Below are 72,089 nucleotides of genomic sequence, written 5' to 3'. Positions count from 1 at the left end.
AAAAGAAGTAAAACCGGCTGATGGGATTGATTGGTGTGAATCCACCTTTGCGCAAACGAGAGTCTTCTGAATCTAAATCTAAAAACAAATCTGACTGGATGACAAAAGACTTTATGAAATATAGAGAAAGTCATATTTTGAGGTCGTCCAGTAAATCATGAAAGAAGACGCCGACAGAAAAATGACTCCGACTTAACTGTTTTATCCTCCCGATTGGTCCACGTCCAATCTTCTCTCGAAGTAACGTATTTCCAATAAAACAAGCTTCCTCTGGTGCTTCTTGGAGCGTAGCCGTGTGCTTTCGTAGTTTTGATTTTAGACCATTTGAACTCGGGCGCTGCTAATGCTTCGATAGTAGAAGGGTCGTTTCGTAGGTGTAAACCCAGATCGTAGCTGCCTGCACACACGACCGGTTCAAAGAGAAACGAAAACAGTGTCGATTTAGCAACTGGAATTAAACAGAAATGCCATCATTACATTTCAATTTGTATAACTGAGCCTTGTATTACAGTTTCCAAGGCAGTGAATAACAACTGTCTGATGAGTACACACATTTAAAAAAAACTTCTCATATTGATTTTCCAACAGGATGTGGAGTTTATTGGTCACAAACAACAATACTCAGCATCTGCCAGGAACATTTCACTGATCTTTATAAAGTGTCTTGCAAAGAAAGTCTCCTCGGCACAGCTCAATGTAAAAACTAATTTGAGAGTAAAAGTCTAACGGGGACAACTGTACACCCTCCCAGACTAGGATTTTGGACAAATTAGACTTTATAGTTGACTAAATCTATTTCGAATTTAGTTGATTGACGAGACACTTCAGGTGAATGGGGGGAAAAAATGTAATTATGACATATCGATCTGAAATTACCTAAGGGGGAAAACAAGTATGGAAAGTTTTCACATAGAATCAAGGCTTTTTTCTGTTGCACAAATGGCCAAAATTGAATATATATTTTTCTTATATTATTCGGCAACAAAATGTGAATAATGGACAGAGCCGGGTTTAAATGTATGGTTTTCTTTGTTGCGAGATTTATGATATCTTGGGTATTAGCATTGGAATGGAATGATAAATATTAAAATCGGCCCTAGATCTGTGTTAGTGAGCACTTCCTCTTTGTCAGAGAATCCATCCCATCTGATTAGACCGTGTGGATATTACACAGGTGCCTTAGGCTGTCCACAATAAAAGTCTACTATGAAATGTTTGGTTTTGCTTTGCTGGTCCATCCATCCATCCATCTTCTTCCACTTGTCCGTTGCCCGGTCGTGGGGGCAGCTGTTGGAGCCCAAATCACATTGCACCAGCCCCTTATGGCTCGTCCTGCAGGTGGTGGGTCCACAGAAGGACGGCCTCATGGTTGTAACCCGGGCCTGTTGGTCTCTTTACTGGTCCAAAAAAACATAAAACTGTCCCAGTTTGGAGCTATAGGAATATACTGGGAGAGGCTAAATGCTAACAACGTCTTTGGTCTGAACACACGCACAAAGACCAGACAGGTACACATCAACTCGTCTAAGCTCAGGTGAGAACATATCTCAGTATGGCCTGTTCCTTTAACATCTTAGTGCTCCACTCGTGCAACAAAATATCCACTTTAGTAGCTCCTGCAGACGCCAAACTTTCTAATCTTGGGCTTAACGATATTTTCAAGCTTTTTTTTTTTTTTTTTTAAATAACTAATTCCCAGCCTGATTTATTCAGCTTTGTACCCAAAAAACATGGCAATATTTTTGTTTTTATGATCAGCTGATTTTTTACTAAAATGCCACAGAATAAAACCATACAATTAAATCTGGGTCGATCCATTATTTAGCAAAAGTTTCAATTTGATATCTCTAAATTTATTTTTATTTTTTTTCCCCTATTCACCTGCAGCGCTTTGCCTTAAAGGAACACGGAGATTAAAAATGTAATGGTCCAAAAAAACATAAAACTGGAGAAACCAGATAATATCTCCCCGCCGCCTCCACATTTGGCATTTGGTAAAATATATATCATCCCACATCTACAATCTGAGAACTCCAGAACTCACATCATGATGCCAGCACCGAGAGTTGATCAACTTGTTACATTTTTATTGATGGCATCTTGATTGACATGCCCCCCGTTGAGCGTGTTTGGGACGCGCACAACGGGATGTTCTGCATCGTGTGAGGTGAGGGGGGGTGGAGAAGCGCTCACTAACACACATTTAGACACATTTGTGAACAATATTTGAGAGGAAATGAGTCTATTGTGTTCACGCCATGGAAAGTGAGAGCAAAAAACAATAGTGTTGCATTTTAAGTTAGAGCCAATCAAGCAAGTCATTAGATATTGAAAAATCCTCCTGAATTGGAAGGTTTGATGTCTGTATGTGCGATTAAGGCGAGGCACGGCAGGTGGAGGAATTTTTCACGCATTGGTCCAACTGCGAAGGGTCCCCGAGATGAAGCTGTAACCTAAATAAGTTTACAAAACTTTAGGGCAGTTTTTTTTCTCAAAACTAGGCTTTTGCTCCACTCGTGCACTTCAGTAGCTCCTGCAGACTCCAAACGTTCTAATCTTAATGATATTTTGAAGTTTGTTTTTTTCATAACTAATTCCCAGCCTGATTTATTCAGCTTTGTACCCAAAAAGCAAGGCATCATTTTTGTTTTTATGATCAGCTTTTTCAAAAAATAAACAAGCACCATCTTGAATTTTTTTACTAGTATGTCACAGAACAAAACCATGCATTTAAATCTGGGTTGATCCATTATTTAGCAAAAGCTTCAATTTCATATCTCTAAATTATTTTTTTCCCCCTATTTACCTGCAGCGCTTTGCCTTAAAGGGACTACACAGAGATTAAAAATGTAAAAATTAAGTATTTTCCTCCCCTTACATGTTCCAGCAATGTCCTAATGTGTAGAATGAGCTCAGACCTCTAAAATCCTGCACTGTCACTCAAAAAGGGTCCAAAGTTCCGTCATGCATGAGCTTTATATAGAAGCTGCAGTTACGCATAAGACCTGAGGTGGCAGTAGTGAGCATAAAATGACTAACTTGCATCGAGCCCTTTTAAGTGGAGATGTTGTTGCATAAGTGTAATAAAAAATAAGTAATTTTGAGTCTCCACAGTTCTGTCATGTCATTTTTGTAATGTATAATCTTTGTAATGTATAATCTTTGTAATGTATAGTTCTGTAATGTGAATGAAGACTGATTTAAGGACAAGATCCAAAAGCGGCAGTTGATGAAACGGCTAAAAATAAACATCTTAAAGGGCGATTTTGGTCTGTGTTTTTTACGTTGACGATAAAATGAAAACGATTAAGGCGGTGTAGACTCTTTTTTTATTTTGCTAGGCAGTCATAACAGATTTCCAAAGTCAACAAACCCCGTGCCGCAATGATGGATTCACTATCACCGATCACTCCGAGACCGTGAAATGATTCTGCCCTCCAAAAACCCTGCCCTAAATTAAAGCAGGACTCGAGAATAAAAAAAAAAAGTCAATTCCCCATTTTCAATCAAACTGAATCATCTCCCCAAACTTTCACCTTGGCCTGATGTCCAAGTTTAGTCCGAGCCCCCGCAGGAGTTTGGCTGACAACGAGGAATATAATCACGTCCTTGACTAAGCAGAGGTATTTTAGGGTAATGTCAAACGCTCCTATAGGTAGACGCTAAAACAATGTGTTCCCAGTCCCCGAAGTTTGTGCTGAGTTCAGGCAACGGAATATCAAAGCGATGACCTTGACCTCCACGATCTTGCAGTCTGTTTGAGATAAAGAGAAGCGGTGTGATGTTCACTATTAGATGCACTCATCCAGCTTTTATGCTTCCGATACCTGGGGTTTGAGTGTGTGAGGATATCCGTTATGAACCGATACCATGAGACAAGAGAAAGTGAATGGTCCTCTTTTCTCCATTTTGAGATCAAGAACAATACAACACATGAAACAAGATGCTTCAGATCAATTTAAAATGTCCATTAACCTGTTACTTGACGCCCACCCTGATCAGGGGGTTAAGGCCTGGGATTAGTGTTATGAACAGGAGATGTGATGTAAATTGTGTTTCACTCACTCAGATCTCACACATATTTGTATAAAGTAGAAGGTCTTGGCTTTCAAATGAGATATCACACTGACATATAGGCTGTAGACTCTCCAGTCAATATGCTTTGAGAATTAGATATGCATAATTGCTAACCCTAACCCGAAACCTAACCCTCAGAAGGCAGGTAACAGGTTAATAAACTGTAGTGAAAAAAATAAATAAACAAGAATTACTGGACTTTTCTACACTAAAACCTACATGAACTTTATATTAAAATAAGTGATCAAGTGGTCTGATCATTACAAAAAAGATAGTCTTTAACAGCATTTTATAAACTAAATTACAAACTCCAGGAGAGGAATATTTGATTTCATTGGGCTACTTTAGGTGATCCAATCATAGTTTCTAACCAAGACTTGTATATCGAGTTGGTCACAGGTCTATAAAACGGTTCTTGGGCCTCTTGAATCATTATATAAATATGCACTCAAGATCCATGATAAGAAACCCAGGCGTTATCGCCATTGTCAAATACTAAATAAGTATGGAATTCTGAATTTTACAAACCTAATATTGTACTCTAATGTTTGCTTGCTTTTTAAAATTATCCTGCACCCCCTCTGAGAAAATGTATAACTTTATGCACTGATAAAATGACTCGAGCTACTCGATCCACTTCTAGAGGAGAATGCAGCGTCCCAAAATGTAAAACTGCCTTTCGCTAAATCTGCCTTCTCTGTGATCGCAATGGGTCAGTGGAACACACTGCCAACAGAGATTATTGCAAGTACGACATTCAAAAGTTTTGAGCATTTGACAAAAAAAATGGCTTCTAGAAAAACAAACTTGCACTCATAATCTGTAACGTCATGTGGGAGCAACCGTTTCACCTAGAAAAAGGACCGGTAGAATATGTTCTAATGTTCCAATCTTGTTTAAATTAAATGTATGTTTTTAATGATGTCAAATTGTATAAATCCATGGTCAAGTATTCATCTACATTTAAAATCATTTTTTGTACTGCAACATCAACCTGCCCAGGGACTACAGGTGGAAATTAGCATCTTTGCTATAACCTGGTACAATGCATCTTTCCCTTTGGTCAATGTTAAATTGTGCACTGTCCCTGTCTAAATAAAAACCATACCATACCATACCATACCATACCATACCAAGACTGAATGAGTTGACGTTAGCATTAGCATGCTGCCGGTAGCTTTAGCATGCTGTAGCTGGCCACGGCATTTTGTGCAGCGATCAAAAATACATTTCCAGAGGTTAAAACTAACCCAGCAATCTCAGCCATTTTCATTTTCAAACAGGGAATTAACACAAGTGAAGGGTGTTTCTTTACAGACAGATATACTCAGAGTTGGGTAGAGACTGAGAGCCTACACAGACGTCACCTGGTACCATGTCGTTGGTCCGACAGCCCATTAGTCCGACGCCTCATTATTCTGAAATTTTACCATTGAGCAGAGGTGCCATGTTTAACCCAGTTGTGTTGTGGATTAGACAGCCATATACAACCACTGGCCTTAACCTTAAAGGGATATTTCAGGACATTTATACGGTTAGTCTGGCGTCATAAGTGATTTGCCTCAGGTGCACTGTGGAGCGGACTGTTTTTAATGCAGGCTAGCTGATACCGTAGAAATGTGCTAGCCTTGCACTAGCCTAGCGCCACGAAACTCTTCAAATATAAGAACTGCATGAATTACAAAAAAAATATCTCCAGAAATCAGCAACATTCTGGATAACTAGGAAATGAGGCCCTATGTCAAAAATCCTGAAATATCCCCAGTGGACTTTTGCCTGAACCTAATTTTGGGAGGGACAATTTCAGTTTTACATATTCATTTTCGGAATAATGAGACGTTGCCATCCCATTCCAGCGTATTTTAGTGTTCTAGCAAGAGTTTTATTAAAGATCCACAAGGGATGAACCTGGCGACAGGCTATGACGAGGCCACTCACATGAAGCTTATGCGCAAATTCAACCTGGAAGACCTACCAGCTGCATTCATTCATCACCTCATCACCGGCAGCGCACTCCAATCATCCAATCACGGACTCCGATCAAGCTGCACCTTCACAACAGCCAATCACCGCAGCTGCTCATCCCCTCAGCAGCCTGTCATCGCTCAGGATCCCCTTTTTAAGCTTCCTGGTCAATCACTCAGCCGCTTGCCAGCCGTGCTACGACCCTCCTCCACCCCTTTCTCCGCCTGGCTCCTCCTCGGCTCCGCTCATCAAGTGGCCAACCCAGGTCTCTTCCACCACCACCAGGGTCCAGGCTCCGGGGAAGATCATGGCTATCATTCCTCAAAGCCATGCATTCCATATCATTCGTTCAGTCTTCCGCCGGGGTCTGAGCCCCAATAATAATTCATGTTCGTTAATAAAACACTCATACTGTCATTCCGTTTCTGTGAGTCTTTTCAGGTTGAAATACTGTATATACACTGTATCAATACAGATAATGAAAGTGTTTATACCTAATCTCTTACCCCCCACATTTTAAACAAATCTAAAAGCTTCTCAGCTGGAGCTTGCAGCCAATAGGCCAGTGTAGTGCCTCATTTGAAAGCTAATAAAACTGATCGTGACTTTTTGGTTGTATTCCCATCTTCGTTTTTGTCGCTGTTTAGACACTTCGTTCAAGAGCTTTTGTATTTGGGTAAAGCCAAACCAGCAGAAAATGTGCTCGGTTCAGGCGGGGGTTAAGAGATTAAGAAAAATCGCAATAGATATATTTCCATTTCTGCAGGACGAGTGTTCACTGCAGTGGCTGACATGCACAGAGACCGCCTTCTCCAGGATGTGACCATAACACTTTGTTGCTTCAGCGCCGCTATTCAGCCATTTTCCCTCTCATCCACTTTCAACAGCACCGCGGCTCCCCCCCCACAGGCGCCCGCCGCCTCATCTCCTCTGCCGGCTTGACTCTGAGACCGCGCGGGTGATCAACTCTTCTTCCAGTCTTTTGTCGGACAGACTGTTGGACAGACTCTCTCTCCCCCCCTTCTTTCACCTTGCCATTATCTGCAGGAGACATTCTATCAGCCGCGCGGGGAGGTTTTATCTGGCAAAGTACACCAGCGAGCGGCGATATCTCCCGAGACAGCCGGGCCCACCTGATAGGTATCGCTCCAAACAGGCGGAGATCTCGTCGGACTGAATGCAACCGCCATGTTCTTCCCCTGGCTTTCTTGTCAATTCAACTATAGATTGTCAGAAATATGACCCGTATCTCGGATGCTTCCGCTCGATCCCGTGGGTTAAAAAAGAGACAGGTATTATAGCAATAGTAACACCAAAGACGCTTCGCTCAGAGATGCACCTTTTCATTTTAGTTACTGGACAGTGTGGGCCGTGGGAGTCTATAAGGTTGTATTTCATGTCATGTCACAACATTTACAGAGCCTTTAGTGAAATGGAGGTGGAGAATAGGTGGGAATTCCATGATGGTAACTATGGTAACTGTCTTTATGCGCCCTGTGCCCCAGGGTTCAATTTTAGTTTTAATTTTCAATCTGTATATGCTCCCTCTTGGTGATGTCATCAAGAGACACGGGGTCAATTTTCACAGTTATGCTGATGATACACAGTTATACATCTCCATGTCTCCTGATGACACCAGGCCAATAGATGCATTTTTTAACTGCGTTTTAGATATCAAATTCTGGATGGCAGAAGACTTTCTCCATCTTAACCAGGACAAAACTGAAATGTTAATCATCTGCCCTGAGAGAGAGACTTTTACCGAAACTACAGTCACTGTCTATGAATCCTTCCTCACAGGTGAAGAACCTGGGTGTGATCTTTGACTCTGAGCTGGTGTTTATTCCACACATTAAGAATATCACAAAGATAGGTTTTTACCATCTAAAGAACATAGCCAGAGTCCGCCCCATTCTCTCTCGGGCCAACACTGAGACGCTCATCCATGCTTTTATCTCCAGTCGTATTGACTACTGTAATGCCCTGCTTTCTGGTCTTCCCAATAAGAGGATCTGAGGTCTACAACTTTTACAAAATTCGGCAGCTCGTGTCCTGACGAAGACCAGGAGGCGGGACCACATTACACCGGTTTTAGAATCGCTGCATTGGCTCCCTGTGTGTTTCAGGATCAATTTTAAAGTTATTTTAATGGTTTTTAAATGTCTTAATGGTCTTGGTCCTTCTTATCTTTCAGAACTGCTTTTACCTTACGAACCTTCACGGCCCCTTCGCTCCTCCGGCAGGGGTCTCCTAGTTATTCCTAAAGTCAACAAAAATACTGACGGTGAGGCGTCTTTCCAATATTACGGCCCTCGCCTCTGGAATGACCTGAGGAGGAGCTCAGGGCTGCAGAGAACGAAAATGTTTTTAAGAGCAGGCTCAAGACCCACCTTTTTAACTTAGCTTTTAACTGACTAATCTATTTATTTAATCCTAATATATAAAATGTATATATGGGAGGTTGTCCCAGGCGCATTGTTTTAAATGAGATTAAAAGAAACGCAATAAAGAACGCACTGGATTACAATCATGTTCTAAAGGGGGTTTTGCCATAACATGATTGCTAATCTGTAAAGCACTTTGTTTGATTGATTGATTGATTGATTGATTGATTGATTGATTGATTGACTGATTGATTGATTGATTGATTGATTGATTGATTGATTGATTGATTGATTGATTGATTGATTGATTGATTGATTGATTGATTGATTGATGCAGATTTCTAGTCTTAGTTTGTTGGTAATTCCTCTGTGATTCCTGGGTCAATTCACATGAAGCAAAAACTGTCACAACGTCATCTCTTCCAGCACATGTGAACTGTGGTCTAGTGATTTCCTCATAAAGGTGTCCAAAAGGGGAACTTGGTGGTCAGTAGAAAGGACTGTCAACCACAAGAATGATGTGGCAGGTTTGTGAATCCAATCACTATGAAACAATGATCAGGGAAAACATTTGGACATCTTTTTTTGGGAAATTTCCGACAGCAGCTGTAGCTTTAACTGTTAGCTTCACGTTAGCTCTTTGCTATAAACAACTGCAAGCTACTCTCTGATCGTGAGGAAATCAGAGTGAACTCAGGTCGGAACAAACACTAAACTCTTTTCTGCCTCTGCACCGACCTGCCGTCTCCTAGCGAGTCGCTCCGCCTCGTGCACGAGCGCTGCGTGCACGTAGACACGCTGCAAAAGGCGAACAAAACATACTGGCAGAAAATAATAGAAGATTAAAAAATGTCAGGACACGTGTCTTCTTTTTCATTTGAACAGAGCCCTGCCTAAAGTACATTTGTGTAAAGAAAGCACGTGTGCCATATAGTGTTCAGTCCTGCTACACACAAAAAATTATAATCTGCTTCCACTCTAATGACTAAACGAATGCATCAAAGAGAAAACACAGATCCCTATGTGGGATTTTTTTGAATAGTTAATAGTGTTTACATAATCCCTAAAGTCAGTGTTTGGTTTAGCTTGGTGATATTGTAGTTTCCACACAGTATACGACACTGTCCAATGAGCGATTGAACAACAGACCCTCTGAGGCCGGTTTAGGGCATTCTCTGCATCAGTGATTCCCAAAGTGTGGTCCAGCCCCCCTGTGGTGGTGTGGGAGGTATGGGGGAGAGAGTACATTGAAACATTTTTAAAGATATAAAGAGGGCTGCAGGGCTACGTTGGCTTACCCTAACCCTTGGAAATGGCTGCCCTAGAACAGTGCTTCTCAATTGGTGGGTCGGGACCCAAACATTTCTTTTAACATTTGTGTACAGAAACATGATAGAATTCCAGCTTGAGTCGGTTAAAAGGAGCAACATAGCCACCTCTACTACAATGATCAGTCCAGGCATTCAGATGAGAGGAATTATACGCTTCAATAAACTTCTGAGAACACTGGATAACACAAGTTTTAAAGGGATTTATCATGACATGAGGCTGGACAGACAGATACTGCACACTCCAAACTGTCACACTGAAATCATATCCGGGAGAGGCAGGAGGGAGGAAAGTGGCGAGGTTTGCTTTAAGTGTCAGAGAAAGGTTGTAAAACTTTTCTACTGTCCACCTTCAGTCGTATTAGGGTCGTGGCTTGCCATCCCAGGGTAATTGAGGGTCCCGACATTTGCCGACCATTGCTTCACATCGTCAGCAGGGCCTGAACCAGAACTGACGTCAGTTTGAAAAAAGGAGGCGGGACTGTGTGCCACGGTTTAATAAAGTCAGTTTGAGGAACTCCTTCGTCCATCAGTCCATCCTGAAACTAAATGGAGCTTCACTCATTGAGTGGACAATTGACTCTGTGCATAACTTCAAATCAATTCAGCACGCCAAAATAAAAGCACATATCTCGTCTCATTGATTAGTTCAGCAGGTACTTGCATCATTACAAGAATATAATTAAATACACACATTTTAAGTGTTTTGTCTGTTAATAGTGTGATTGGTGCTTTTATTTTGGTGTGCTGGATCAAAACAGGAAGTCACTTGTCTTGCATCTGTGTGTCTTTGTATTTTGTACTTTGCAAAACAAATTTCAGATCCTTGCTTCTGACAATAAAGTATTCATCTATCGATCTATTTATCTTCAAAACAAAACTAGAAGTTCATAGTCATAGTTCCATGACTAGAAATCAGGTATATCAGGGTATAATCAGGTATAGCGCCAACTGAAAGTAGGTTGTCTCGAGGTCAGCAACCTTCACACCACGCCCGCTCTGCCCGGAGGCGACAGGAGCCGCTCGGACAGAAACATGTATCAGCCGGTCCAAGAGCAGCTCTTTAAATCGGTCGAAAGCGCTACATTTGGATTCACACCGACTCCAACGCATCACTCTCGATATGAGAGGCCTTTAGGTCGACCTTCACAGTGTCAGTGTGAAAACGACCTTAGAAAGCCGCTGACCTTCGAATCGAGAACTACAATCACTTGTCGACACTTTCTCTCAAAAATAAAATACATCTTGTTGTCCATTATTTACACATGGGGGGTCATTTTCTTTCTCAGCTCCACCAGGCCGTTTTCTGTCCACTTCTTGACTCGCACATGCACTTGTTTGTTGTGTGAAGCCGGTGGATAGGACTCTAAATTTCCATCATCCCTTTGTTTTTATCTCACCGTTTTCTTAGCCATCTTTCCTCTGACACTGCTCCTCCCATCGCTCTCATCCTTTTCAGCTCCGTCCCGCGGGGGAAAGAGGTGTGTTAGCATGCGCGGCGGGAGATCCCTCTAGATATTAGCCTTCTGTGTCGCTCCTAACCCGGGGTGCTTTGTGTAACACCTCCCCTGAGCGCGAGCCAAAACACGGCCAGCCTTATCGGAGCGTGTTCAAAAAAAAAAGTCTATTAGCCGCGTTGCGTTCGTGTGCGTCCCGGCGTCAGAGCCAGATTTCCAGCTGAGTGTGTGTGTTGCAAATGCGTCACGGTGCATTTTGGGGCCCAAGATCCCAGCGGCGTTGGGCATATGGTAACCCTGGGATGCAGACGGCAGATAAGGCAGGCGTTCGTCGCCAACTCCTCCTTGACGTCATAAGCGCGTCGTGCCTCGATGTCCTTCGCACCTGTCCTCTCCGGGCTCGGCCCGTGTGTGGATTAGAAACATGTACTCAGATACTCCAGCGCTCCAGAGGATCTGGTTTTGGAAAAGGCACATTTTATACTTGACTGAGCTTTGATGAGTGTGATGAAGCTATTCCCTCATCACAATCATACCAAGTTTTGTTGAATTTCATATACTTTTAATAATCATTTTATTATTTCACTTTGAGTCACATTGTTTGGTATTGTGCTGTGTATGACTTGTGTTTGCACTGGTCAGCTCTTCCACCTCCCCTTCCTCTTCCTCCTGCGCAGCTCCCTCCGCTCCACAACAGTCTTTCATCATCTTCTGGGAAGAGCTTAGCAGATAAATATAATCTGTCTTGCTCTCCAGTAAACGAACATTAGCCAGAACAACAGTAGGGATTGAAGAGTTGTGTGGCTTAGCTGTGAGTCTTGCCCCGGATACCTCCTTGTTGCTGTCCCTTTTTTGTTGCCTGTAGTGCCTCTTGTGACGCCTCCTCTGTGCTGCAGGTGTGTGGGGCTCTTGGTGCCTCTTGGTGCGTAGCGGGTTGCGCCTCAGGTTTCAGATCCACGGGCAGTGCTGCACAATATTTACAAGTTTGCAGTCCAGCCTTCTCAGCTTTTCCTGGAGCTGGTACCTGCGTTGTACTGAGCTCCCCTGCATACACACACACTCCTCCCATATAGCATGAAGCCCCTCCCACAACACAATTAAATGAGAAAAGCAACAGTTTCTCTACATACAGAAACAAAATCACAAGTAGTTAATTTAGAAAAATCCCCAAAATAACTTAAGACAATAATCTATATACTAAAGACTCAAAATTTCCCAAACAAGAAAAATATAATAATTCTCTACGGAAAATGTGAAGTCACATGATGTCGCGTGACGTCACTCGTATGGGCCCTGCGTATGACGCAACATAATGCGGAAGGAGGGAGGAGGCCTCAAGGAAGATCCAGGACACGCTGGTGGGACCAAGTCTCCAAGCTGGCCTGGTGTCGCCTCGGGGTCCCCCCAGAACAGCTGGAGGAGGTGTGCGTGGATCGGAGAGTCTGGGCATCTCTGCTGAGACTGCTGCCCCCGCGACCCGGCCCCGGATAAAGTGTAAGAAATGGACAGATGGATAATTATGATGGACACGTAAGTAGTACCAAAGAGGCTCTGAAGCAACACCGGTGGGTGGGCACAGAGCAAGAGGTCAAAGGGAGAGCAGCGAAACGACTGCCTAACACGAGTGTCCAATAAGAACCCTGGCCCATCAACATTCCGAAAAAATGTACATTTGTTTAAACATCTCAAATTGAGCATATTGTAAATTTGAGTTGTTTGGACTATATAAGATTTAGGTGGGCATTTGACCTACATAATTGCACATGTTCTGAGATGTTTCTGTCTCGATTTGAATACATTTTGTCTTTATTTCAGGTTCATTTCTTTGCCAGTGGGGTAAGAAAATTGCAGTTTGACTTTCTTATTTAAAGGGAGAAGAAATGAGAGAAATGAGAAATGTCCTCCTCAAACAAGCAAAGTAAACCTGGTCTGATCAGGAAAAAAAAGCCTAAACAAGAGGAAATTGCTCAAAGATTAGTATTCTCAATTCAAGTAATTCAAACCCATGTTTTAGTTTTTGTATTGTGTTGTACTATAAAGCTTTGAGGCAGGTTCAAATCAGCAATACCCCATTACAGTGAACAGGGCTTCAGCTCCATGGAAAGTGACTGGATGATTGACCTGTTGTCTTGTAGTTGAGTGGATGTTGCCATCTCACAGTTTAACAAAATGATGCCAGGTTGCTTCTCAATATCACACATTTTATTGACTGCTTGCACTGAACTAAAAGTCTGAATTCACTCAATATGTCTCTATGGCAGTTCACTCTGCTTTGTCTCACCGTCTCATGAGTCCATGACAACAATCGGTATGAGTGGGAAGCAAAGTAGTCCCATTGCAAATCGATCAATCGGTGAAAACAAAAAACGCTGATCTATCAACTTCATCAGGGTTTGGCTGTTGGCGTGACTCCCTCCACAGAGAAGTGGATCTCCCAGAGCAGGAAAGTGGGGCCTGCTGTGGGCCAGTGTGAGAGTGTGAGTGTTGAGTTTGCAAAGCATACGGACTGTAATTTAATGGGTTCTCTAACTACTCGGTCAATAGCTGGTAGGGAGACCAAACTAGTCGATTTAAGCAGAATTGAGATTAAGTGGATCATGGATCTATTTGCAAATGGCCTTCACAGTCAGTTATGGCTCTTTATAGCGAGTCTTTATAGAGATCTATTCAAGTTCCAAAGTCTGGCACTTAAATCAATTTGTTTGTTCACACCAGCCAGGAAACTCGTGTGATCTAATAACCTGACCTGGCACAAATCTTTATTCTAATGATCAACTGTATAACAAACATGTGTGAATAACATGTATTGTAAAAAGCTTTGACTTGATATAGTGCTGATTCTCGACTTCGTTCAGGGTAAATTTGTGTAAATATTGAGTGAAAAAGATCTGACTCTTGCCACAATCCAGTTTGATCCGGACATTTTTGCCAGGGGTGGCAGGGCAGTCCATATAAACAACAAAATATTTGCCAACTTCATGCTTTGTGCAGCTCTATTCCACCCCGGCCACTTTTGCCTCTTTTTGCCACAGATCCATTGTATTGACATTTCCGGTAAAGTGTGAAGTCCGTTCTCTAAGTGGAGAACGAGGGAAAATGCTTGCCACTAAAAGTAGATCCATTTGTCAAATATTCAATGTTCATTTGTACCAAAAGTTTCTCTGCGGGGCCCCAAGCCCTGGATCTCCTGCTCTTCTCAGACCCTGTTTCAGATATGCTTTAGACTTCACATAGTAAAATAGTAAACATGTCCCTACTCCTCATACAGTCTTGAGAATAATGTAGGCTACAGCAGCAAACTGTACATATACAAATTGATTCTGCATTAAGCCAGAACAACTCCAAACCAAATATAATTTTCCATCTGTTGTCCTGCTCACCTTTTCCTGGAACCGCCACCTTAATGTGGTGGAGGGGTTTGAGCACCTGCATGATCCTAGGAGCTCTGTTGTCGAGGGCTTCGTGCCCCTGGTAGGGTCTCCCACGGCAAACAGGTCCTAGGTGACGGGTCAGACAAAGAGCGGTTCAGAAGCCCCTTATGAGAGACCAAAAGGCCTGTCAAATCGTGAGGCCGTCCTTCTGTGGACCCACCACCTGCAGGAGGAGCCATAAGGGCTGGTGCAATGTGATTTGGGCAGCTCCAACGACTGCCCCACGACCAACGGAGCAACGGACAAGTGGAAGAAGATGGATGGATGGATGGATGGATGGATGGATGGATGGATGGATGGATGGATGGATGTCCTGCTCACAGACACTGTAATAATATGTAATAAGAGAGCTGGGATTATACCACTGACTTTGCGATCCATGGAGGGAGACACTAACCACTGAGCCACGGTTGCTAAACAACTGCAAGATATGCCCGGATTTCTCTCTTAACTTGCCTTGACTGAGTTGAATAAATACAGTTGACCCGATCGAGAACGGTTCATTCTTTGTATTACACCACTATTGTTGCGTAGAAACCTTGAATCTCTGCAACAGACAGAGTTTATTGTGTGAGAAATTTCTGCTTTTAACACCTCTTTCAAACAAAAAGGCAGCACTTAAACAGCCCTCGGATTTCATTTTCAAAAGGAGTAACTGGGTGTAAATTGGGATTCTGTGAGTTTTTCTGACCATTAAAATCCATCACTTTTACTGATGCCAACAGGTAAGCTGCCAAAGAGATTGCTTCACTGATGCGATGAACTGACCACGACCACAGCAGCTGCGGCATCGTGGAAGTCCCAAGTTCAATTCTCGAAGCATGTGGGCCTTTTTTGTGCACAGTTTGGATGTTCTTCCTGTGTCGGGATGGGTTTTTACTGCGGGTGTTCCGGTTTCCCCCCCATCAATTGAAAACTAGCAGCTAATCCTCCAACAAGGCATTCCTGACCATAGAAATAAAATGGGGTCACTGGGAAACACTAACTCACAATTTTGACTGGAAATAAAGAACACACAATACCAGCTATAACAGTGTGGGTGTTGCTATAATAAATAATGGTTCCTCCCAAAATCAACTTTGATGCCGGAAGACAACAAACAACTACACAGGCCATATAATAGCAATGAAATAAAGAAAGTCTTATGTTCTTTTTCATTTCCTGCTTGATAATAGTTGTTGTTTTGTGCAGGGAGCAGTAGAATGGCTCATTCAACAAGTTATAATGGAAAATCTCTGCTAAATGTGTCTGAATGTAAACTGTGTCTGTAAAAAATAAGTGTATTTTTATGAGCCAATCCAAATGACCCGGTTCACTAAAAAGATCACTATTGTCCAGCATAACATTAACACAGCAAACTTTACATTTCCGTAATTACATTGTTACTCATAGTTGCTTCATCAACAACACTCTTTCTCGCTTTCTGACGAGATCAACGTCGTCAGTCATCTTAAAGGAACAGGCCACCATTTTTCCATACTGAGATATGTTCTTTCCTGAGCTTAGACGAGTTGATGTGTACCTGTCTGGTCTTTGTGTGTGCTCTCAGTCACGCCAAACGACCAAAGATGTTGTTAGCATTTGGCCTCTCCCAATGTATTCCTATAGCTCCAAACGGGGCAGAAGTTTGAAGCGCCCTCGCTCTTCCACGGACACAAAGGTCAGACAGCTACGAATCAACTCGTCTAAGCTCAGGTAAGAACATATCACAGTATGGGAGAACTGTGTGCCCTCAGTCACGCAAAAAGAGCAAAGATGTTGTTAGCATTTGGCCTCTCTCAGTATATTCCTATAGCTCCAAACGGGGTGAAGTTAGAAGCGACCAAACTCTACGGGCACGCACAAGTCTAAGCTCAGGTAAGAACACATCTCAGAGTGGAAAAGCGGTGGCCTGTTCCTTTATTGTTGTTGACAATGCATAAGTAGCAATGTTTGGCGGTTAACACAAAACCTCCATTATACCTATTCTGTCGATCACTTGTACCAACCTGTCTATCATTTGTTCATGCCGCTGGTACTGCCATCCTTTCAATCTTACAGCTGCACATAGTTCTGTTCTTGTATTGACACATATTGGAGCTCCCTCTCCTTTCTTCTCTGTCTGTATAACTGCTGAACTCATAGACCCCTGAGTAATGCTTGGCCGGCGATCTTCGAACTCTGAACAAGAGGAGAGTACACTTTGGTAATAGGCTTCTCGCTGTGTGGTGGAATGGAAGCGCTCGAGTGACAGCCTGGCTGTACTTTGAACCAGTGGTTTGACAAAGTTCACTTCTTGGATGATATTTGAATTCTGCCATGTGATTAGGACAGGGAAGAGAAGGCTGGACAGGTATGTTTATTTGTAAAAGAAATCTATTCAAAGGAAGTTTCTCGAGGGAGTATGTCTGAAGGAATACTGTAAGAGAAAATATGGAGATGCCAAATGTAGGAGATCTTGTGGTGCAACTAAAGCAAATCCATATCTTTTGGGGTTGCTTCCTGATAACCAAGTGTTTGATAGGGGAAAAAAAAGAGTCATTGATGAGGTGATAGAAATGAAAATTCTAACTAGTTTTGAAATTATGTATCTTGGAAAAATCATGTTGTTGGCCAGTAGGAACCAGAAGATGGCGAAGTGATTTGGTGCCTAAAGTGGAAGAATTGAGTGATGTAATGTTACACATTTACATTATGGAAGAACTAACTGTTTCAATTTGTTTGGAAGATGAGAAATGTAACAATATCCTGGAAAGGAAGGTTAGACAACATCTGATTTTGTTTTTGCTAAATTGCTAAGATGTCTGAATGTTCGTGAATGCCTTACAGATCTATCGTGAAGAAAGATGAGTAGAGTAAATGATTACAATATTGTCTGGGTTTAGCTGGAGAAAGTTGTTTTGCATCCATAAACTAATCTGTTTGATGTCGAGTGGCCCAAGTTCACCTGCCATCAGACACATAGATCTGAGGATCATCTGCCTAGTTATGGTAGGACACATAATAACCCAACGGGAGATTGAATAAAAGGGGACCCAGTATCGACCCTTGAGGAAACCCATAGGTTGCTGCCATTTGCTCTCCTGAAGAGCAGGGGAGATGGTGGTCTCTTCTCACATTGACTTTTTTGATGCCCCTTAGGGCTCACATCAGCTACGTGGCCTGCACCTTTGTCTGCAGAACTTATCGTGCACATCTGGCTGTGTCTGTGCAGAGTGTTGCATGCTTCTCCAGAAACTACGTTCCTCGTGTCCCCGACCCACGGCTTGTCATCCCCACAGCGCTGTTTTGTGACCAGTGTGGGGGAGAATCCAGTTGGTGATCATTGATCAATAGTTGGAACTTATTTTTAACCCGAAGACGCAGAATCGGTGGATACGCGTCTTTCCCCCTCTCTCTCTCTGCACCTTTTTTGTTCCTCTCTCTCCCGCTCCAGAGAACAGTACAGGCTACTAACATCTAAACTTATAGATGCCCTAACATCTGAGTACCTTGAATCCAGGTACTGCAGATGGAAAATAGCTACTTAGCTAAATCTGGTACAAATCATTTCTTCTTTTGTAAAGACTAATGGTTACATTGTCCCTGTTTCAAGAACCTATTTGCTGATGATTGTTTTACATTTTGCCTGATGAATGAAGAGAGAGACTTCATGCCTGTGCGTAAAGTCTGCCTGATCGTTGACTGCGTTGGCGCATGTTTCTTTTACTCCTGTTCCTCCCCATTCTCTTTGAACACGGCCGTATTCCTACATGAATAAAACAGCAGGACAAATACTGGTCAATGAGACACAGGGCCTCCCCCACTCTACCCCCCATTCAGTTACTATGAACATCTTTGACATGATAGTACATAAATACAGACACCTGTCTGTTCTACTCATTTCAACTGAAAAAATCCCCCCCCCCCCTTTTTTTTTTTTTTTTTTTACAGTAACACAAACAGTTACTTTCCCTGGTAACAAGTTACTTTTACTATATATACAGAGAATAGTGAGTAATTATACCTAATTACATTTTTAAAGCAACGTTCCCAACTCTGTTGATGGGGAAATGCCTCTTTTGCAAACCCCCGCCCATGTCTACAACATTATTGATGCTCTGTGTTTGGAAAACACGCAGATATGCCTGGGTCTCTCTGTCCATCTTCTGTGTGAATCAGTTCCTTTGTCTGTCGCCCTTTTTACCCAGAGCGTGTGGGAGTCATAGCAACGGAGCTATACATGATGTAACCACTGGGGATACTACTGCACACAGCTCAACAGGTGAAGCAGAACAAACAGCCCAAGCAGGGGCATGTTTGCAAGAGGCTTTTTTTCAAGTCAAGCAATGGGCGGCTGAGCCTTAGCGTGAGGCCCCACAGCCAAATACTGCATTGTCCAAATACTAGTGTCGTACATTGTTTGGATTATACAGGGGTCTGGAGGTTCTTCCCCAGGAACTAGATAGTACTTTTGGTATATTATAGTACTTAAATCTGTGTTTGATCTCTGTTGAGTGCAATCATACTCTCAAAATGATGTGGGGAGCCGGAGGGTATATGCGGGGGGGCCCGATTTGGCCTCGAACATGACGTTGCCTGACAACCACAAAGCAGGACCATCTGGAACTTTGCAGCCGATCAAATCCTGAAAAGCAGAACAAAAATAATATATATTATTTATTTATGATGCAATCTAAAAATAATTGCAAACACTTTTTAACCATGCTTCACTTTTTTTTAAAAGCCCCCAGCACATAGCACGTCACAACAGGAATACTGAACCACTTGTAAAATATTTTCTTAAATTTAAAAGAATATACTTGCAAATATGTTGCAAATATTTTCTTAGAGGATTTTCTTCTTCTTGCCGTCTATCGAAAGTTTTTTCATCCCTTTCCAAATGTATATTGATTGAAACAGCTGTTGCACATTTGTGTTGAATTCTTCTACATTCAAAATCTGAAAAGAGTTCCTAATGACTTCTTGTTTCTTACGTTTTTTTGTGGCAAAAACAACATAGATCATTCACATTTGTCTCTGCTCTTCTGGCCGACGATTCAAAGAAACCACTAACTTCCTTGTTTATAAAATATGCCGCATGCATCATATCCAGCTTCTCTGTCATTGGTAAATACGCTTGTCAGTCACGGCCATCGGGAAGACATCACCCCTGATCCCAGATACATCTTCGTCTTTGTACGGAAGAGGAAAAGTGTGTATTCTGGCTGGCCAGGCTAACGTTGCCTAAACTTGGACTAAAGTTTTAATAAGTAAAAAGAACAATCTTCACACGTTTATTACTATTTGTCAGTAACTGCAGTGTACAAAACATTGTAGTGGATGCCATATTTCTTTAATGGAACAGGCCACCGTTTGTCCATACTGTGATATGTTCTTACCTGAGCTTAGACGAGTTGATGCGTACCTGTCTGGTCTTTGTGCCCGTGGAAGAGCTTGGTCGCTTCCAACTTCACCCCCGTTTAGAGCTATAGGAATACATTGGGAGAGGTCAAATGCTAACAACATCTATGGTCTTTTTGCGTGACTGAGGGCACACAGCTTTTCAATACTGTGACATGTTCTTACCTGAGCTTAGACGAGTTGATGCGTACCTGTCTGCGTGCCCGTGGTCGTTTTGCTTGACTGAGGGCACGCACAAAGACCAGACAGGTACGTATCAACTCGTCTACGCTCAGGTAAGAACATATCTCAGTATGGAAAAACAGTGGCCTGTTCCAACTCATCGCCTGCCTCCATCGTTTTGGTAAAGTCTCTAACAATGGACAACCAGCACCCTCTGGTGGTGACTTTCGATAACACAGGCTTGGCACGAGAAGAACGCATAAATGCAGTGACAGTAACTGCGCTTGGCACGCATAGATCTTCGGGTCTTTACCATTAACTTTTCCTCCCATTTGACTCATTTGTCTGCGTCTGTTTAACGCTGTCAAACCGATTCTCTCCAATCTTTTCACAATTGAAATTAAAATCCACTTAGACGGCCCAATCAGCTGTGCATAGTATGATTAAGCGGCGCCATTGGTCAGACACAGTCACATGCTATAGCTAAAGCAAATGAGACAAGCTATGGATCCGAGTGCCCAGAGCTATTACGCACCTTGTCTGTCTCCGCAGCCTCGGCAAAAATGAGCCCGACGATTCTGGCCGTTAATATGATAATCAATTATACATGTGTCACGACTAATGGCCCCGACCAACACAAAAAGGACATCAGTGTGTAGGGGCGAACGGCCACAGGAATGATTAGAGGAGGCCTAATTTCCCAGGGATACGGGCGGGGATTAAACACCGGGGCTTACGGGAGACGCCAATTGTTTTTCGCTTTCCCCCCCGGAGTTATCTCAGGTATACGATTCCACTATTATTAAAGCGCTAAAATTGGCCCGTGCCGTTTTGTGGCAACCTGGATTCAAGTGCCTGGAGGTGTTTGCCTCTGCGCCTGTGTGTTTATCCGTAACGTCTGATGGCGTACGGATTTGGAGTGGCCCAAATTGAGAGGAGCTTGACTTTGAGATATCATTATTGAAGTGGGGAAGAAAAAGTACGCATCTAAAATTAGTGCAATTAAAAAGACAAGCAAAATCAGATAAAGACGGGCAAGGCAGAAGATGCAGGTTTGTCTCGGAGGAAGGAAACGGCACTGAAAACAAAGGACAACACTACGCTATAACCAAATACCCAATGTAATGCCACTCACAGAAGCAGACTGAGAATTAATGAGAATGAGAAAACTTTATTAGTACCATGAAGGGCAATTCTTTGCAGCAGCGACCCGGCCATACATACACAGAGAACTAACATTTGAAGTATATGCCACAAGGGTTCACAAAGTAAAAGCAAAGCAAGACAAAGTAAAAACACAAGCTCTTAAGCCCTGTCCATACGAAGTCAAGCTGAGGACCAAACACAAAGATATTTTATCAATCCAGTGTATCGTCCATACGAGCCCAGCGTTTTGGGGGTCTGTAAACGAACATTTTCCAAACTAAGTCCCAGAGTGGAAAGATCTCAAAACGCTGTTCATGTGGCTCTGTTGCTACGACGGTAAAATCACTGTAGATCATTTCTCCAGAAAACTTTTCAACAACGACGATCCAGTTCTGCTGAAATCCACAACATTTGGTACATATATATATATATATATATATATATATATATATATATATATATATATATATATTTGTGATCTGTACAGTCTCACATTGTATATTTTTTCCCCAATGTACCGATAACTTCCGTGAATGGCGAAGAAAAGAGAAGCTATTAGGGCTGTGCTCAATATATTGTTACGGAGTATGTGACAATACGTACACAGATATGTTTGTCCAATCATAATCTTTATTCAGTAACGTATCACAACATGCTCTAGCTATTCCAATAAAGGTTTCAATTATATGCTGAGCTTACCCAGCACGAAACCCCTCCATTCTGGATACCTATGAGATCCTTTTTCCTTAAATTTGGAATATATCTCATATTATGGACACCGCAACTTTTACTAAAACGATGACATCACAGAGCAGAGTGGTGTCTGTGATCCATAATCTACTGACCTAATAATGAGTTTTACACATGGATCTACACTGCGTTCCAAATTATTATGCAAATGACATTTTTCTAAGATTTTCTAAATTGTCAACTCAAATGAGAGTCAGCATATTTTTTAAGTCTTTACCTGGTAGAGGATCATTTAAATGTGGTGGAAAAAATTTCCTAGTGATAACAGTATTTTTTTCAAAAATAAATATAGTAAAAACCTCAAAATCCACTGTTCCAAGTTATTATGCAACTCATCGTTTCAATACATTTTAAAGCTTGTAGTTAACTGAAAATGGTCATTTGTTGTATTTGTAGCATTAGGAGGTCATATTTACTGAAATCAAAAGCTATTTCAATCAAAAAAATATTAACAGGTCAAGTTATATTTTACCATAGGAGCCCTTGTGTGATAGCAGCTTCAAAATTCTTAAATCCATTAAACTTGTGAGTTTTTGGACAGTTTCTGCTTGGATTTGTTTGCATGATGTCAGAATAACCTCCCAGAGCTGCCGTTTGGATGAAAACTGCCTCCCACCCTCATAGAAGTTTTTTTTTGTTGAGGCTCCAAATGTTCTCAACAGGGTTGAGGTCGGGGAGGAGGGGGTCCACATCATGAGTTTCTCTCCTTTTATGCCCATAGCAGCCAGTGATGCAGAGGTTTTCTTTATAGCATGACGTGGTGCGTTGTCATGCATGAAGAGGATTTTGTTAGGGAAAACACGGCTCTTCATTTTGTAGCATAGAAGACAGTGGTCAGTCAAAAACTCCACATATTTTTCAAAGGTCATTTTCACACCTTCAGGGATCCTTAAAGGTCCTAATGGGGCCGACCAGCTCTCTCACCATGATTCTGGCCCAAAACATGACTCCGCCCCCTCTTTACTGACGTCACAGCCGTGTTGGGACATTGTGGTCATTCACCAACCATTCACTACTCCATTGAGTTGACCATCCAGGGTTACACGGCGCGCATCAGTGAACAAGACTGTTTGAAAATGAGTCCTCATGTATTTCTGAGCCACTGCAGCCGTTTCTGTTCATCAGCATTCAATTAACAGTTTAGGGGAGGCCCGGATAGAACGTTTATGCACAACTGCAGCCTCTGGAGGGTCCTACACCTTGATGTTCGGGAGACTCCAGAGGCACCAGCAGCTTCAAATACCTGTCTGCTGCTTTGTGGCATCTGTTCTCCTAATCTGATGTGTTTGTCTGGCAGAAACCGTCCATATTGTGCCTTTATCGGCACAAAACGGAGTGTGCTCTGAATCATCCACAAATCTCTTATCAGTACGATGATTACACTTAATCTTTCATGAAATATCGAAGGTTTTCATACCTAGACCAAGGCATTCAACTATTTCACGCTTTTCATCAGCAGAGAGACCCTTTTTCTTTCCCATATTGCTTAAAAATGATGATCTGCATAATAAAGTGGAACACCCTTTTTCAGTAGTTTTTCCCTTAACTGGGCTTAACCCGACAACTAATTATCCCAGGTCTCTGAGAATAATGTCAGTGATTCATAGAGCCCCAAGACACGATACCATCCATGAGTTTCATTATTATTGTTTTTTTTTTTACCTTTTTGACACAAAAATCCAATTTGCATAATAATTTGGAACGCAGTGTATGATGGTTTTACTCCACTCCACTGCAGTCCACAAGCCACAGGTGACAAGTAGAAAAACACGAGTCAGTCTGTGTTTTTGGACTGACAGTAAAAGTCACTGACAGGTTTTTCTGCTTTGGTCCCGTTACGTCTGAAAAATAAACTCACCTCCTCATCTCTTCTGTAGAAGTACCACACAGTGATGGAGCTGGTCAGGATGCTCTCTATAGTCCCTCTGTAGAAGGTCCACACAGTGATGGAGCTGGTCAGGATGCTCTCTGTAGTCCCTCTGTAGAAGGACCACACAGTGATGGAGCTGGTCAGGATGCTCTCTATAGTCCCTCTGTAGAAGAACCACACAGGGATGGAGCTGGTCAGGATGCTCTCTATAGTCCCTCTGTAGAAGAACATCACAGTGATGGAGCTGGTGAGGATGCTCTCTATAGTTCCTCTGTAGAAGAACCACACAGTGATGGAGCTGGTCAGGATGCTCTCTATAGTCCCTCTGTAGAAGAACCACACAGGGATGGAGCTGGTCAGGATGCTCTCTATAGTCCCTCTGTAGAAGAACATCACAGTGATGGAGCTGGTGAGGATGCTCTCTATAGTCCCTCTGTAGAAGAACCACACAGTGATTGAGCTGGTCAGGACGCTCTCTATAGTCCCTCTGTAGAAGAACATCACAGTGATGGAGCTGGTGAGGATGCTCTCTATAGTTCCTCTGTAGAAGAACCACACAGTGATGGAGCTGGTCAGGATGCTCTCTATAGTTCCTCTGTAGAAGAACCACACAGTGATTGAGCTGGTCAGGACGCTCTCTATAGTCCCTCTGTACAAGAACCACACAGTGATAGAGCTGGTCAGGATACTCTCTAGTCCCTCTGTAGAAGAACCACACAGTGATGGAGCTGGTCAGGATGCTCTCTATAGTCCCTCTGTAGAAGGACCACACAGTGATGGAGCTGGTCAGGATGCTCTCTATAGTCCCTCTGTAGAAGAACCACACAGTGATGGAGCTGGTCAGGATGCTCTCTATAGTCCCTCTGTAGAAGTTGGACTGTTGGGTCGTCGCTGGGAAAAAAGGGTTTAAAATGAGACTGTCCTGGGAAAAATAGTTCATCTGGCGACACTAAAACTGGATTTTGTCTTTATATTTAAAAAGTACTGTAATACCAGCTTCAAACATGTGGGTGTTGCTTGAATAAACAATGGTTGCACCGCCTCTCAAAATAAACTTTAACCCTTGAAGACAAACAACAATCCAAGTTGTGGTTTTGTGCAGGGACTGTCCGATCCAAATCCAAATCAGTATTTATGGCAGTTTTACATTGTAACATGATGAGTAACATTTGAAAAAGACTAGCCTCCGAGTAGTACAAAGAATTCATGCCAAATCCTGCCCACGGTAAGCTTCAAAATAATAGTACAAGTTAATGAAATGGCGTGATTGAACTACCCCTTCTCCGCCTGTGCCTAAGCATGTCGAGAAGCTGGTCGTGTACAGATCCGTGTGACGTGAGCATGTTGATGTTGACGTGTGGGTGAAGGGTGAAAAAAAAACAAATGTAAAGAAAGGAAAACATGTGGCACTTGGCAGAAAGAAAACACGTTTGGAGTGCTGTTTATGCAGCTGATAAGTGGTCTGTTTGTCACGGCAAACACCGAATGTGTTCCACCGCGCAGAGAAGTTTCTAACTTCTTTAAGCAGCTTGTTTTGCATTCTATTTGTGGATATGTTGTTGTCCCTTGTGTACCCACAGAAAATACTGCCCTTACATACAGTCACTTTATCCGACAGCGGTACAATCACTGTAAATCATTTCTCAAGAAAACTTTTCAACAACAACGATCCAGTTCTGCTGAAATCCACAACATTTGGTACATATATATATATATATATATATATATATATATATATATATATATTTGTGATCTGTACAGTCTCACATTGTATATTTTCTCCCAAATGTACCGATAACTTCCGTGAATGGCGAAGAAAAGAGAAGCTATTAGGGCTGTGCTCAATATATTGTTACGGAGTATGTGACAATACGTACAACGTTTTGAGGCATCGTGATACACAAACATGTTTGTCCAATCTTAATCTTTATTCAGTAACGTATCACAACATGCTCTAGCTATTCCAATAAAAGGTTTCAATTATATGCTGAGCTTATCCAGCACGAAACCCCTCCATTCTGTGTACCTATGAGATCCTTTTTCCTTAAATTCGGAATATATCTCATATTATGGACACTGTATCGCAATGCACTTGAGTCATGATACGTATCATGAATTCCATTTATTTTATTTATGATTGACATTATCTTTAGGTAAGATAAAAGAACAGGTGTCCAGAGTAGGTTAGATAAATTCATCATTCACCTACACCCTCAGGGGGTGTGTTTGTTTTCTCTGTAGGAGCAACGTGGACGCCAGTGATAATGAAAAAAAGTTGTTTTACAAATTAAAATCAGGTCATAAGACATTACATTACAGATGTCGAGCACTTCCGTTCCGCTCTGACGCCACAGCTGAGCAAGTCAGTCTTTCACCAGCAGAGGGCGGAGCAGCTGCTCAGAGAGCAGGATTCAGGATTGCTGAGAACTAGGTGAATGAAGTCAGAAACCACTCTGGTGGTATTTGTGATAAGGAAATAACATGGTGAAAAGCTCCAAAAAGTCGATTTTGCATGATATAGGATCTTTAAAGTCCGGTGGACGTAGATGTTTACAGGGATCGTGTAGCTTTTCCACCGCCATTCACGAGGCTCTTTGTTTACATTTTGAAAAATATAACTTTGCTAACTCATGTCTTGCAAAAACCATGCTGTTCACTTCACAACGATGCGAGGAATCAACACCAAAACATCTCCAAAAGCATTCAGACGCACAGAAACCCCAGAAAAAAGTAAACAGAAAGACACAAAAACACCTCAGAGAGAAGTGTCAGTATGTATGATATATATGTGTGTGTATTTATAATATGTAAGCAATGTAGCATTTGAGACATCCAGGCAAATAGTGAATAACAATACCTGGACTCGTTTCGACACCGGCCAGTTGTCAAGGAGGCTGTTATTCTCCAACACGGGGGACATTTCTAAATTCGAAGAAGAGAAAGTGAAAAATAGTCTGGGTATGGCGGTTATCCATGATTTATTTTGACACTGCAAACTCTTGGTTATTCCCGTTTCCAGCAGCTTTTCATACTTTGCTTTCACTGTCTTCCCTGAACGCTCCTACCGCGCCACCTTCCTCCCTCCCAACATGCCTCTTTTCATCTCCCCTACCTGCGCGGCAGTTTTTTATTTTCCTGGCTCATTACCGCTTCACTATTTTTACATCCCGGTGAAAGCGCCGCCGCGCCGCTCCTACACACATACCCCTCCCCTTCACAAGAAGTGGCCTCTTTCCGCACCACTCTCCTTTATCACTTCCCCGTCGCCCATTCACCGCGTTTACGGCGGCTTTCACTGCGATGCCTTTCGACGTAAACACGGCCTAATGCCTTTTTTTACCCACATTCATTGGCGGGGAAAATTAGGTCAATCACTGACGCTGCTCGTTTCGACGGCATTTCCGTAACAAGATGTTTCAGCGCGTGGATGACACTCATGCCTTCCGAACGAGCCAGATGCTACGATGTTTCATGTCCGTGTCCTTGTAAAGTCAAACTGCAGATGTGCTCGTGCTGTGGGATTCTTTGAAAGCGCCAACACTTGGATCTGCACAGGCTACGTGTACACAAACACGCTACAGTGTTTACTACTTGGAAAAGTGACCTTGGGGAAAACTGATTTAGTGAGCATTTCTGACTGGGGTTCAGGGGGAACACTTTACTTTACACTACCCTGAATACTTTGTATCTACCTATAGGTTAGATACATAGTGGAATAATGAGTACTTAAGCCCTTATGTCTTATTACATTATGTACTTCCAAAGTACTAGTACATTTCATATTGTTACATAGCACATTACATTGTACTATGGTAGGTACATGTATCACGGGTAGTGTCAAACAAAATGTGACCTATTTTGGCAAAATGTGTATATTAGGCTTAATGCCAGAGGTGAGAAGAGTAGCTACTTGAGTACTGTGAGTACTGAATGATTGTTTGAGCGTAAAAAGTAGAATTTTGTCGCGACATAAATGATGAGAAAAAAAACATGACGTTATGTAAAGAATAGTATTTCCAAAGGAAATGCCAGTAAATAAAATAATGTACATGTACACGACATACAGTAACTATATCTATTTTATGTGGCACATGAAGCTTTAGCCACTTAAGTAGTAAGTAAGTGCTTTATTTGTCATTGTGCAAGCGTACAACGAAATAGTGCTCAGGTGTTTACTCACTGTAGAACAAGCAACAATTACTTTTCTTTGACTTAGAGTACGAATATGCATTGAGTTACCTTGTGTATGAAATGCTTGGTATAAATATATATACCTTGCCTTCATTATTATTACTCAAGTACAAAGTACCATGTGATAAAACTACTTTATGAAGCTGGGATATGTGATTTGATTTGTTGACATAGTGATTTGTAAAAACATAAAGTCAAAGTGTGACCATGTCTGTCAGGCACTATATAAATAAAGTTCTTCTTCTTCATACTATATAAATTGACCTCAGAGCGTTCCAGCTGAATAAAGTTGTATATAAACAAAATGGCTGAAGCTACAACAGTGATCTAGTTACACGTATGAATGATTCCCCACACTAAATATAATTCATATAACATTGTCACATACCATAACGTTATACTGAAGGTATAGTAAAGCAACAGTCACATCACTGATGCTGTGGTGGTTTATTTATTTTTTATTATTCGCTGGACTTCATCTCGTATCTGAACTCAGAGCACTCTGATCTCTCAGTGTACATGTTGTAATCTTTGACTTCGAGCGGCGTTCTGAGGCATCTTTCCAAGTGGGAGGTTGGAAATTGACCTGTTGCCTTTGTAAGTTTTGACCTAACGCACTCCCATCTTGAGTACACGTGACCTGAAAGACAGACCAGGATATGTATTTTATATTTACCCAAGGAATTTGTAAACATGGATTTATTAGCAAATGCTTGAATATGCTTTCTAACACCAGGCGTGTTTCAACTCGGCCTGGTGTTAGAAAGTAATACAATAATTACATTAAAATGAACTGCAATTTATCCCTCCTGGAACCGCCGCCTTAACGTGGTGAAGTGGTTTGAGCACCCAAATGATCCTGGAGCTCTGTTGTCGGGGGCTTTGTGCCCATGGTAGGGTCTCCCATGGCAAACAGGTCCTAAGTGACGGGTCTTGATTGATTGATAGTTTATTCCTAGTTCAAAGTACAATATATATACTTTTTTTTAAAACTTATTTTTACGTTAACATGTGTAGCTTTTGCAACAATATACTTACATATATACATAATGCTGTACATAAACTCAAAAAGGAGTGGGAGGAGGTATAACTTGTAAATTCCGACCCCTTTTAATATCATATTTACATTAATGTTGTTGGAGCCAGTAGCAGGGCAATGCATAACAACCTGATGGCAACAGTCAGCCAATCCCAGCTGCAGCAGGACAACAACGCAACGACACACCAGCAACGCACCAAAGCCGCCGAGCCAGTGAAAACAAAAATCTCCCTCCAACAAGTGACAGGACGCCACGTTCAGTCAGTGTGACCAATCTGAGAAGTCCGATTTGTTTATAGTTTAGTTATACTTTTTTCTACTTTCTTTATAACATTATTCCAGTAATGCACAATGACTTGTAGTTTTCAACCATCCAAAGGCACAATACTTGAACTTTCGCTCTCCAACCAAATGTGCCAATCACTTTAATTTTCCTTCTGTTTTCCGTCACGTGGCAACAAATCAATATAGTGGTAGAAAGATACAGCGCCCCCTGCACAACAACCTCACTACGTTACCGTCCTGCCACCACGCCACCCCCCACCACACGACCGGTCACCACCCTGCCATCACTCACCACCACACCACCAGCTCCTCCAGTGGTTGCTTCCTTTCACAAAAAAACGTTAATATAACTGATAAAGGTATTTTGCTTGCGACAGATACATATAAACATAATTTTAGACCTATTATATACAATTTATATGTCACGACAAAGAGCGGTTCAGAAGCCCCTCATGAGAGACCAACAGGCCCGGTTAGAATCGTGAGGCCGTCCTTCTGTGGACCCACCACCCGCAGGAGGAGCCATAAGGAGCTGGTGCAATGCACAACCCGGCAACGGACAAGTGGAAGAAAATGGATGGATGGATGAGCTTCAATTTACTGTGAGTAATCAGAACAAATAACTAAAAATCAACCAACAGACAGCACTAAATAGAACACTTTCCAGACTGTGAGGTGTGAAAAGTCTGCCCTGTGTCTTTGTCTTACAAAGCAGTACACGAGCCCGAAAACTACATTGAATTATAACTCATGAACAAACGAGGTGTGGGGATTGTGTAAGCTAGAAACAAGTCACGGACATGGCTGACAGTTCCATCTACAGTATACTTCCTCCTTCTCTCCCGCCTTGAAAATGTAAAACAAAAAATCAGGTACAGGTGAACAATACTGCGATGATCAGCACGCTGGTACAAAGCTTTGGTTGTCTGCGGAAAAAAGGAGGAAGAACAGCCAAAAGCAAGACAGCATTTCATCACATCGTTAAACATAAGAATATTATTTAAACAAGTAAATGCTAATGTTGCACCATTTGTTGAAAGGTCAACACGGGCGTTGTCTTGTCGTCCCGTCCTCACGAGAAAGTCAATCGCTATGATGGATCCTTGGGCCACTTCCTGGTTTACAAACGGTCTGACTTTTAAAACCCATTTGCCATATTTATATCCATATTGGCTTGCAAAGACCTTAAACTTCTTTCCATAAAATCCTCCAGCCCCGTCGAGGCGCCTGAAACTGTTTCGGGTTAAGTTTTGCCGTCCTCCGTCAGATCTGGCCCGTTGGCGTGTGCATAGCCATCGAGTCCGCCAAGCTGCCGAGAAGAGAGTGCTTGATGGGATTCCAAATCATCCGGCTCCACCTTCGCCTCCCCTCATCCCACTTTTTGGTGCTGTTTTCTGTCTTTGTTGTTCCGACGCTCGGTATGCTCCCCTCTGAGACGGCCATTTCAGTTCACTCCAGCCGTGAATTGCACAATTGCCCAGGTTTTTATTCATTTGTTTTATCTCACTTAGGGAACTGTTGGAGTGCAGACAAGTAAACATTGTTTTAACAGAGAATTTTCAAGCAGGTGAATCTGTCGCTAAATCACCACAAAATGTGAGCATCAATTGGCCCTTTCCACTAGTGACCACCCGCTTGGCACACATCTAACCCAGACTGGACCTCGGACCAGATATTCTTACCTTGTCCCTTGGGCCAAAGCCATTTTGAAAAGGGCTAATACAGTAGTTCCCAAACCTTTCACGCCAATACTACCTCAAAACATATTTGACCTTTGAAGACCTTTTAGGTGTGACCAGGTCGATATCAAGATAAAGTCAGGACTAAACTCGGTCTAAGGGTGTCTAAAATAGGCCAACATTTTGATACATTATGTGTAAACCAGAGAAAAGAATCTTAATGACTATTGTGTGGTCAATGTTGAGATTTTTAGCAAGTTTTCTCCCATGACATCCATCCATCCATCCATCCATCCATCCATCCATCCATCCATTTTCTTCTGCTTTATCCCAGGCTGGGTGGGGAGGCAGCAGTCTGAGAAGAGATGCCAAGACTTCCTGATCCATGCACACTTCCTCCAGCTGTTCTGAGTGGAGACATGGTCCCTTCAGCATGTTGTGGGTCTTCCCATTGCCTCCCCACAATAGGACATGCCTAGAACAGACCAGGGGTCTCATTTAAAACAATGTGTGTGAGACTCTGCCTATAATAGCATGTACGAGCAAAACCCAAACTTAAGATCGGAGAATAAAAATAATAAAACCGCCCGTAATCTCCCTGTCACTGATTCCATCTGGAGTAGAAATGGGAATGAAAATTTGCCATTGAGGCTAACTCTGGCCCTCCTCATGTCCAGCCCTCAGCACGCCTCCATTTCACCATAAAAGGACATGCAAGGTAGCTTATGAGATTTACCTAAACATGAGGCGATAATGAGAGGGTTTTACCAAGACGCAGAGAGGGAGGGGCCTCACACCACAGCAGAGACTGGCATGTTACCGCTACTTCTTTAAAAGCATCGGCAGAGGACAGTGTCTCATCAATAAAACTTTTGGAAATAACTTTTAGAACATAAAGAAGAATTTTTATTATTATTATTTTAGATCTTAGAAATCAGCTGGTTACCCATCCTTATCTATTCACACGGATTGACATATTATGCATTCAAGTGTTTGGATTAGAGTCATTCATAAGCATTCATAAGAACCGAGTTTGCAAACCAGAGGGAACCACAACTGAACAAGTCTTTTGGATGGTGCCACACAAATTCCCAGTGCAGATGACTGCTTCCTGACAAACAGCTCAGTGTCCGTCGACCCCTGAGCCTGTGCTACAAACAACTTCTTGGAACCAACTGAGTGTGTAAAAGTACAAGAAAAGAACAATCAAAGAGACTAAAAAAGGTTAAAAACATTGCTTACATAAATGAGTTTTCAAATGTTTCTTAAAACAATCCACGGACTGTGGAGCCCTGAGGTGGTCAGGCAGGGTGTTCCATAGTCCTGGGGCAATGGAGGCGATAACTGTTGGAGCTTCAGAGGGATCGTGATGGTGTGTGGACGGTCAGAAGATCTTTTTTGGTACTGGGTGCAGATCCATGAATGCATTGGTGAGTGAGGAGGCAGATTTTGTAGTGGATACGTTGTTGGATTGGAAGCCAGTGCAGGTGAGATGCTGTCGTATTTCCGCACCCTCTTCATGACTCTGGCAGCACTGTTCTGAATGAACTGTAGCTTTTGCAAGTACATGCCAGAGATCCCGATGACGAGTGCATTGCAATAGTCCAGCCTGGAAGAGATAAAGGCCTGAGTCAGCATCAGCAAGAGAGAGGAAAGGGCGAAGTTTAGCAATGTTTCTGAGATGAAAAAAACTCTATTTTACTGAGGTGCTGAATATATGGGACGAATGATAAATGATGATCCATCTTGACATCCAGGTTGGTGACTATGGGACAACAACAACTGTTGAGAAATGAAATGCTGGTTTGAGAGGTTGGCTTGCGTGGGAGGACTGGGCGAATTCTGTCTAATTGCAAACAGCAGACGATGCCAAAACAATCCAAGCAAAAAATATAATCATACAGGGACCCAGAACAGTTTTATGGAAGCATGTCTCGGTAAACTAGGCCTGTCTGAAAATATCACAACAGTCGGGAGAAGGCATTATCTTTCCGACCAAGGGAGGCCTTAACAAGACACCGACAAATGAAGGAGGTGCAATGAAGATTAGATCCAATGTTACAGGCTTTGATGACTCCAGGAGACAGAGATTATGGCAGATACACAGTCCCCATCAAAAGTTTTAGACCAGTTGAAAGATGACAAATCAATCAATCATTGGCATTTTTAGCCAGGTATTCACACTGTCTTGACATCCTGATGGCAAAAGGTTTTCATCATGGTCGGGTTGTTGATCTGCATAAGCTCATAAGGTGGGACGATAGTCATTTTGAAGGTCCTAAAAGATCCTGAGGGTTATGGACCAAAAAAATCAAGTGGAAGATCCAAAAAAACATCCTTAGTGATGAGCTGGAGAATCCTGATGGTTTCCAATGTTACTGGCATCACAAGAACATATGTATATGAATTGAGAGGTGAGTGGTGGGGATACAAAGGCGGCAGGCTGTGACCATCACTGTGACGACCAGCGAGAACGTCAAACTCATGCTGTTGTGTCCTCGGGCAAGACACTATTGCACACACCTTGACTGTGTGAAAGCTCTGGTCAGACTAGAATTCTTCTAATTCTGCCGAAAGACCAGTCTGGGAGTTTGTTTTATCGATCCGAGTGCAGATTAGCGTGAGATGGAGATTCTGTGGCTCGTTTTCTCCGTTAACATCTGAGTTTTTATGTCAGAGGAAAACATGTCGACACTTCTTTCATTGACATACTTTGTACCTACGTGTACTGCAAAAGGCCTGCCTGGTTTCTGGTTTATTGAGCTTTGAACTGCAAATAACAAGGCGAAATTTGAATGTAAACAGATTTTTAAGCTTAACAAGAAAAATTATCTTTGTAGCTAAAACGTCAACTAAATAAAATCATACATAAACTTGGCCCCATCCATTATTTAAATGTTGTCGTTGAAAGTATAAGTGCACAAATGATTTCTTCAAAACATACCAATCACACTGACTACGCTACTTCTTCTTCTGACTTGTGTTACGCGAGATACATACATATTAAGTACTATGCGCTACAGTGTGTAGGCGTTTTACTTGTAATAGCCTCTGACTAACCCGTTTATACCTTCATTGACAGTCTGCATTCTCCAGGGCCCTTGACTCATTTCGCTTCCCTGTGAGCAGATAGAGTTTGTATAAACACACGCGAGCCGAGAGCCATCAGTGTGGAGGCACTGAGAGCTCTCCATATATATGGAACTGTTCAATAAAACTATATTATGATCTCAGCCCCCGGGCCGTAACAAGTCAGAAAGGAAGAAATAAGTCAAACACAACACGCCATTAACCTCTTAACCCCCGCCTTAACCAAGTGCCTTTTCTCCAGTTCAGTTTGCCCAGATCTATAAATCTGATCTAAACTGATGACTTTCCTTGCATTTTTCATTGATATTTTAATGCATTTTTGTCAATTTTGTGGCTTTTTTGTTGCTATTTTAACACGTTTTTCAAGAAGCTTCTGGAATTTGGGTAAAGCCAAACTGGAGAAAATGTGCTCAGTTCAGGTGGGGGTTAAGAGGTCAATATGAAAACTTGAGCTTGATGCAGATTAATGTACACAATGGGAAAACCCTGGCTTCAGGACGAGACGCCACAGGTGAAAACATCCATTTTTCACACAGTGGTCACTGTTTACATTCCTATCTAGTTTTCTCTTTTAACATCTTCCCGCGCGTCAAAGATGTCGACCATTCTGTGTTTGTACTCAAATTCCGCAGTTGTCAGAATTATCAATTGCATTGATATATATATATATGCAAATTGTAAGGTAGAAAAAAAAAAGGTTTTCAATGAAACTCATGGATGGTGTTGCATCTCAGGGCTCTTTGAATCACTGACAATAATCTCAGAGACCTGGGATGATTAGTTTTCAGGTTAAGCCCAGTTAAGGGAAAAACTACTGAAAAAGGACGTTCCACATTATTAAGCAGACCATCATTTTCAAGCAATATGGGAAAGAAAAAGGATCTCTCTGCTGATGAAAAGCGTGAAATAGTTGAATGTCTTGGTCTAGGTATGAAAACTTTGATGTTTCAGAAAAAATGAAGTTTAATCATCGAACTGATAAGAGATTTTTGGATGTAGTAGTGGATAGTTGGTGAATGGCCACCATGTCCTAACAAGGCTGTGACGTCAGCAAGGAGGGGGCGGAGTCATGTTTTGGGCCAGAATCATGGTGAGAGAGCTGGTCGGCCCTTTTATGCTCCCTGAAGGTGTGAAAATGACCTCTGAAAAATATGTGGAGTTTCTGGCTGACTTTCTTCTATGGTACAAAATGTGAAGAATACCTCTGCATCACTGGTTGCTATGGGCATAAAAGGAGAGAAACTCATAATGTGGACCCGATCCACCCCTGACCTCAACCCTATTGAAAAGCTTCGAAGCCTCAAGCAAAACATCTCTGAGGGTTGGAGGCAGGTTTCATCCAAAGAGCAGCTCTGGGAGGCTATTCTAAAATCCTGCAAAGAAATCCAAGCAGAAACTCTCCAAAAACTCACAAGTTTAATGGATTTAAGAATTTTGAAGCTGCTATCACACAAGAGCTCCTATGGTAAAATAAAACTTGACCTGTTAAGATATTTATTTTATATATTTGATTGAGAAAGCTTTTGATTTCAGTCAATCTGACCTCCTAATGCTGCATTAGGAGAAAATGTTTTTTACATTATTAGAAGAAGAGAGGCCAAAAGGTATCCCACAAAAACAGACCTGGCTCTAACTGAAAATAAACAGGAGAAGGCAAGGCAAGGCAAGGCAAGGCAAGTTTATTTGTAGAGCACAATTCATACACAAGGCAATTCAAAGTGCTTCACAGTTGAAAACAAATAGAATCAATAAAAACATCAACATAAAATTAATCAATTACAGTAAAAGGCGAGAGTGCAGATAAATACTTTCAGTCATATGCATTGGTAAAAAGAACTGTTTTCAGCCTGGATTTGAACATTGTCAGAGTTGAGGCCTGTCTCACATCCTCGTGAAGACTGTTCCAGATTTTTGCTGCATGAAACTGAAACGCAGCCTCACCGTGTTTATTATTGACTCTGGGAACCACCAGGAGGCCCCTCCCTGAAGTTCTCAGGGCCCGAGATGGTTCATACGGCTCTAACATGTCAGAGATGTACTTTGGAGCTAAACCATGAAAAGACTTGTACACGAGCAGAGCTGTTTTAAAGTCTATTCTCTGAGTGACAGGAAGCCAGTGCAGAGACCGGAGCACTGGACTAATATGGTCATATTTCCTGGTTCTTGTCAGGACTCGAGCAGCAGCGTTCTGGATGTACTGTAGCTGTCTGACAGCTCGTTTAGAGAGGCCAGTGAGTAGGCCGTTACAGTAGTCTAACCTGCTGGAGACAAATGCATGGATAAGTCTCTCTAAGTCTGGTTTTGACACTATTCCTCTGATCTTAGCAATGTTTTTCAGATGGTAAAAAGCTGCTGATGTTATTGCTTTGACGTGGCTGTTTAAGTTCAGGTCTGAGTCCATGATTACTCCTAGATTTCTAACCTGATTTTTTGGTTTTAGAGAGAGAGACTCAAGGTGACTGACAACACTTTGTCTTTGTGCCTGTGGGCCAAAAACAATGATCTCAGTTTTGTCTGAGTTTAGTTGGAGAAAGTTGTTTTGCATCCACAAACTGATCTGTTGGATGCAGTGACAGAGTGTATCTACAGGCCCATGTTCACCAGCCGTCAGTGACACGTAGATTTAAGTGTCATCTGCATAGTTGTGGTACGACACATTGTTGCTGTTTATTAGCTGACCCAATGGAAGCATGTACAAGTTGAATAAGAGGGGTCCCAAGATTGACCCCTGGGGGACTCCACAGGTCATGGCAATTTTGTCTGAGACACAGTTGCCAATTTCAACAAAGTACGTCCTGTCCTCGAGATAGGACTTAAACCAGTTTAGAGCAGTACCAGAGATTCCCACCCAGTTTTCTAGCCTGTGAAGTAAGATCCCGTGGTCCACTGTGTCAAAGGCAGCGCTCAGGTAAGAAAGATTTATGAGAGAAAAGATTATGCTAAAACCCAAAATATATGCAGCTTTTTATCTTAACTGTTTATTGCACTTTTGTCAGTGTATTTTTCCCCACTGTTGCTTGATACAACACTCAGCAAACCTTTCAGTGCAAATGTATTCTGTGTTTAAGTTCAGTAACCTATGTTCAGGTACTTAATAATTACTGCTTAATTTGCTGAAAATCCAATGTTATTAGTATCGGAATATCGTATCGATCTACTGTATCGATCAAATTAGATCGTTTTACATACTCCTTTATTTGCTCTCTGAAAGCCGCACGCCAATGAGACTGAACCTCATAAAGGTGTATCAATTAAAGATAAAATCAATTAAATAAGAAGAGGATGAAGTGCTTCAGCCGCAGACAAAAACGTTCAGCAATTACAATATGCAGCAACATATGTCACACAAGCTAATTCTAGTATATCATTTATTCGTAGCTGCTTCCTGAAGTCTCTATATTGAGGACTGAGCCATCACTAAGCAACTATAACCGTTTTAGACATGCAAATGATCACCACACGAGTGACAGTTAAAAGTAGTTTTCTTTCTAAACGTCGTGTTCGCTTAAATAAGACGCCGACGTTGAATTACGAAGCATACTGCCTTAATTCATGGAAGCGAACTATAACTCCGCACTCCACATTGTTTATCGTCCACTGTCTCGAGTGGAGAGTGCACGTACAGTGATCTGTCCTCATAAAGATCCATTTTTAGGAAAGATGTTTCTAATCTCCGGCATCACAAGGAGCTCATCGCGGCGGCGCTAAATCACAACATATATCAAAGTAATAGTGTGGCCTCTTCACAGTAACAACGTGAGGGTGACGGATCTGGACTGGCTCATATCTGCGGAGCTACTAAAACACCGGGGGTTCCTCCAGGCAGGCTGAGCTTTAGTCTTTTACAACTGGACACCTTCGCTTTATTGGTATATCTGCAGAGGAACTTTAAGGAGACCTGCGCTGCCTGAAAAACAAAAGAGGAATCCTAGGCTGCTGCATTTGATCAGGTCTAGGTTCAGCAACACCACGGCTGCATTTAAAAAGTGGCGAGATACATAGATCCCTTTTCCTTCCCTGTTCGTTGACCTTTGAGGCCGACGTCATGAGGTCGAGCTTGAGGAACCCTCAGCGTCAGGAGAATCTGAACCTTCCTAGCCCAGCGGAGGAACAGCCAGGAAGAACAACATACCGTAAATGTTCTAATATAGGCCGGGGCCTTTATTTACTCAAGGGCATCTTGGACCAGGCCTTTATTGGTACCAGGCCACAATTAGAGACAGGCCTTTATTTCTATTTGAGCAAAACGGACGACCAGGAAAATGAAGAAAAAAGAGATTTGTGTCCATTTGAACCTAAAATATTAGATTAATTTATTAAATAACATTTCAAACCCTCTCTCAGTGGCTGGAACATTGACGCCTTTTATTTTGTCGGGACAACAGGAAGTGTTTCGTTGCTATTAGCAGAACTTTGGCATCAATGTCACTGCAGGTTTCTGTTTCATTTTTACCGCGGACCGGATTATTTGTTGTTATCTTGTGTAAAAGGCGAGTTTAGACGGAGCGTTTGTGTTTGTGATCGATCATAAAAGACCCGAGAGAAGACGAGACGCTCGCGCTGATCGGAGGAGTTATTTTGAGGCGTGGGACTTACCTGCACAGGGAGCAGCTGGATGTGCCTCGAAGACGCAATGGTGACTTTATTAAAACCCTGGAGGGTCACACAACATTTGTTGCTTGCCCTGTTTCCAAATATAGTCACTGAAGGTTTGAAAAGTGGCTAAATCTGTGTCAAAGTTACGCTCGGATCAGCTCCTCCGCAGCGTTCCCCTCGGCCCGGGTTCCCGTTTGTTTACTTCCTGCACGTGAGTTTTCATTTACACGAGTATGAGACAAATTCCTAACATGGGGAATATTTCTACCGCTATAGTTTCTAATAAAAGCCCCGGCCTGTTTAGAGACCGGCGTTTGTTTACCTCCGCCAGCCGCAAACCCGGCCACTGTTAGAGACCCGGCCGCTAATGGAATGCAGGCCAGTATTAGAGAATTACAGTAAGCTCCATTTCCTCCTGCAGAGAATTTAGCGATAATTTCCAACCAGACAAATATAATCTGAGCAACTGCACGAATGTCAGAATGTGTTAAAAGCAAGTCTTTATAAACTGCGCTGTTCAATTATCACTGACTCTGAAAGTTTCAAACATGAACCACTGCGATATGAAACTACACAGACTGACAATGAATAAATGGTTTCATCCTCGACTCTGCTGCCACTGCTCAGTCACATTTTTTCTTCACTTTTTCAAACTGTGTAAAAACTGAAAGGCTGTTGGATTGAAGTGTCCCAGGTGATGAGATGTTTGTAATCAGAGGAAGTGAGGTTCAAGGCAGGACCACGCTCTGAATCAAGTGCAGAATTATTAAGCCGCTATTTTCCCTCAGACACTAAATTGGAAGGAAAGCACGTCTGAAAAACTCTGAAAAGTCACAAATTGTTGATAGCTGGTTAGAGGGATGCAGTATTCTTGACGTTTCAAAAAATGACTGATGAATGGGCTCATGGCTGGATCACTAATGGACATAAAGCTCCACTCATACTTTGGCGCCAGCAAGATGGAGGGGCAGGTGTCATTAAAGATGAGTTAGTTACATAGTTTTCAACTTGTAATTTAGAACTGGCAGGAGGTTTGGTCAGACCAGTTTCAGAAGATGCTTCTTCAAGTGGTGGTACAGAACAAAGTCCATCCACCAGTCACTCTGTTCTCAACAGTCCATAAAACCTTTGACAGATCTGTCTCTAGATCATTCCTGACCCAGTCTAAACCTTTTAGCTTATGCGTCTTGACAACTTTTCTCACATTGACCGTGTTTCATAGCACTAAACACCTGCAGATCATGACTGCATTGGTAGACAATACATTCCTGGTGGGTTAATGCTTGGTTTCGGATTTCAGAGTCATGTAGGAGTGCACAAGCAACAAGGGCGGTGCAATTAAAGCCATACATTAGAACATAATTAAAACCAAAACATAACATGACACCTCAATCATGAATGACTGAGGTGGCATGTTATGTACTGGTTGGAGAATGATATGTCTCCAACCAGTCCATTTCTACAGGCACATTTCAGATACTGAACCTTCAACAAAATATGCAACTATAGAAAAGTATAAAGAGGAAACATTAGTATTGCTGGAGGACTCCTGAGTCCGAACCGCCAATCCTTTGTGTCTTGTAATTTAAAAATAACCTACACAACAGCAGTACAAGAGAAGAAAATGTCCCCTGCACCTTCCCATAAATGTGAGCAATAAATGACTTTAACATTTAAAAGATCTGACATTACTTTTTCAGCGGACCTGTCGACTTGTTCGCATTTTGTACACCAAACACTTCGACGCCAAAGAACGGCGGTACAGTGTGTTGTGTTTGAGGCAAAGAGTCGCAGAGCTTACTTTCAAAGCTATATATCCTGCAGCATTCAAATCCAGACATCCCCAATAAAATGAAATAGATGTGCTTTAAATGACACTATACGGCTTTAGAAAAATTGAATGGCGTTCTGCGTTTGTCTGGCTGCTGGGCAATCAATCTCTACACTTTTCATCGCGCTGTGGAGTCGATTCCCGTCACTGACCTTTATTTGTGTTTGAACAATGAGTAAAGGAATATTTCAAACGGCAGAGATTGCTGAGAAATGTAGTTCCTTTGTTTGCCGTTCTCGTCAGAGGAGAAAATGTACACACAACAGGCAGGTAGAACAAAAGGCTTCTCTTCAAAGTAAGTCTGTCGACGAGAGCTATAGCACAGTCATCAGTGAATATACTGCAGGCTGGACTTAGTAGGCCATTAGTTGCTGACGAAGCCTCTCGAGGTGAGAGGTGATATGACATGTCCTCAACTCTAAAAGAACCCGGTACAGATGTTGTAGGCAGTGGTTAGCAAGTGTCTCAAGCTCACCTCCCTGCAGGCACCAAAGTGGGGGTTGGGACCTCTTGGGAATTGTGAGAAGCTTTCAAGACAATATTTTTTTAATTCAACATTTAATTTCAGGTATTTTTTTTTAATGTATATATACATTTCATGCTGAACGAGGCAGCGACCAACCTGAAAAATAAGATCATGGCAAAAATGTCCACCAGGCAACCCCGAAGCCAATTCAGCTTAAGTGAAGTGCCGTCAGAAAGTCTCCTATAAGATGTGAATGAGAGCGATTCCTACATCAACCATAACTGAAACCAAGAAACTGATATACTCCACCACAGCCGTGATCCTAAAGACGCCTGGCTATCGTAAGAGCAACCATGAGATGAAATACCCACCATGGAATAGAAGGCTGGAGGCTAACATCAAGGCAGCGTGGAGAGAAGTGAGTCAATTGACAGAGGCCATAAAAGGTGCAACAAAAAAGCAAATAACCAAAAGGTACAGCCTAACAAAGGCTCCAAGCCTTGGCCAGCCGGCTAAAGAAGTACACGAGAGCCAACAACGTCAGACGAGTAAACCGGCGAACACAACCAGCAAAAGTGTACTCTCAATGGAAGGGTAACAATAGAAGAGCAGACCCACCAAGGATGGAAACTGAACAGTACTGGAAAGACATATGGGAGAAGGAGGCAGCACACAACAGTGATGCACAGTGGCTGGTGGCTCTGAGAGAGGACCACAGCAACCTCTCTGAACAGAATCCAGTTACCATCACAGGGGCAGACGTCCAAGAAAGAGTCTCAGATATAAAAAAAAACTAGACCCTGAGCACCCTGAGATTGTATGCTAGCCGTAAGGAAGGAGGCCGAGGACTAGTGAGCGTGAGAGCCACTATCCAGGATGAAACATCCAAGATCCATAAGTACATCACCAACCGGACATTGTGGTGGTGGACAAATAGCAGAGGAAAGCCGTTGTGGTTGACATACCAATACCAATACCAAGGAAAAAGGAGAAACTAGAGAAATACCAGGGGCTCAGAGAAGAGCTGGAGAAGGCCTTAAGGGTGACTGGGACTTGGTCATCGTTGCATTGTTAATCAGTATCTATATGTGAAAGGAGCTTTACAAACACAGTTTACTGTATGTAGGATTCTGTTTTGGGTTTTACCAATGATGCAGTATAACCCAGAAGGCAGAGATCAGAGCGAATGGCTGACCAGAGTACAAGTAACCATAGCTGTGACCGGTGAACTCACAAGACTAACAGCGTATTTTAAAACTTTTCCACCATGTACCCAGATTAGATTCAGAGGCATTATTTGTTTTTTGCGTTTGATGAATGATAATAATAATCTACCTCATTTCTTGAGCAAAATAGCACTTTGAAAATGCTTTTGTCTTTGAAGAAGTGCGCGTTCTGTGGTTAGGCAGAGTGCTTTGTTTGTGCATGCTCCCGTAGCTTTGATGCTTTCACTCTATTATCAGGGCTTCATACAAAAACACTGCGCCTTTGTCAGGGCAGAGGCACTTCTGCTGATGTTACACACCGGACTGGAGTCTTTGTAGAGCTCAAATGTGCTGCGCGCGCTCCACTGGCCGCTGTGTGACTTTCACACACGCCGAGATGACCTGAAAGTAAAATAAAACAAGGCTCATTGTTTTCTGCGGATAGAACAGAGGACACGGCCCAAATAGTGTCGCACAAGTGGATCAGAGTTGGCAGAGGAGAGAAGCCACAATAGTGACTCCAGTGTGAGTGGCGTCACTTGAAGTACTTGTAAAATACTGTAGTATTCATTCAAATAGTTACTGTGGCCAAAACAGCAGATTTCAGTCCCTAAAAACGAAGCTTTCTGAAGATTTAGGAATGCTCCGGTGGTGCGTTTGAGTGTCACCGGAGACAGTGTTCACCTGCGGGATTCAAACCGCCGACCCTCCAATCACAAGACGACCTGCTCTACTCTCTGCGTCACAGTCACCCCGACAGTGCTCTCTGGTCTGTCACTGTCAACAATAATGCCTCTCTCTATCTGACAGTCAATCACCTGTCCTGCTTTGCGGATCCAGTTGTCAATCCTAACAATCTCCTTTTTGGTGGTACAGCATCAGCAGTGAAGTGCGGTGAGGCACATGTATAGACTCCAATAGAAAGTCAATAGAACTGCAGGAAGATGTAACTTGCAGTCCTGGGGGGAGTTGACCCGTCATTCCGATAACCCTCCATTATGATATGCCGCCAGTCCCACACTTTTTGATACCTCTATTGATTCTGACAATAGTTTTGAGTGTAGCCGGTTTAGTGAGTAAACTCCACTATCCTTCAGGTTAGGGTTAGTTGGTAAACTCTACTATCCTTAAAGGGGCTAGATGCAAGTTTGCCATTTTGTACTCATTACTGCCACCTCAGGTCATATGTGTAACTGCACCTTCTATATTAAGCACGCGCATGACGGCACTTCGGACCCGAATTAACACCTTTTTGAGTGACAGTGCAGGATTTTAGAGGCAGTTGTGGTGAACAGGTCTGAGCAGGACATTAGGACATGGCTGGAACAACTAGGGAATGTAGGGAGGAAAATACATATTTTAATAATTTTCTTGTGTGTCGGAATGGCAGAACGTTGCACAAAACATAAAAGTGTTGCCACTCCGACAAAGGGGGAACAAGAATCCGACAATCATGTCGGAATGGCAGGGTGTAGCCGTCCCTGTGTGCTGCGTGAATGTCCCTTGCATTAAAATGACAACTGCATTTTCCATTAAAGTCAATTTTAGTAACACAATATTGCACGATATTCCAAATAAAGATGAAAAGACACAACATGGATGCACGAAGCGCAAACCCAGCCTGTCCGATGCGTCACACGGATTGCATTTCCTCCACAAAAAGTCAGTCTAGTGAATAAGGTTTCATTTTAAGTCATCCCTTTACACTTAAAATGCCTCTCCTAAACCGTGCAGAGAAATGCAATTGACTTGTCGTCCACACTTTTTGTAGAAATGTGTGGTGCAGACACAGCGCCCCCTTTGCCTCTTCTGGGGCAGTGCGTAAAGGCCAGCCTCTCCTCGGGTTTTTCACAATATTGTCAAGTCAAATGAACAGGCTAAATGTGTCGTGCATGTGCCAGATGCTTTATCCAAATGGCAGAAAACCAAATAAAAAAATATATTTATTAATGTTGAAGAATTATAAAATATATTCAAGGTTTTTTACTGTTTTATACTGTTTTTTATTCTCATTACTGTTTAGCTTGACTTAACTAAATGTATGCGAAGTATTCTCAGTTCTTTGTTACAGAGGAAAAGTGTGTGAGCACAGAACCGCCGCGCCCCAAAAGTAAAATAAACAAGTGCCTCTCACCAGAGGGCCTATGCATATGCAGTTACCACATTCCATTGAAGAGATAAAATTGGGGGGCGCTGGGCGGAACTACGTGACGCAGCGGAAGCACTGGAGCCAATGGAACCAATGAGATTAAGTTTTAGGCTCATGAATATTCCAATGTTTAATGTGATCCAAATACTCTGCTTTCTTAAGTTTTGACCCAGTCTCTCCCGTGGCAATGGACAGCTGGTAGACTCGATGTTAGGGAACTAGGGAAGCAGAGCTCTGTATTGATGACTGTTAGGGAAATAAACCTTTGTGACTTAAATCTTCTGAATTCTGGTCATCTATGCTGGTATGTGTTATTAGCTGGTAGTGTAGAGTTGTTTGTCACTAACTCTTCTTCCAGTGTTGTACATGCCTGGTGTTGTCCACCGTTTGGGTAATTAATTAGGATACAAGACGGGAATAGTGGTTAATAATGTTTATTGTTTAAAGGAAGTGGACAACACAGGAGAAGGAGTGAGAAACTCCTTACTCTTCAATGTATTCTATTTTTTGGGGGGCGGAAAAGGCACAGAATGGGAGAAAGAGAGGCCAGGTCTGTGTGTGCGGAGACAAAACAAGGCAAAGATATCTTTAAATCTATTTTCCCTTCTCACCTGCAGTGTCTCACAGACCGATGCAGCTCAAACCTATGGGGTAACTTTGTGAAGGACTGGTGACTTTGAGCCGACAGGGACAGGTCCTTCATTACTTCACTTTGACACTTTCCGCTTCTCCACATCTCTCTTCATGGCAGCAGCCGAGCTCTGTTCAAAGCATTGGCGAGCCGTGCGCGGGGGGGGGGGGGGGTTCCCGGTGGGCTGCAGTTGCAAGGGCATCGAGCACAATGGCCGTGACATACACGCATTTCATTTCATTATTTGTTTTATTTATGCAGCACATCACATGCATACAATTACCTACTACATGCAGTAGTATACAAGACAAAACATTCAACATGCACAAGGTGAGTGCAGCACATAGATTACTGACACCTGACAAAACACATTCAGGACAAAAAAGGGGGGTGGGGGCATACACAAGGGGGAAGCCTGAAAGGGCAGCATGAGAGCAGAGGTGTGAGTGTGTGGTAAGTGTAAGGGTGAAGGGCAGATAGGGCGGGATAGAAACAGATTTACTCATTTCTGTCATCATCACTGTAATATGAATATTTTAAAAAAGGGCAGTGGATATTTAGCCATGAAAATCTTTTAGTTTGTTTAACCTCTTAACCCACACGTTAACTGACCAGGTTTTGTCCAGTTTGGCTTTACCCAAATCTAAAAGCTTCTTGAAAAGTGTCAAAATAGCGACAGAAACGATGATGAAAGTGCAGGAAAAAAGTGACAAGAATGTTACGAAAGCGCAATAATAAAGTCACGAAGAATCTGTTATCAGTTGAAGCTAAGCTCTCAGATTTTCTCTTTGCTGAGAAAACAGCCTCTAAACTTTTGGGCAGTTCTCACCTCTCTCTGCTGCTCACCATACCAGGTGTAAAGCACAGTTTTGCTAACAGGTAATATATAGATAAATATCTCTTGCATAAATCCACTTCCCATAGAGCCTACCTCTACAGCAACTAGCAACACAATGACAACTAGCAACATTATCTCAACACACACACACTTGACCAGAGGGAAAGAAGAACACACACACGGTCATTAGTGCCATGGACAATGACAATGGTTATATTATCCGTAACCTGCACACACAGCTTACGACCAAAAACAAAACACAAACAAATCCAACTGAACACACCACGTTAGCTTACAGCACAACAATGGCCTCATCAAAAAGCAAACAGGCACGATGGCACAGCGGCCACCAGCGAAAATAAACAAACTTTCATTCACCCGTCTGAAGTAACCTCTGCGGGCCTTCTGCTCAGCAAACTCGTGACCAAATCCATTTTCGTCACTCCGTTATTTACAGTGTAGCGTTATGCAAATCCGCGCTACATCCTTCTCTCTTAAAACACGCTCTGACGGAGTTGGCTCGGGAAACGTAGCGGTCACCAGGGGGCGCTGTGCAAGCTTACAGCCAGGGCATCATCAGTCGCACTGGAAAAGTTAGCCAGGAAAAGATCACTGGTTTCAAGCAGAAAAACGAACTTCTGTAGTAGTATTCCATGTAGTAGTATTCCAGCATTAACATTCGGCTATTCAGAGCATTAGCAGCAGGGGGGACACGGGGCAGTGTTGCATGTGCGCTGTTTGTACGACTTTTTCACCCTGAGATGTCACACTTTTAAATATACCAATACTGTTATCTAAAACATGGTGAGGCCTCTTCGTGATCTCAACCTACATATTCTGATTCTTTCAAAAAACACTCTTCTTTCTCAATTTGTGATCATCTCAGTTTCATTGTGTAAAGATCTCTTTGGCAAGCCTCTCTCCCACTACAAACATGTACAATAGGCCAGGATGAATGAGGGTGGGTTTGAGAATGCGACTGTGGGACATGGCTACAATCCGGTGTGGTTTGTTCATTAACATGCCAACCAAATAAACCAATGAATAATAAATAAGTCACAATGTTTTTTAGGTGAACCACACTCCCTTGTGCGCTATGCAAAACACGTGCCCCATGCTGCAATAAACCGTCAGATCCCATTCACCTCTTCACGTCACTTTCCCCAACTCTCAAAACATCCCCAAATTCTTCAGATTATTCCCCAAACTTTGGCTCATTTCATATACAATTGACTCCTTGCTCCCAGCGTTGGGTTCCTGTGCAAGTCGCTTCACTCACCTTGCCTCCAGTGTCCACATAATGCATTTTCGGTCGACTACATTTGCATGACATTTTGTTGACAAAATCTTGACATTTTTTCAGTGCAAGTCAGTGCAATGCAAGGGAAATGTTGGTGAGTGGCTTTACTATTTTGTGATGCAAGGTTCGGCTTAGAAGGTCACATTTACGTTAGGGACATGCACCTTCATACATTCTTCTTGGAAAAAAAAAGTAACAAAACAACCACAACCACAGCAAAACAGGCAACAAAACAGTTACAGCAACAACAACGCAAAAAAAGCACCAAAAATACGACAAAGCAAGGAAAAAATCTTCGATCTGTTTTGTAGGTCATAGCTTTCAAATGAGGCATTACTCTGGCCTATCGTGCTGGGTTAAGGCGGGGGTAAGTGGTTTAAACATGGTCCATAGTAACGTAATAAATATTTAAATTGTGACTAATATAATATTATTATTCAGATTAATGTTGAATACACTCAAGAGAAATGTAAATGCCTTTGTTTTTTTCTATTCCTCTTCTATTCCATTCCTCTCAAATATTGTTCACAAATCTAAATCTCTTTTAGTGAGCACTAAGATGCTGATGCTGGTGCCTTGGGCTGTCTACAATAAAAGGACACTGTTCAGTTTGGCTTTGGTCTAAAATAAAATATGTCGCCATTGCCCAGTGCAGAGGATGCCTATTAACCTAGTAAATACACATGCTATTGATACCATGCTATATCAATCAATCAATCGACTCTTTGGGATTTTCAGTAAACTCTCCAGAGTCGAGCGTGTCTTGTTTTAGCACTTTTTAAGTATTTTTGTGTATTTTCCATGCAAAAGCACTTCATAACTTTTCCAGAACTCTACAAAACCCTGATACAGCCATAGTCATAGTCATCGTATGCACTCGAAAATCACATTACCTGTCAATACCTCTGTATCCACTCCAGACTCTCTGAACAAGGTTGTCACTAATTACAAAATCCTTGCTCGCACCAACTTCACTAATAATGGGGGAAGAAAAGTCTTTAAAAACTCCACACCAACAAATGTAGCTGAAAGCAGAAAGAAAAACGCCTTGATAGTTCAGATGCAGAAGAGGAACAGGTTAAAGCGCTGTTACTGCAGTGTTGCTTGCACTGTGGGGCTGAGAAGAGTTCAACACAATATGAAATCTAGTGAACTAACTTGCTTTATGTCCTTTATGTCTCTACACGCACGCTCCTGAAGCGCAGCGCCGACTGGAGGGCCAAAGGAAAGCCCTTCGTACCACATAGTAAATTAGCTGACGACTTCTGACGACAGATTGTGCTCAATACAATAATATCAATGCGGTGGACACGCACACGGCGCTGTAGGCGACACAACCAGAGGAAGGAGAGGGGCATGAAGTTTTATAGGATTCAATCAGATTAAACACCATGAAAGCAACAGCTCACAGCGACTAGGACGAGACCGAATGACCCCATGAGTCAATTTGCTCACTTAACGTTATTAGGGGTGAGAAAATAAATAGACACTTTTGTTTTTGCTCTCAGTTTTCATGGGGTGAAGTCAAAGATGTAAACACAATTGACCCATTTCTCCCAAATTGTGCATTAGCAACCAGTTCTCCTTCGTCAGAGAATCCATCCCCCTCACAGGTATAGCATATTAAGATAATTAATTAGCTGCATCAATATTGCACAGGTGAGTTAGGCTGTCTACAATAAAAGGAATGTTCCATTTTGCTTAATTAGGGAGGTCAGAAAACCAGTCCGTATCTGGTGACAGTGCATTTTGAATGACCCCCATTGCGCATGTTTGGGATGCTCAGGATTGTCGTACACAGTATGACAAAGAGATGTGCTGCACTGCTAACTAGTGTCTCAAATGTCATGAGTGTCACATAATCAAATGAGTGAACACAAAAAGGAGACACAAACCTAAATAACGGAAAGTGTCTCTGACACACAAGCTACAAACAGTAACAGCACTGCTGACCTTTGAACTGGAACATAGAAATAAAAAGGAGAAGCAGCGTTAAAAAGTCGGCTAGTCCGGGATAGTTTTCAGAGTCCGTTTGCTCAATGTATTTTCCCTATAGCTGCTAGCATTAGCCAACATTGCAAGTTATGAATGGTCCAGATGTTTTCAGCTGTTGTCAACCCACACTACAGTAAGGTCAAACCTCCATAGAAATTGATGAATGTCAGACCTTTGGAGATTTTACTTTAGATACAATTTTGCAGATAAAAATGCACATCCTCCACCACACACTGCCCTATGTTACGTTCAAAGACACAAGGGAAGTATTAATAATCTTGTGTGCAACACATATTTTCAGCAGAATACATAAAATACGTAGCAAAGTAAAAATACTTTTTTAATGCTATACTGCAACTTTTATGTAAGTCTGTGTATTTTTGCCATTTAGAACATTAATGTTCCATTCAGAACTAAATTTACCATGTAGAGCTTTTAATTCCTGCAACCCTTGAACCAACCAAGTTGGCTTGGTGTACAGATGCGAGTCAAAGAACCAATCACCCACCAGGACCTCCAACACAGTCCACCAACCCCAGGCAAATGTACATGATGGGAAAACAGAAGTGAGCCACACAAATGTCATATTTAAACTCAAACACCAGTGACATGTTGATGAAAATAAATCCTGACCTCTCTTGTCGTCTGCCGTTTCCCGTTTCCCGTGTTCTTCCTCTGTTGGACATCGTCTTTTGAGATCTTTGTGACACCGGGAACAACAACCTGAAAGAGCCTGCTGCTGGGTCTCGTCGCCGCAGTGGACAGGAGTGTGAAAAGGCAAGAGAGCAGGGGCCCGCTGTCCATAAAGGGACGCTTCATTTATTGCAGCCTTTTGTGCGATTCAAAGAAGAGGCTTGACTCACACGGCTCCGCTCCAGCCACCGGACATCATGTGCTGGCGACAACAAAGACCAGCGAGGGTCATCCAGGTTCACAGCCATTATGATAATTGCCGTTTACGATAATGAAAAGATGAAAAAGGTGAGTCTTCTTTACGAGGAACGCGGCTTGACATCAATGATACAATATCATGCTGTTTCCAGGCTTTTTGTATGACTTTGTAGACCTAAAGCTTTGATATTTTTTTTGTAGTATAACTTAAAATAATAGATACCCCGAGGCTTGGTGTAAGTTTTGATGAAGTGACATTATAAAAAAGCAAGCAAAGCACACAAAACCATCGCCTACAGCTGCATTCAGGATCAGAACACGTTTCCTGAAGGACTTTCTGAATTTGCAGGATTTCAGATTTAAGTGTGAATGAAGCAAACCTAGTTCCAGGTGGATCGAACTGAGTTTTCAGTCCTGGATTCGATTCCCGGCCAGACGGGTCCTTTCTATGTAGAGCTTGTGATCCCCCATAGTGATCAACCATCAGTCGCACCACTAGAGGAGCATCAACAGGAGACTGTATAGTACCACTCTGAAAAAGAACTGACCAAATGCAGTTTTTTCAGTCAGGGCTCCAAAAGAGTGGAACAGCCTTCTAACTACAATCGGAGAACTTGTATTTGTTCTGTTCTATTGCACATCGCCTTCTTAGCTCTCTGTTGTTTAGTGTATGTGTATGTTGCTTTAGTCCAGGGGCGTCAAACTCATTTTGGGTCGTGGGCCGAAATTCAGCTCCCATGGCGGGTCGCGGGCCACATATAATAGAGAAAATGTTTCCAATAAATGAATAATAATAAGCTGTGATTTGATCAAAGCCCCAACTTGACTGTAGCTTCATCAATGACAACGGCTTACACTTGTATTGCACTTTACAAGCCTGTGTCACAAGTTCCTGAAAGTGCAGTAGTCTTTATTCATTCACTTGGTGGTGGTAAACTGTTATTGAAGCCACAGCCGCCCTGGGGCAGACTGTCCATTTACCACATGGCTATATAATGTGTTGTTCATATCCTGAGCTCTTATTATGTCAGTGCCCTCTGCTGGACATGTTTGGAACTCTATCCTTTTTTTTATTTAATGCCCCCTAGTGGCTGGAATGAGCATTCTGGTTATTCTTTAAAAATTCATAACTCCGGACAGGAATGGGCTAGAGACTTACTTTTTTTTTTTTTGACATACTCTGGAATTTATGCTCTACAGGGCAGGGGCCGGATTAAATCATCCCGCGGGCCGTATGTTTGACACCCCTGCTTTAGTCTTTCTGTTGTTTTTTTTAATTCTTACTTGTTGATATTGTCTCCAACTAACCTCAGACAAAACTGAGATCATTGTTTTTGGCCCACAGACACAAAGACAAAGTGTTATCAGTCATCTTGAGTCTCTCTCTAAAACCAAAAAATCAGGTTAGAAATCTAGCAGTAATCATGGACTCAGACCTGAACTTAAACAGCCACATCAAAGCAATAACATCAGCAGCTTTTTACCATCTGAAAAACATCACTAAGATCAGAGGAATAGTGTCAAAACCAGACTTAGAGAGACTTATCCATGTGCAGGTTTGACGACTGTAACGTCTGCTCACTGTCAGAGCTGCAGAACATCCAGAACCAGGAAATACGACCATATTAGTCCAGTGCTCCGGTCTCTGCACTGGCTTCCTGTCGCTCAGAGAATAGAATTTGCTTGTGTACAAGTCTTTTCATGGTTTAGCACTAAAGTCCATCTCTAACAGGCTACAGCCGTATGAACCATCTCGGGCCCTGAGAACTTCAGGGAGGGGTCTCCTGGTGGTTCCAAGAGTCAGGACTAAACACGGTGAGGCTGCGTTTCAGTTTCATGAGGATGTGAGACAGGCCTCAACTCTGAAAATGTTCAAATCCAGGCAGAAAACAGTTCTTTTTTGCCCGAACATATGACAACTGAAAGTATGTTATCTGCACTCTTGCCTTTTACTGTAATTGATTCATTTTATGTTGCTGTTTTATTGATTTGATCTGTTTTCTTGTAATTGTATGCAACTGTGAAGCACTCGGAATTGCCTTGTGTATGAATTGTGCTCTACAAATAAACTCTTGCCTTGCTGTTATTGTTTGCTGCTGTACTCCACAGTCCCTGTCATTTGTTTTTCATCTCTCCCTTTATTTTGCTTGTGTGTTTCCTCTCTACATTGTAATTTAATGCTTAATTATTGCAATATGTCAACAACACAAACCGTTCCACTGAATTGAAACCAAACTCATCATTGTGTGTTAGGTTTAGTGTTTGTTTAGTTGTGCTCCCCTTTCCTTTTGTGCCTTTCTTTGCCGAGCTGGTGAGTGGCAGGGGTGTGGCTGGCCCCGCCCACTGCAGATGAGCCACACCGAGACGGGACTCCAATCACCCAGACGACAAAAGCCCAATCTTCTCCTCACCGGCAGATAATCCCATGATAGTGCTCTTGAACTCTTATAGAACTTGATCTGATTGGATTCCTAGACATAACCCTTTTTCCGTGGTCTGGTCAAAACTCTGCTGCAAGTCTGGGCCAGCCCCTGACCACCACCAGCCCACATCTCTTAAGGCGAGACACGGCAGGTGAAAATATAGATTTTTCATACAGTGGTCAATGTGGAAATGTTTTGTTAGTTTTCTTATTTCCCTTAACCTGTTAGCGGCCGTCCCACCTGATCAGAGGGTTAGGGTCAAGGATTAGGGTTGGGGACGGCATGTGATGCTAGTTGTGTTTCACTCACACAGTGGTTAGCGCTTATGCTTCACAGCTAGAAGGTCCCAGGTTGGATTCCCACCTGGACGGACCCTCTCTGTGTAGAGTTTGCATGTTCTCCCTGTGTCTGCGTAGGTTTCCTCTGGGTACTCCGATTTCCCCTACCACTAAAAACATGTACAATAGGCTAGAATGAATGAAAGTATGTTTGAGAGTGTGAATGTGGGACAATGGATGCAAATTAGCCCAAGGCTACAATCTTACATGGGGCACTGTCCCTACCAATTAAAACAAATAGATATAAATAAAATAAAAAAACTGGAAAGTCTTGGCTTCCAAATGTGGTATCACACTGACATAGGCTATAAGCTCTCCATGCTTTGAGATTTGGATATGCATAATTGCTAACCCCTTCACCCTAAGGGGGGAGGTAACATCTTAGTTTTCATGTCAAAGCATAAAAAAGACAAAACTTAACCTGTTCAATCCTTATTTTATGACGTTTTGATATTTTATATCCACGTGTCCTGAAGGCCCCTAGAGGGCGCTATACAGTGGTCCCTCGCTATAACACGGTTCACCTTTCGCGGCCTCACTGTTTCGTTTAATTCTGTTCTTTTACAGCGTATGAACGCCATACGCACATTGTGTTCTGCATCCTGATTGGTTAGTCGCAGAGTGAGCCTCCTCTCACTGCAGAGAGGATCTCTGTGGACCGTCAACACATCAGTGCACACCGCACACAACACAGGCCGGGCATGAGTGCACTTTTCTCTGCACTTTTCCACAAAAATAGACCCCGCTAGCATGTGGCGCTCGCCTGAGCTAAACACTCGCCTTCTGAAGCTGAAAGTGCCACAATAAAACTTTGGTCGTAGCGACGAATGTCTCATAGTTTGGACAGTGCACAGCGGAGACGAGAGCAGCTCACCATGTTTCCTTCCCCACACCTGTAAATGTGAATCTAACAATCTTAGACAGAAAACACTGTGACACAAGGTATAAGGAGAACCCGTGTGAACAAATGAGAAAAGTGTATAAAGTGTGTGGTGAGGTTTTACAACCTTAAAACATATATAATAGTTGTAAAAAATAAAGCTGACTACTTCGCAGATTTTGTTTATTGCGGGTTATTTTAGAGCATAACCCCCACGATAAACGAGTGTGTGTACTAACATGTTACAAAACTGTTGTGGCTCCTACAGACTCCAAACTTTACAGTCTTCAACTCAACAATATTTTTGAAGCTTTATCCACGAAACAAAAGGCAGAAGTTGATTTTTTTTTTACAGATATTTTTTGCTTATGATAAGCTTGTTCACACTGCAAAAAGTAATCTTGAAATAAAGGTAAAGGCATTTTATTTGTCATAATACATCAACTGTGCAACACAATTTTGGACGACCCGTAGGGAGCAGTGGGCAGCGGCAGTGCTGTGCCCGGGGACCCACCTCTAGATGTGGAACCAGGCTGGTGGTCAGAAACACCTGGCTGGAGGGTTCACTTATTGTACATGTGCAACTAATGCAGACACGGGGACAACATGCAAACTCCACACAGAGAGGCTCCGTCCAGGTGGGAATCGAACCCGGGACCTTAGCTGTGAAGCATGAGTGCTAACCACTGCACCAACGTAAGTAAGTAAGTAAGTAAGTAATCTTTATATATATAGCACCTTTCACAGACAAAGGCCACAAAGTGTTTCACAACACAGTTAAAAGCAGAAATTACATACAATATAAAAAGGGGTCAAAACAACACAGAAATCATAGCAGCCCAAAAGTAGATAATTAAAAGCTTGAACAAATAAATGTGTCTTAAGTTCGCTTTTGAAAGAATCAACAGAGTCAATACAGCGCAAAGAGGGCGGAAGATCATTCCCGAGCCTGGGAGCAACAGCCTGGAAGGATCGGTCACCTCTAGTACCAACACTCGTACGTGGAACCTTTAGCAGGTTCTGATCCGCAGACCTCAGAGCCTCACAGGGGTGTAAGGCTGGACCAGAGCACTGAGATAAGACGGAGCCTGACCATGCACGGCTCTGAAGGCTAGAACCAGAGTTTTAAACTTGATCCTATAGGACACTGGCAGCCAATGAAGCTGTTTTAAAATAGGGGATATGTGGGTCCTCCTGTTTGTGCGGGTCAGAATTCTCGCTGCAGAGTTTTGCACTAATTGAGAAGCTCCTTCTTGTTAAGACATGAAAATAAACTGTTACAGTAGTCTAAACGTGAAGACACAAATGCATGGATGATAAGCTCCAAATCATTACGTGCGACCATATTCCTATGTTTAGAAATGTTCCTCAGTTGAAAGAAGCAGTTCCTGGTTAGCTGCTTACAGTGCTGCACTAATGACATGTCTTTGTCAAAAATAACTCCCAAGTTACGAAGGCTTGGTTTCGCAGACTGGCCTAAGTCACCCAGGAACTGTTTAATCCAAGTACTTTTGTCCTTGATTTGAGAGACTCATGAAATAAGTCATCACACTCAAAACTAGATAAATATGTTAAATATGAAATAAAAGTGTTGTATTTAGTCTGTTGGTTTACTAGGTCGGTGTTATGTTAATGAACAAGCCACACTGGATTGAAGCCTTGGGTTAATTTCCATCCGTCATCCCCCATGCGCACTCTCAAACACACTCTCATTCACCCTGACCTATTGTACGTGTTTTCTTTCTTTTTTTTCTAATCAAATCAAAGCCAAATTTACTTGTTTTAAAGATTACATTTTGCAGTGTGAAAACTAAACAAGATTTCCAAAATCTACTCTGAAAAAGTCTTAGTAAATAATATGCAAACAAAATATAAAAAGAACTATATTGCAAGGCGTAGTAATATTACTACGCCTTGCAATATAGTTCCCCTTTTTATCAGCCTAGTATATTGACATTTTCAATTTTGTGTGACGATACTTGGATCGTGTAAAGGCTCATGTAACCTTATTTAAAGAGCGACCTTGACCAACCCAAAACTACAGAATCAGGAACAAAACGCGGCTAAAATTGAACTAAACGAGGATAATCATTGACTAAAACTCAACTTTTTTCTTAAAGAGAGGGTATTATGCTTTTTTCACCATAGCACCAGTCTATATCACACTACAATGATGACCATACCTTCTGTTGGTCTGTAAATGCAGTAAATTAGAATAACTGCCTTGTATAAAATTCCTCTCTCAAAATGGCTGTAGTGAATGTCTTGAAATAGGCCTCTGTCTCTTTAAGAACCTCTGAGCCTTTCAGACACGCCCCCTCCACACGCTGTCTGTGGCATCAGTGGGGAGGGGGTTCTGCTAAGGAGCAGTGGTCGGTTACTCGGCTGGTGACCAAAGCTCGGAGGCGTCTCCAGGAGGTGGGGGCGTTCCTAGGAGGACTCAGGCAAACCTATCCCTAAAATGGCCGCCATCAGAGTATTTTACAGATTGCTCAAAAATACGTGAATGTGCCAAGGCAACACTTCAGGCATGTTTTTAATGAGGGAATGACATAATAACATGATGCAAAGCTTCAAAAAGTCGATTTTGCATAATACCCCCACTTTAATGCTTTGGGCTGCAATCTTTTGATATTGTCCATCTATAGCACCTTATGTCCATGCATTTATCGATAAGGCGAGGAGAAGACCCTCAGCTTAGCCCAATCAGCCGTGAGTCACGTTCTGTCACGGCCCCGTTTTACAAGTGCGCATCTTCGACCCCGGGTTGAGCGGCCGATCCATACGTCCTTGAGCGTGGCAGGTTTTATATGTCCCCCCACTCAAACTCCTATTGACCCGACGCCGCTGTAAACACCGTGTGTGGGCTCCCTCCGATGAGTGGTGGCATGTGTGCGTGTGTGTGTGTGTGCGTGTGTGCGCGTGTGCGTGTGTGTGTGTGTGTGTGTGTGTGTGTGTGTGCGTGTGTGTGTGTGTGTGTGTGTGTGTGCGTGTGTGTGTGCGTGTGTGTGTGTGTGCGTGTGTGTGTGTGTGTGTGCGTGTGCATGTGCGTGTGTGTGTGCCAGACAGGGGAGCGGTGTCATTGGCAGAGGGCGGCGGCGGAGCTGATCCTAATCTTACCTGTTCGGGCCACGCGCTCTCTTCCTCTACAGGCTTCCGACATGGCTTCAGACAATGGAGACAGACATCGGAGAGCGGCGCCCGCGCTCCAAGGACACGCCGTGAGTAAAATCGCCAAGGCCTCGTAAAAGCTGCATTGCGAATCAGTCCTGTAATTAACTTCAGTCACCGCATACATTACGGACTTCAAACCTGCACCTCTCCGCTTTGAGCCCCAACAGACACCAGCCTGACAGCCTTGGACATTTATTTCAGAAGGATTATCTTAACCCCCTCCTAAACCGAGCACATTTCCCCCAGTTTGGCATTACCCAAATCTAAACGCTTCTTGAAAAAAGCATCAAAATTACAACAAAAAATGAAATGAAAATGCAGAGAGAGAGACTGCTCCCATGCATTTTCCTTCAGTGTCTCCTCATTGACATCTGAACAGCATTCTACTGTAACTCTCCTGCAGTGTTTAAATATTCTCTACTCCTGCTTAATCGTCTCGTCTCCTTCTTAGACGAGGTCGGCGTCTGTCTCGTGCACCAGCCCCAAGCAGCACTGCTCCACACCACACAACCATGTCACACGTACACTTTCCCTGGACAATGAGTTTAACTTGCAACTACAGTCATTGTGATATGAAGCTTATGCGCAAATTCAACCTGAAAGACCTACCAGCTGCATTCATTCATCACCTCATCACCGGCAGCGCACTCCAATTATCCAATCACGGACCCCGCTCAAGCCGCACCTTCACGACAGCCAATCACCGCAGCTGCTCATCCCCTCAGCAGCTGCTCATCGCTCAGGATCCCCTTTTTAAGCTTCCTGGTCAATCACTCAGCCGTTTGCCAGCCGTGCTGCGACCCTCCTCCACCCCTTTCTCCGCCCGGCTCCTCCTCGACTGCGCTCATCAAGTGGCCAACCCAGGTCTCTTCCACCACCACCAGGGTCCAGGCTCCGGGGAAGATCATGGCTATCATTCGTCAAAGCCATGCATTCCATATCGTTCGTTCAGTCTTCCGCCGGGGTCTGAGCCCCAATAGTGATTCATGTTCGTTAATAATAAACACTCATCCCGTTATTCCGTTTCTGTGAGTCTTTGCAGGTTGAAATGAGGTTTGAGTGCAGAAAACAATGAATGAAAGTGCAGACAGGGAGGCAAACACTTAAATGTGGTGGAGACGGTGGATATTCACCTCCAACACTCCGGACCCTGGAGAAACACAGACTAAAGCTCCAGCTACAGCCTGAACTTAAAGGAACAGGCCACCGTTTTTACAGACTGAGATATGTTCTTACCTGAGCTTAGACGAGTTCATTTGTACCTGTCTGGTCTTCACGCGTGCCCTCAGTCACGCAAGCTCAGCACAGACGGCGTTAGCATTTAGCCTCTCCTCTATAGCTCCAAACCAGGTGAAGATAGAAGCTACTAAGCTCTTCCACATTTTCCTGATTTAAATATGGTTACGGGAAGTGTTACAGGATAAAGTATAAATACACAAAATGAAGCAATGTGGATTTTCTAAGTGGATAAAAAGGGGAACTATATTGTAAGGCGTAATAATATCAGGAGTAGTTTGACATCCGCACAGTAATATCTTCATATACTGTGCAGATGTCGAACTACTATCAGAAATATGACAAAAAACGTGTGACAAAATTGCAACAAAAAGCCTCAAAAGAGTAACAGAAAAAAGCATTATTAAAGCAATGAAAAAATGTCAATAAATTGACGAAAATAACAAGGAAAATGGTCCGTTTAGTTTAGTTTTGTAGATTTGGGTGAAGTTGTACTGGAGAAAATGCACTTGGTTAAGGTGGAGGTTAAGAGGTTAATATCTAATTATCTGCCCAATTTATTGAGTTTTGAAGCCCCTAAAAGGCAAAATTCACATTTTTACAGATTTGTTTATTTTTCACTCATGTTCAATAACTAAATAAGTCCAAGATCCCAAATCCCTCTGAAAATATCATAGTAACTAATGTCATTAGAATACAAATTGAAACGTCCACCATGGGCTAACTGCCCTCTTTAAAGGCGCTATACCTATTCTAAAAACTATTTCTATTTCTAGAAACAGAACAAAATTTACAAACAAATTTACAGTTACAAACTCAAACATTTGTGGGAAAAATACTGTGCTAATGTGTCTATTTATGATACATTGATATCAATCTAATTAAATTTGGTTTTATTTTTCTATAATTTCTGTGAAAATAACCCTGAAAATGATCTATGAACTTAAATATAATAGAATGAATTTGGACCACCACGAACATTTTCATTTAGTGGCTTCCTTTTTCATTGTTTGCAATCAAAATATCAGGTGCAGGGCCTTTAAATGGTTTGTAACATTAATTAGTAGAATGAAAATATAACCACTTGTTGCTTGATTCCCACCAGATATTTGTTTCAATGTCATTAAAATGTCCGCCTTGACTCTTTCCAACCTCCGCTCCGAGGACAAATGAAGCTCAGCATAATCCCTCGCCTGATTTATTGAGTTGAAAGGGCTGAATTTTCATTTGTTAAGATGAAACCCGAAAAGCATGAATTTATGATTTCAGCAATTTGTTTTGAAACTAGTGACTTATTCAAAAACTAAACACGATATCCAAAATCCTCTCTTAACAAACCTTTGTGACTAAGATGTCAACAAAATAAAACCTTCATTTTAGACCTGGCTCTATCCATTACTTATATTTTGTCACAGTTTTGCACATTTACGTCTCCTGTATAGACTTTAAAGTGCATATGACACAATAGACACAACTTTTGCTAAAACAGAGATAGCACAATCATATTTAAGACGTTGCTAAATATTGTACCCAGCTTTCGGTAGTTGCATAGATACAGACGCCATCTTGTCATAGAAGGGGGCGTGGCCTCGCTGAGGGGGAAAACAGAATATTTTGGGAAACACACTTTTTCACTCTTTTTAGCCATTTTCTGGTGGAATATAAACTTATCTATCACATACAAATAAAGTCAAGTCTAAATCAGGTCCATATGGATGCTTATTCACAGCAGATTGTTCAGCAGAAGTGAAATAACGTCAGTCATAGCAAGCGTTAGCATTAGCACGATGTAGCATCACGTTAGCATTCTCCGTTTTTTATGTATTTATGGGCTGTTTAACCACTTTGCTCCTCCAAGTGTCTTTGTATCTTTATTTAGTTGAAAACTATATTCATAATTTAGCGTTTGTTAAAGCATTTTTTTAATAATCAGAGAAACTGTTTTCAAACATGACCATATATGGGCAATTCCAGAGATGCCGTCTGTATCTATTTGTTTGTTAAGTGATGACGTGAGCTTTACTTCCGGGTCCCGAGATGTGCGAGAAACTACAAAAAACTCTTTAATACCACAAGCAATATTTCTGAAACTCAACAGAGAGTTACTGAACATACTTATTCATATATAATATTTACCAAAATCGGTACTTCCGGTTTAGCGGAGATAAATGCTAACGGCGCTGCAGCTACGCTAACTCCGGAAGTACCGACTTTAGTAAATAATACTTTTTTACCAGTAGATGCTGCATTTTTGGCTAATGAATCTGAGAAATAAGTAAGTTCAGGCACTCCGCGTTGAGTTTCAGAAATATTGATGGTTGTCTTTAAGACTTTTTTATGGGGGTTTCTCTCGCATGTTAGCCGGTCTGCTAGGACCTGGAAGCAGTAGTTTAGTTTAGTTTATTTGAGCAACAGATGCATACAGGCATAGTACACATATAACATACAGAATTGTTTCACAACACAAGAGGTATTAGTACTGCTCAAAGGGAGTAGGAAGAAGTTAGTTATAACTTTAGTTATATAAGTTAGTTATATAAGGCCCTCCTTTCAGACTTACACAACTTAAACTACTGCTCGCGGCACAATCATTTTTAATGTATATTTAGGCTTTAACCATGATATCTATGTGGCAATTCCAGTCTGAGGAATTGCCTTAGTAGCAAATTAAGTCAACAAACGGCTCCTCTTTGCAAATCCCAAACAGTAAAGTAATTAGTTCATAACATTCTTGTGTTGCACTTGCACAAGGTTGAAGGTGCACATGCTGGACATCACATAATAAATCCAGATTCATTACATGCTTCTCATAATCGGATCAAAATAACAAAGACAATTCATAGATCAGAAACAGATGATTAATTTACAAGAGTTTTGCATACTTTTCCAGTATTTGCTTTCTGTACATTATTTTAAATGACTTTACTTATTACTGCAGTCGAATGCATTTTGAAATCCTCTTCTAAAGTGTTCCAGAGGTCGACTCCACTTCGTGTAACAGACATACTTTTTAGTGTTGTGCGGGATTTTTTTTTCTTAAAGGGCCTATACGGAGTTCAAAAATGTTAAAACTAAGTATTTTCCTCCCCCTACATGTTCCAGCCATGTCCTAATGTGTAGAATGAGCTCAGACCTGTTCACCACAACTGCCTCTAAAATCCTGCACTGTCACTCAAAACGTTGTTACTTTGGGTCCGAAGTGCCGTCATGCAGGAGCTTAATATAGAAGCTGCAGTTACGCATAAGACCAGAGGTGGCAGTAGTGAGTATAAAATGACTAACTTGCATCTAGCCCCTTTAAGATTCATTTTCCTTCTTAGGTTATAACCCCCATCAAGTGACGTAGTCGTGACATCACTCTTAACAAACGTATAGATGAAGGCAAACCATTATAAACTGTTGCCGTGCCGACCAGTGTTAATTTCGTCAACTAAAATATTTAGTCTTAATTTTAGTCAAAGTGATATTTTTGACGACTAAAATTGGACTAAAACTAAATTAAAAGTTTCTCATGAGACTAAAACTATGACTAAAATGTCCAGATGTTTTAGTCGACTAAAATAAGACTAAATGAAAATGAAAAGGAGAGACTAAAATCATCCAAACTTCTATTGACCGTCTGAAAGAGCCTCATATCATGTAAATTCTCTGCCTAAGGATCAGCTATGAGCTTTGTTAATGTGGAGCAGCTCCATGAAGCAGAGTAACAAGATTAAAAATGATTAGAATGAATATTATAAATGCAAAGTCGACTAAATTAGTCTTAAATTTAGTCGACTAAATTGACATGCAATTTTAGTCGACTAAAACTAGACTAAAATTGAAAAGTTTTTTTTGACTAAATCCCGACTAAAATTAAGTAACATTTTAGTCAAAAGACTAAGACTAAAACTAAAATAAAATATGTTGTCAAAATTAACACTGGTGCCGACCATGTTAAAAGCAGTTGGAGTACCTGATTGTGGAGTATCACCGATGGCACTTGAACCTCTAACTTTCGCTCTATAGTAAATGTAAAGCCACGTTACAGCGGCCACTCCCGACCGCCCATTCTAATTGTAAAAACATCGGCGTGCGCAATAAGAAGCTGCGAGCCGCTCCCGTACAAGAGTTCTCACGTCCTTGTTAGCCTAATGAAGGGGTGTAAGTGCGAGAGCGGCACTAATGACTCACCTGCAAACATGAATGTGCTATTACAGCCTGCTAAATGACCGAGCGGAATAGGAATACGAATGGGTATCCGCCGGTCATTACGTTATTAAAATCACATTATATTAAAAAAAAAAAATGTATAGGCTATCGCATTCCTTAAGGAGCGGCGTGCGCGGAGAGAAAAACTCATTATTACTGGCGGCGGATGAGGTCAGTCCGGGCTGGTGGTGGTGGAGGAGGAGAAGGAGGGGGGGGGAATGAGACAGAACAGGTAAATTGTAGCACAGGCGGCGCGGATCGGTGACTCATGCATTAGAAGTGAAGTTATGTAAGCAGCCGGAACACCTGGGGGACCCAATAGTGAGAGCGTGTGCGCCAGGCTGCCGCGGGGGTAATATACAAAGACGGTTTGTATAGAATTCTACGGAGAGGCAGGGGAGGGTTTATTTATATAGTGGTGCGTAATAGGAGAGGAGCGGTGTACAGTGGGTTTAGCAGAGGTTTCAGATGTGTTTCAGTTGTTTTTACGTGGGTTTTTTCTTTTTGAGTGAAGACAATGACTGGGTTTCCATCACTGGATTTGAATGAGCATTTACATCACTTTATTACATCACTTTAAAACCCTTGAAGTGATAACTACATCTAAATGTTTTACACATGTCACAATATGTGCAAAATCCACCACCGGGTGTTGCCTTTTGATGTAAAGTAAGTAATAATATATCATTTTTTTGGAAAGTCCCTCCTTCCCAGATGGCAGCAACTAATCAGAGTCTAGTATCCTCTCACGCTGACCAATGAGAAAAGCTTTTCCTGGGAACCAGCTAGGGATGCACCGATACCACTTTTTCTAAAACTGATACGAGTACTTTGATTTAAGTACTTGCCGATACCGATTACCGATACGAGCACAAGGCATTTTCTTCAACATACTTACTTTTTCACAGCAGATTGGTCGGTAATAATTTACTCATTTACATTTCCTTAAAGGAGCTATACCTGATTGTACAAAGAAACAGGGTCACTCAAATTTCAAATTGCTATTTTCTGGTCCAAACTCATCTCAAACTTTCCTAATGCATAAAAATTCTATTCTATTTAACAATAGATATTGTATTATTGAGATGTTACTTATTACTGCAGCTAAATGTCTCTCTTTGTCTTTACTTCAGCTCTGTGTAGATTTTCTCGTGTGTTTATAGTAACTTATCCAGTCGTTTTAGCATTTTGATTGTTTTGCTGCAGCTCATTTTCGCTCAATATAAACATGCTGTATGTCTTTAATTTGGATTTTCTGAGGACATTTTAGTCGCTGGGTTAGTTTTTTCAGATGAATAAGCCCCTGGGCATAAAATGACGCCTAAACTGTTAGCCGCGAGTTAGCGGCTAGTTAAATAACATTAGCAACATTAGCCTGTATCTTGTAAACACTGCAGACTCCACGCTGCAGCACTAACAACATCTAGCTCTGGTTAAATCCAGCACAGACTGACTTAGGGAGTGTCGTCTCTCCTCAGCTGAGAGGTGTGTCCTGCAGGAGCGCCGGCCACACGTCAAGTGGCATCGGTTTCTAGTATCGGGACCTCGTGAATGAGTGCGAGTATGAGTACAAGCTTGTAGTATCGGCCCGTTTCCACATAGAACCATATGCATCCCTAGAACCAGGGAGGGAGCTTGTTTCCTTTTAAAAATTTGGTTCCTGCTCTCCTCATCTTGCAAACTCATGCCTCATTTACACTGAGTACGTCATGTCCACGGCCCCCATTCTAGTTTGCACAGTGTCCGTACATCTTTAGTCCGTCATGTAACAATGTAGGCTTTTAATCTTCACATATAAGTCATGCCAGCTTATTTTCTGAGTTTAAAATGCAATATAAGAGCTCATAACCATTCCTAGATCTTAACTTTTAGGCTCAGTGTTACCTGCACCTCAAGAAACATCACTGCAGTTAGTCTGCGTCCTCACTTCCTCCTCTTCCTCCTCTCTCCTCCTCTACTTGCCTCTGCACTCCTTTCTTTCTGGTTCAAGGGGGGAGGGATTTGATTGTTTAATTTCAAATTTCAATAAACAGACTATCACTTTAGTTTGCATCTAAAGTTGATCCGTTTGAGGTGTTATTTTTTATTTATTTTTGCGAATAAGCGTTAATGTGCGTCTTTGGAAGATGGAAACAGATTGATGGCATGAAGCTTCACGTAGCGAATATAAAGAAAAGCGGTTAAACCGTATCGATCAGTCGCAGGTTGCCTCTAATCCAAAACATATTTCCCAGATGTGCAGGAGCTCAAACATCGCTGCTCTGTCTTTTGCCACAGCAGTGCATGGAGACTAAAGGACAGAGTTAGCTGAGTAAGAACTTGCCCAGAGATGCGGACGATGCCCGATCTTCATTAGAGGATGTAGAAAACACACACTGAGGTAGTTTTTGTACGGCTAGCATTAAAAGAACTTCTGAGGAGAAAGAAGATACTTTTGTTTAGCTTTAGCGTGTAGGTCGCACAAATGAACGTTTATTCATGGCATTGAAAGTCAAAACAAGTGACTTATTCCGTAAAAAAGATCAGTTAGAATAAGTGTTGTAGCTCTTAGCTTTCAAATGAGACGTTACACTGAGAGCTAAAATGACACGTATGGGAAAACTGGGATCATTTCTCGTTCTGGGGATAAAATAATCCACACCAGTGGTCAGAACCACAGGAAAATGGCCGTTCTTGCTCACGGACACTTCAATTGACCTTTTGCAAAAGCCCCGCCCACTAGTTACTGTTGCTACATCCGTCAAACTTTCTGATGCTGCTGCTAAAGTGACTTGTGTTAGTTACTCTAATTGAAGCAATAAATGCGCAATATCCTCCAGATCGAGGCAAAAGGGGTTACAGTCTGCAGCAGAGGTATATAGCTAAAGTTAGCTAACGCTAGCTAAACCTACAGGTGCCACAATAGCAATCAGCTACAGCCAGTTATCAGGACCGTGACAAAATACACAGTACTTTTATCATAAAGAGGAGACAAAAATACGTGAGACTGCAGGCTTGTAAAAGTTCAAAGTTATGGCTCCAGTTTGTGTAATGCTATGTGACTCTAGATCGTGGCCATACCGCCTTTGCTCTGCCCAATCCCGTCCTTGGACCTTGGAAGCTAAGCAGGAAGGGCCTGGCAGGACTTGGATGGGAGGCCGTTTGGGAACACCAGGAAGCCTAGCGAATGGAGTGAGTGAGTAGTTGGTTGGTGGTGGTCGGAGGGGCCCTTCAAATGACCTGGGCCATCTTAAACACCATGTTCGCTCTTCAGCCACCAGCCTTGGCGTCATTGTTGACTCCGATTTTAAACTTCACAAGCGAATCAATGCTGTTGTTAAAGCCAGCTTTTTTCACCTTCGTCTTTTAAAGCAGTACTAAGTAACGTGTTTACCTTAATAAATCCTCCCCGTAGTCCCTGTGGGGGTAATACAAGTGTTTATGGGATGATTGGAGGGTCTTTCATCTCCCCCTGGTGTCTCTGGACAGAAAACCATGTTTGCAACTAGATTGCCACCGGTCCGGAGAAAGCAATACACACTAATGAAATCACGAAGAAGCTAACATGCTAATTGGCAAAGCTAACTGCGGGCTAACGTCACTTTAAACAGTATTTACAGCCAAGTTTGAGTGAAAAAAATGATTTCCATTGTATAATTGGATGCACAGTAACCCTCTCTCCCTTCGCCTTTCCTGTCAGCGTAGTATTTACTCTCCAAGACAATTAGTACGTTAAAAAATTGTAACTTGCTACTACACCTGCAGTTGCGCTTATGGCCTCTAGGGGGAAGAGTTATCTAGTACTGCTTTAACAAAAGTTATTATTATTTTTATCTTTTAAGAACTTTGAGCAAGTCGTGCATGCTTTAATTTCAACTCGCCTGGACTACTGCAATGCACTTTACACAGGCATAAATCAGAATGCTCTTTATCGCTTGCAGTTAGTCCAGAATGCTGTGGCACGGCTCTTTAACAGGAACCAAAAAGTATGAGCACATCTCCCCCATTCTTGCGTCGTTGCACTGGCTTCCTGTTAATTTTAGAATTAATTTTGAGATTTTATTGTTTGTTTTTAAAGCTTTGAATGGTCTGGCCCCTCAGTACATCAAGGACCTCATCCACATTTACACACCGTTGCGCGCTCTGAGGTCCGAGGGGCAGCTCCAGCTTGTGGGGCCCAGGACGAGCCGTAAGACTAGAGGGGACAGAGCGTTCTCCGTTGTCGGCCCTAAGCTGTGGAACGCTCTGCCGCTTCACGTCCGACCGGCCCCCACCGCGGAGTGTTTAAATCCCGCCTTAAAACCCACTTTTATTCTCTGGCCTTTAACACCATGTGAGTTGTGTGGTCCTCTGTGTGTTTTATTTGTGTGGTTTTATCTAATTTTAAATGTTTAAATTTTTATTGTTTTAATGTTTTATTCTTATTGTTTTTATTTTTTTGGTGCAGCACTTTGGAAACTCTTGTTTGTGAAATGTGCTATAGAAATAAAGTTGGATTGGATTGCGTGTGTGTGTGCTATAATAAACAATGGTTCCAACACCTCAAATGATCAACTTTGCTTCCTGAAGACAACAACACAGAACACAATAAACCAATTTCCACATTATTATAGCAATGGAAAAAAGAAATGATTCTGTTCCTTTTCATTTCTTTCTTGATTATAGTAGCTTTGTGCAGGGAGCAGTGGAAAGGCTCATTTAACAAGCCATGAATCAAAATCTCAGAGAATTTGTCTGAAATTTAAACTGTACAGTATATGTAAAAAAAGAAAAAAAAGAAAAAATGAAGAGCCATTTGGGAGCCAGAAGAGACAGCTCTTTTTGATTCACCAAAAAGAGCCAAAACCCAATCACTAATACAGGCAAATGTTACAGACAAGTAATGATCACTGTGGGTTTCAGATGCTCAGTTTAACCGTCTTGAACTGTCCGAACATTGACAAGAGTTTTATATAAATCTTAGCTCAAACAAGAAACAAAACAGTGCAGTATAATGTAAACCAGGCCCTAATAAAGTCCTGTCTGAGCTCCTTCCTAAGCCACCCCTCAGAGGAAACTCGTTTTGAACAATCATTCCTTCAGTTGTGATGCAAAGCTCATGACCGTTAAGTGAGAGAAGGAACGTATTGACCAGTAAATCGTTGGGCTTCACCGCACTTTCTCCCCACAAACAGTCCAATCCTGATGATGAAAAATATGTTTGTTACTCAGATGGCAATGTTGTTTGACCTAATTGTTTATTATTCTGCAATTGCCTGTGTCCTGGCGCAGGTGCGTTCCCACGTGAGGCCTGAACTTCATCAGGCTGATCCGCGCCTTTTGCACTGCGCCTGTTGTTCACTGCCGTTTACTTTCATCACTGAGAAATTAACACATGCCTCTGGTGACTGCTGTTTATTGGACTCGGGCTGAGGTAATCTCCCTTCTTCCACCCCTCAGAAGATGAGAGATTCAATTACTGACTCGTGTTATGGGATACATACACGGGACCTTCGGGACCAAATCGGATGTGATTTTCTACACACCACAGTGATAACATGGTAAAAGGGTGGAAATAGCAAGTAGCTCGGGATGGCAATTATTGATAAAAATCATAGCAATGCATTCAGCTATCTCAGCATGTTCCTACATGTTTGTTAGCCGTCGAATCCAGGACCCGTTTAAAGCAGTACTAAGTAACTCTTCCCCCTAGAGGCCATAAGCGCAACTTCAGGTGTAGTAGCAAGTTACGATTTTTTAACTTATTAATTGTCTTGGAGAGTAAATACTACGCTGACAGGAAAGGCGAAGGGAGAGAGGGTTACTGTGCATCCAATTATACAATAGAAATATTTTTTTTTCACTCAAACTTGGCTGTAAATACTGTTTAAAGTGACGTTAGCCCGCAGTTAGCTTTGCCCATTAGCATGTTAGCTTCTTCTTCGTGATTCCGTTAGTGTGTATTGCTTTCTCCGGCCCGGTGGCAGTCAAGTTGCAAACATGGTTTTCTGTCCAAAGACACCAGGGGGAGATGAAAGACCCTCCAATCATCCATTAAACACTTAACACCTACCGTATTACCCCCACAGGGACTACGAAAAGGATTTATTAAGGTAAACACGTTACTTAGTACTGCTTTAAATTGAGCGATCTATTCCCCATACAAATGAGTAGTGAAAACAGCACAAAACTAAAGTATGGTTAGTATGTTTTTAACACTCGCCTCTGTGCATGGTCTACAGAACAGATGTTATTCTGTCCTTGTCTTTTCAGACTCGGCTAGTTTTTTTCTGCCATCGTGATTTAAGCGGCGAATGTTGGAAAGCAATATACGAGCTCATATATTTGCATCACTTTGAGCAGAGCAGACCCATATGAGCAGACCACTTTATGCGAAAGCAGGAAGTAAAACATGAAGTAGCTATATTTGTCCAATCACAGCGAAGCACCAAGGTCCTACCCTTTCCGTAATGGCCGCTTGCTTTTGTGTTTTGAAAGTTGTTTTTGCGTGCTTCAGGATTCGTTTACGCTCCGGCTTTTGTTTGTGCGTTTCCACAAATGTGTGTTCTAGTGCTGCGTTTGTAACTTGCACTTGAGGGCCACCATAGGAACCAGACCGGGGAAAACCAAACTGAAAACGCACCACGCCGCCTTCATGAAGCAGCAGAGATCGTCAGAAAGTCACCGGGTTCTCCACTGGCGTCAATTCCGAAAACAGTTGCTACGTAGCGGTCTGAGACGCCGCTAAATTGGCCACATATGAAGTGGACATGGAGTGGCGGACACGATTTTACGATTTAGACTTTTTCCACATCATCTGCTTTCAAAAAAGAATGAATGAATCAAATCAATTGGATTTATCGCCCAGGCCTACTGTAAACCGAGCCGTGGGTTACTTTGAATAAGTCATTTTAGTGTAGCATTTATAATGGCTTGCAAATGTATCCCCCTAAAAATCCTATCCGGTGTGTTCTAAGTGGACTGGTAGACATTTAGCCACTGTGCACAAGCCTAAGTGACAAACCCTCCCCTGTTTGAATCCAACTGCGAGCTGCACTCCCTCACAGACAGCGGCACGTGCCCGCAAAGAGCCAAGTGATCTATGGCTATGAGTTAGTTTGGGCTGCGCGTGTCTCCCTCTCCTCCCGCGATCGTGACTGTACTAACAAAAGCTCTCATCTGGGGAAGTTGGTTGCTCTCCATGTGCAGACACCCTGGTTGCCGGGGAAACCGGTTCTAAAGTTGCGAGCGAGAGGCGCGGGCCTCCGCAGTGCAGCAGAAAAACACACCGGCATCAGCCCGGAGTGGAGTGACGGCACCGGCGCCACCGCTCATCCCCGACCCTCCTCTCACCTGAGCGCTAAACTCTGCGCGGCGTGAGAGTGTGGGCCGCCGCTAAACTGCAGTCAACAAGTCACTGAGAGCGAGGCGGGAGGGGGGGGGGGGAGTCTTCAGCAAACACTCCACTCTGCGGCGCGAAACAACGGGCAAAGTGCTACTACGGTGAACGCAAACAAGGAAACAGAGATTAGTTCAGTTGCCAGTTCTACCGCTGACAAAGCACATAGAGAGAACTGGAAATGTCTTGCTCTAAAACACAATGAACAATCAAAAATATGCACATAATGGGGGGGCAGCAGAGGGAAGGAAAAGGAGAGTTCAGCGTCCTGACTGCCCACATCTAGACCGAGGCCCTTTTCCAGCTCCATGTTTATTTAGAAGAGTCAAAGTTTGAATTTGAACAATGTTACAGTAGACATTTGTTCATGAAAAAGAAAGCGGAAATGACACCTAATATAATTGTATTGGCAAGTTTGAAGAACCTAAAAAATATATCATGTAAATATGACCAATATGAATCTGAGACTTTGTTAAGAGTAAATATTCAGTATTGTCAGTTGAACTTGTGATTTGTGGACAGTGCTGTCACGGTAAAGGGGTGTGTTTGCTCCGTGGGATGAGGGAGAGTTCGTCTGAAAGCCACAGCTCCAAGTCTCTACTGAAGGACCTTCTGTAGGTGCCTTCACTGAGGAATTAGCGGAAGTAGGAGGCAAAAGTAAGGAGGAAGCCGTTTCGGAAAGGGCCCTTGGCTGTATCTACTGTATAAAGTGGCCAGATATCTCCTTCCTCCTGTTCTTTAACCTTTGAGGTCGACGTCATGAGGTCAACCTTGAGGAACCCTTGGCAGTTACGAACCGGAGCTTCAGCTGCTCCTTCTGTGTCAGGACCATCTCAACCTTACTAACCCAGTGGAAGGAAAACACAAGGAAGAGATGTCGTACAATATACAGTGAGAGGAAAAAGTAGGTGAACCCTTTGGAATTTCTAGCATTTCTGCCTGTCTTCACAGACAACACCTCCCTCATCACGCCATGTGCCGTCGTGCTTTAAATTGTCCACCATTGCCCCTTTTCCCGAGAAACCATGGGTCACAGGACTTAATGACAACTGGCCGGTGGCACTGACGTCTGTGGTCATGAAGTCTATTGAGCGCTTGGTCTTGCCACACCTCAAGGATATCACCGCCCCCCTCCTGGACCCGCTGCAGTTTGCCTACAGAGCCAACAGGTCTGTGGACAATGCAGTGAATCTGGCCCCCCACTTCAATTTGGAGCACCTAGACTTCTCAGGATCCTGTTTGTGGACTTCAGCTCTGCCTTCAACACCATCCTGCCTGGACAGCTACGAGACAGGCTCTACCAGCTCAGCGTGCCTGACTCCCTCTGCAGGTGGATTACTGACTTCCTGACGGACCGGACACCGCACGTGTGGCTGGGGAAGATCGTCTCGGACACTCGGACTACAAACACTGGAACTCCTCAGGGCTGTGTACTTTCCTCCTGGGTCTTTTCCCTGTACACAAACCTCTGCACCTCTGTCACCAGTCCGTAAAACTGATCAAGTTTACGGACGACACCACCCTCATCGGGCTCATCTCGGACGTTGATGAGTCCGCCTACAGGAGAGAGGTGGACCGGCTGGTGTCTTGGTGCAGCCACAGCAATCTGGAGCTGAACGCCCAGAAGACAGTGGAGATGATCGTGGACTTCAAGAAAGACACTGACTCCTACCGTTTTCTGGGCACCACCATCACCCAGGACCTCAAATGGGACCATTTGCCAACCATCAGCTCCCTCATGAAGAAGGCCCAGAAGAGGATGTTCTTCCTGCGGCAGCTGAGGAAACTTAAGCTGCCGACCAAGACGCTGGTGCAGTTCTACACGGCCATCGAGTCCATCCTCTCCTCCTCCATCACCGTGTAGTACCCCGGCGCTACAGCATCGACTGCAGTGCATTCTGCCTGCTGCTGAGAGGGGGATTGGCTGTAAGCTCCCATCTCTCCAGGACCTGTTCACCTCAGGACCCGGAGGCGTGTGGGTCGGATCACAGCTGACCCTTCTCACCCTCCACACGGACTATTCACCCCTCTCCCCTCAGGCAGGAGGCTACTAAGACCCATACCTCCCATCACATGAACAGTTTTATCCCGTCCGCCATCAGACTCATGAACAAAAACAAGACCCAATATCTCAGTTACAGACTCGTGAATGTAATCTGCTCTATTGCACTATGCGGTCTGTCCACACTCTTATTTGCTGCAGACACTCAATGCACCTGTACATCTGCAAATAAACTCACTCTGTTGTTCTATGTCAGATTGTTGTCTTTATCATAATGTAAATCTACTCTTCTTACACATGCCCTTATAGTCTTAAAGCAAAGTCTTTATAGTTTATTATTTATTTAAAGT

The sequence above is a fragment of the Gobius niger genome, assembly GCF_951799975.1.
Source record: "Gobius niger genome assembly, chromosome: 12".
Classification (NCBI taxonomy): Eukaryota; Metazoa; Chordata; class Actinopteri; order Gobiiformes; family Gobiidae; genus Gobius; species Gobius niger.
Note: the sequence above shows the minus strand (reverse complement) of the source record.